We start from the raw sequence: 70,468 nt of genomic DNA, 5'->3' as shown, positions 1-70,468 counted from the left end.
CCATCCCATCCCATCCCATCCCATCCCATCCCATCCCATCCCATCCCATCCCATCCCCCCTGCAAACCCCTGTCTGGAGCAAGCAGCACATTCCAAACAGCTGGAGAAGCAGAATTCCCTGAAAGTTTCCACATGAAGGTGCCAGGAAACGGCTCTTCCCTGCCCTGAGCTGCCGTGGCAGATCCACATGGGATCCATCCCCATCCCACTGCTCAGCCACAGCGAGAGCAAGATCCCACTGGGAGAAAGCATCATCCTGGAATGCTAAGGGTGGATAATGGGACAGGGAATGTTACCTGGGACAAACTCAAGCCAGCTCAGCACTCACCCGGCCTTGCACTTATTCCAGCAGCGAGGGCAGAGCACCTCATTCCTGACTTGAGGAACTGCAGGTGGGAACTCTCTGTTCCCAACAGGAACAGGGGTTTCATCCCTTTTTCCAATCCCTTGGACTCACCTCGTGCCTCAGCAGCCCTGTCTCCCTGTTCCCTGGCTCTTCCTCAGCACCACATGAACGCTGCCCTTCATTCAGGGCTCCGAGGAGGCTGCACTTCCTTGCTGGAATCCAAGGGAAACACGGAAAGTCGAGCTGGATCCTGGTGAAACTTCGCCTGTTTGCAAAAGCAGCTTTTTTTTTTTTCTGGTTTCTTTACTTGCAGCGACTTGTGCTGGGTTCCTGTGCCTTTGTCCCGCTCCCGTTCCCCCCTCCGGGACTCGCAGCCCGCAGGATCCTGCAGAGCCTCTCCCGGGGATGGGAATGGAAACTCCAAAAAATTTGGGATTGAAATAAAAAAAAAACAGTCTCAAAAAAAAAAAAAAAAAAAAAAAAGCCTCCACCACAGAACCCAAAACCACATCCAGCGTTCCAGCCAAGAGGGAAAGCGCTGGGATCACATGGAAATCATTTTTCTTTTTTAGAAAGGAGCGGGGGGAAAAAAAAAGCGAAGCCACAATGGAATCTCTGGGGTTTGTGCATGAGCTGGAAAGGTGGGAATGGCTTTAAGCTAAAAGAGGGAAGATTTAGGTTGGATAACAAGAAAAAACTCTTCCCTGTGAGGGTGGGGAGGCCCTGGCACAGGTTGCCCAGAGAAGCTGTGGCTGCCCCTGGAAGTGTCCAAGGCCAGGTTGGACGGGGCTTGGAGCAACCTGGGCTAGTGGAAGGTGTCCCTGCCCATGGAGGGGGTGGCACTGGATGAGCTTTAAGGTCCTTTCCAACCCAAACCACTCTGTGATTCCATGATTTTAGTGCCCACACTGAGATCACACACTTGGGCATTTCCAGCCCTTGGAAAAGAACACACTGGTGCTTTAATTTAAAATTAGATTTGGGTTCTGAATTATTTTTTTTTTCCTCCATTCTTTTTTTTCTTCTTCCCTTTTGCAACTGCTGCCATTAATTGCAAAAGGGAGGTGGAAGACCTGGGTGCCCCTTGCAGTGCCAGCTCCAGCATCATTCCTGCACTGAGGATGATAAAAAACAACCAAATCCTTAATTTTTCAGAACAACAGGAGGGGAAAGGTGTGTTTGTCCTCTCTGTCCTTCCCCTCTTCAGGTCATAACTCAGTGCTTTAAATATTCCCTCCCCACAGTCCTGCCCTCTCCAGACTCTTCCACACCATTCCCAGAGGGATGTGCTGCCCACCTCAGGCCTTTTTGGATTTTTGGAAGCAGGTGAGGAAGGAAGAGATGTGAGAGTGCCCTGGGAACCTCTCTGCTTTCCCACAACCCCTTCAAAGCTTTCCCTTCCTTCCTGAGCCATCCAGCCAGGGGACACCACCTCAGAGAGGTTCCCATCCCTGCCCCAGCTCCCAGTCCTGCTCAAATTGTCCCATCCTCCACAGCTCAGAGCCCTGGAGCAGAGGCAGGGAGAGGTTGGCACCATGAAAAAGGGCAGTTTGCACCTATTTTTAGGTTTAAAGAAGACAGAAAACAACCTTTAAAGCTGTAAGTGGACCTGGATATATAAAGGAGAAAAATTGTTTGCAAGGGGAATTACTTTGGAATGGATTTGTATTGGATTTAATAAAAAGAGCAGGTGATTAAACAGATAGGAGTTATTTTTTAATTCCAAAATCTGCATCCTGAGTGCCAGGGAGAGGGATCAGGGGCTGGTGGGGAACGGAGCAAAGCAGAGGGAGGGTTTCCACGTGGCACTGGTGCTGTACTGGGAGGCTCCCTGAGGAAGGAGCAGTGAGGCAAAACATCGAGGTTTGGTGCTGTCCTGACATCCAGCTCTCCATGAGTCACCCTCTGGAGCTGGGCTGCTCCTGCTCAGGCTCCCTGGAGCCTCCCATCCCCATCCCTGTCCCCCAGCAGTGACTCCCACGCCAGCCCCACATGGATCAGGACGTGCCAGGCAGGAGCCTCCCAAAATGGGCACGTGCAGGAAGGGGGGAGCTGCATCCTCAGCCTTTCCCAAAGCTGCATCCACAGCCTTTCCCAAAGCTGCCAGGAAAAGCTAAACCTCGCTCATCCTCCTTTCTGGAAGGACCTCAAACAGCCTCTAGGAAAACAAATGACTTTGCCTCACACATACCAAGCCAAACCCTTCCCCCTCCTTGTCTCTTCTCTGGGTTAAACACCCAATTTGTGGAATCTTTCCTCATCTCTCACGATTCCCAAGTATCCTGCTCTGCTCTGGGCTCTGCTCAGCACCTTTTGGGAAGGGACAAGGTTTTCCATGTGTCCCACTGCCCCCAAAGCCACACTGCTGGTGTTGCTGCATCCCTTCAGTTCCAAATCCCACTGGACTCCAGAAGGGAATGTTCTGGATTTAGACCTTTGTGTCCTGGGCAGTGGAGGCACCACAGGGCAGGATTTGGGTCTCCCTGCCCCACAGAGCAGCCAGAGTGTGTCCTGAGCACCCTGGGCACACTTTGGAGAGGGTTTTTTCCCCTCCTTTTGTCACCCAGCAAATATTTCTAATTAGAACCCAATTAATAAATAACATCATTAGCCCTGCTGAGCCACAGGAGCTGCTTTGCAGCAAGTTCATCCCTGCAACAAGAACCAACACAAAAAAAGGCACAAAATGAATTCCAGAGCCCTTCAAGCAGAGGGAATGGTGCCCTGGGATGGGAATGTGGCTCTGCTGCCAGGGGGATTTTGGGAAAGCTCCTGCTGGGGGGTGGCACATCCCTGCTCCCATTTTTCAGCCCCTATTTTTAAACTGAGCTCTTCAAGGCCAAAAAATGTGGGATCAGAGCGTGACTGGGCACAGCTCTGGGTTCACAGGGAGGGGAGTGAGGCTGCTACTGAGAAATAAAAGTATTTTATAGATTTAAGTCAATAAAAAGAGCATTTGGGGGTCTGAAAATTATCTGAGCAGGTTAAAAACTATCCAGGAACGGTCTAGATGAGGGCTTTTTAATTTTAGTCTGAAACATAGGGCAGGAGAAGAATGTTCTGGTAGCCAGGGCCTGGCACCAGCACTGGTGTCTCCACACGAAACAGGTTTTCTGCTTCTTGCCACGACAGCCTCCTTTGTCAAAATAATAATCTCATCCAAGGCAGAAGGATATTTCTGTTTGCAAAGTTTGATTTATAGAGCTTGGCTTTTGTCCATGCAGGAGAAAAAAAAAACCAAATAAATATAAGACTCAGTTGTGCTGAAGGCTGGAAGCAGAGGAGGGAGGGGTGGGGAGATCAGAGAGAGGGGGGAGACTGCAAGGGGGGCAAGGAGAGATCCTGCAGAGTGAGAAGAGAGCAGGCTGGGAAAGTTGGGGCTGTTCAGCCTGGAGAAGGGAGAGTTGGAGACCTCCCAGCACCTTGCAAGGTCTGAAGGGGCTCCAGGGAAAACTGGAGAGGGAGTTTAATCAGGAACTGCAGTGACAGGGCAAGGGGGGATGGGTTCAAACTGGAAGAGGGGAAATTTAGGTGAGATATTGAGAAGGAATTCTTCCCTGTGAGGGTGGGGAGGCCCTGGCACAGGTTGCCCAGAGAAGCTGTGGTTGCCTCTGGATTCCTGGAAGTGTCCAAGGCCAGGTTGGAGCAAGCTGGGCTAGTGGAAGGTGTCCCTGCCCGTGGCAGGGGTGGAACTGGGTGGGCTTTAAGGTCCTTCCAACCCAAACCATTCCAGGATTCCATTATCTGGTGTGATTCCATGATCTGGTGTGATTCCATGACCTCCTGCACCCTCTGCACCCATCAGCCCATTATCCACACATCTCATGGAACCTGGATGCTCGGATGAAGCTGCACTTCAGACACGTGTGATTGAAAATATCCAACCTGGTGCCAGCCCCAAATCCCCCCAGCTCAGCCCAGGAAGGAGCCCTTGGCTCAGGGCTCAGCTTTATCCCCTGACTGTGTTTGCAGAGAACCCACAAGGAGCTGAGAAGGAAAATATTTCTCCTTGTTCTTTTGTTTCCAGGACAAAAGAGAGTTTGGATTTTTTCCACTTCCACTGCCTTTCCAGTTTTTAGATCACTTGTAATTACAGAGTGCTGAGCAAAGAGCTGCTGCTCTACCTTTTTGTGAACACTTTGGAAGTTTTCTATGAAGCTTTGGCAGGTTCACCACGGGTGTCATTCGTCACCCCCCTGCTCTGCATTCCACAACTGGGCTCATTCCCTTTGCCAGGCTGGATAAAATAGCTTTACCAGGCCTGTTTATACAGAGGTAATGATGGGGAGAGCCCTGTAGCACAGAATAATTGCTATTTTCCACCGAGACATTCCTGTGTGTTCTCAGAATAATCTTAATGTTGAAACTCCTGGGAGTGAGATGGGCTGTGGACAAGAGAGTTCAAAGGAGGGAGGGGGATTTTCTTCCCAGATTATTTTATAATTCTCCAGTTTTCAGCTTTAAAATGGTGTTTGCTGGTTGAATAATGGACTGGTTTGGGTTGGAAGGGAACTTTTAAGGTTGTTTAGTCCAACACCCCTCAGTGAGCTGGGACATCTTCCACTTTCCAGGACATCCTTGCAGACCTTTCCCCAGCACAGAGGAGCTCAGGCTGCTTTTCCAGGAGGGATTCACCCCCCACCCCACCTCTCCCTCCCCTCCATGCCCTGACAAAGCCCAGCTCAGGCTCCCAAGCTCTGCCAGAATTCCTGCTCCAGGAATGACTCCAGGATCCTTTGCTGACTCCAGGATCCTTTTGCAAATTCCCATCAAACCCTCCATGGGATCACTGAGGGGGTCTGGGAGTGGGATGTCCTGAGCTCCTTCCTGGGAGGTTTTTGGTGAAGGGAATTCATCCTTCATCCTTTCAGTTCTGCACTGCACAGAAGGAGAAACTCTGGGAAAGCACCAGGTTTGGGTTGGAAAAAGAGGTTTTAAGGTTTCTGACAGTAATTCCTCAGTCCTTGGCAGCTCTTTGGGGCTGAGATCCTGCCTGGGACATGCAGGTAGCATTGGAATGGGAAAAATGCTGCTTTACCTGAATCTTCTGTATATTTATGGTAAATCTCTGCTTTTTGCAAAGAATTTGGACTCTTGCTGAAACATTTCAATGCCAAAAACCTTAAAATCTCTTTTTCCAGCCCAAACCTGGTGCTTTCCCAGGGTTTCTCCTTCTGTGCAGTGCAGAACTGAAAGGATGAGGGATGAATTCCCTTCACCAACCCCCAGCACTGCCAAGGCCACCCTGCCCCATGTCCTCAAGTGCCACATCCACGGGGCTTGGAAACCCCTCCAGGGGTGGGGACTCCCCCCCCCTGCCCTGGGCAGCTGTGCCAGGGCTGGACAACCCTTTCCATGAAGGATTTTTCCCTGTTATCCAATCTGAACCCAGCCTGGCACAACTTCTGTTTTCTCCTGGCCTTTTGTCCACCCCGTCTGGTTCTTATTTTAAAGCAGAAAGGAATTAAAGGACAGGAATGTTGGGATTCAAATGCAACATCTCGTGGGAATTCCAAACTTCATCAAATTATGGAATCATGGAATGGTTTGGGTTGGAAGGGACCTTAAAGCCCAACTCATTCCATGGGCAGGGACACCTTCCACTAACCCAGGTTGCTCCAACCTGGCCTTGGACACTTCCAGGGATGGGGCAGCCACAGCTTCTCTGGGAAATCTGAAAAATCCAGTGGTAAAATGGGACTGACCTTCTGTGATTGATTCCACCACCCTTTGGGAATTTTGCCAAATTTTCTATTTATGGACACAGATTCTGGATCCTGCCCTGGAATTTACATTGGCAAATTGATTTTTGCAATAAAGACTTTTTTTTTTTTTTTTAATTAAGTAAATCCATTCAAACACCAAAGGACACCTGGATTCATCCCACCCACTCAGGATTCCAACAGGAGCTGCCACGTTTGGCTGGATGTGTTTGGAATATATTTTCAGTGCCTCAATGCACCTTGTAATTGAATCAGAAAAGCAGGGTTTATCTGAACAGAGGGTTGTGTGATCCCAGCAAATCTTTCAGCTCCTCCAAACCCACTGACAGTGACTTATTCCTGCACTTCCAAGAGCTGCTGTTCATGATGGAGAACTTCAGAGGGTCATAAACATGATAAAAAGCCAGGCTGGAGGATTTGATTCCTGCCAAATCTCTTTATTTTCAAGTATACACCGGTTATTTCTATCATGGGGCATCTTAGAAATAATTCTGAGGCTTAAAGTGGCTCAAAGAAGATTAATTTTCCAAGGAAAAAAGCTTTTCTAAAGTCAGTTTTATCTGCTTTTTTGGACGAAGCATGAAATTAGGAGCTTATCCCGAAATCATTGGAGTCAAAGGCAGGTTTTCCATTGATTTGAGAGGGTTATAAATCAAATTGGGTGGGAATTGTGATGGAAAGCTGGAGCTTGGAGGAGTGATGGGGCTGGAGATGTGCAGTACCAACAAAGAGATGGGAGTCACCCCAAAAAAGTGGAGGTTTCGCTGGGCTGGGTGGTGGAGGAGCCACCTGAGAGCTTCAAACCTCCCCCAAAATGTTTCTAAATCAAGATTATTTTTCCAACCTGGGCCCTTGTTGCACTTTTTGCCCAGTTAAATGCCCCAAACCCTTGAAAAGTGAGGTCAAAGGGGACAAAACTGCTCTGAAAAGGGAAAATAGGAAGGAACCCCCATATTTTGGGAGGTGACAGCAGCATTTTCCAGAGCTCCATATGGATCCTGAGGAAAACAGTTGTCTCCAGCACAAGAAAAATCCAAGGATCTCATTTTCAGGATTTTTTAGGGTTTCTGGCTGGTGTAGGAGGCTGAGACCCCCTGGCCTGGTGTCCCTTGGGATCTTCCCAGGGTTTCTGGAAGATCCTGAATTTCTCCCCCCAGAAGGAAAAATCTCCTGGGCTTTTCCATCCCTTTTTGCTTCCTGATCCTGCTGAGGTCCCTCCTGGGGGCTTCCCACAGATCTTGGGGCTGTGGCTCCTGCCAGGGAGAAATGTTGACTATTTCTGAGGGAGCTGAGCCCAAAATCAACAAAGGCTCATCCATAAGGTTGATCCATTGGGATCTTATTGCTCACAAGCTTTACTGACGATTCCCAACCAAAAAACATGCATTTTTGTTGCCCTCCCTTCCTTTCCAGACCCCAAAACTCTCTGATTTCTGTTGAATTTTTGAAGGGTTTTGTCTCAATTTCCAAATGTCAGCCCTGAAAAGAGTGGAAGTTTTATCAGAAACCCTCATTACTGCACATGGACTAAAAATTTCCCTGGATTTCCGATTCTTTTTGATTCTCTCCTCAATTGTTCTGGGTATTAAACTGACCCTGTTGCTCAGCCTATTCAATGCACTTGTTTTTCAGCAGCTGCCTGGAAATACTCACAAAGGAACCACAAAAAGCCTCAGAGCCTCAACCCCCCCCTTCTGTGGCTCAGCTGAGAAAGAAATTAGGAGTAAAACAATCAAGAGGTGGCAATTAATGAAACATTCCACTGGTCTTCCTGCTAAATGTTTTTTAATTGAATTTTAGAAAGGGAAAACCAGGGTGGCCTTTGCTCTGATCGTTTCTCTGATGGAATGGATTCTTTTTATCCATATTTATCCATATTCCAATCCCTGGTTTTGGTGCAGGGTTAATTCCATCTGCCTTGCAAAGGAAGCTGCAATTACTTCAATTACTTCAAATTCCTGCTGCTGGAAGTGCCTTGTTCTTTCTGGAAAAGGGATTATTTAAGAAGATTCTAATAATTCCAATATTCTGGAAGAGCTGTTTGAGTCCATAATAATTCCAGTGTTTCAGATCCTCCTGAAGATCTGGATGTGGCACTTGGGGACGTGGTTTAGAGGGGGCTTGGGAATGTTGTGGGAACAACTGGACTCCGTGACCTTGGAGTCTTTTCCAGCCTTGATGATTCTGTGATTCTATGGAATGTTTTCCTGGAGCAGCAGCAGCTTCCAGTGCTGATCCTACTGAATCCCTTTGGGTTTTCCCACACTGCCAACACTGAGGGAACACCAGCAAAAAGTCAGGGATTGGATGGAGAAGCCTCCAAGCTTCCTGCTGAAGACCCGAGCCAGCTAAAACTGTTGGAATTCCAAGGGATTTGGTTCAGTGCTTTCCCTCTGGGTGTCTGGTTTGGCTGCATTTGGTGGGATCCAGGGGGGATTGTCACCCTCTGATGGTTGGAAAAGGCTTCCTTGGATCTTTGTGGCCTTGGCTGCCAACAGGTCACGCTCTAAATGGAAGGAAATCGGGCAAGGGAGGCAACCAGAAGGAAAGATTTACCTGTGGCTGCAAAACTTGGGAACAAGGAGAGCCCTGGAGCCCAAATCCCATCCCAGAGCTGCTCACCCCTGTGGTTGTGCAGCTTTTCCAGCCACTTTCCCATTCCTTTGCCTGTGTGCCTTTTTTTCCTGTGCCAGCTCAAAGCTCCTCTCTCTGCCTTTTGCTGATGGAGTCGAAAATAATCACAATAATCTGACAAATTGTGTCTGTCTTCCTGGGAATTAAACACTGAACCTCCCGGGCAAACTGGCCCTGCTGGTTTCTGGGGAGGGTTCGTGCTCTCAAATGCCACAGGGAGTTAAATGTACCCTGAAAAATAATCTCATTTCTGGTCACTTTGCTTTTCATCCCATTTTACCTCCCTCTCAATTATGCCCAGTAATGGAATCAAGGGGTTTGACACTGTGGCTCCCTGGGGGACAGCTGGGAAAACAACTGATGGGGAAAGAAGGGAAAGGGTTGGGGAGGGAAGTCAAAGGGGCTGAACTTCTCCCTATGGGTCCTACACCAGCCCTGAGATGTTCCTCTGGCTTCCTCCCATCATTTTGGGTGGGAATCATGGAATAATGGAATGGTTTGGGTTGGAAGGGACCTTCCAGACCAGCCAATTCCAACTCCTTGGCGTGGGCAGGGACACTTCCCACTTATTTCTGGAGCAAAATTATATTTGGGGGGAGATGGGAATGTTTAATAATTAATAAATAATTAAGAAATTAAACAATGCTGCTCTTTCCCTGGCAGAGTGATCCCTGAGGGAGGGACTGCAGGGGCAAAAGGAAAGAAGTCAGGATGTTTCCTCCTGGATCTTTCCAGGGGATATTATTTCCACCTGGAAAATGATTATTTTTCTGAAGTGGAGGTTGGAGGGAGTGTCAAAAAAAGGTCAGGATTGGTAAAAATCAGGATTGTTCAGCCTGGAATAAAGAAGGCTTTGGAGTGATCTAATTGTGGAGTGCCCAAGGCCAGGTTGGAGCAACCTGGGCTGGTGGGAGATGTCCCTGCCCATGGCAGGGGGTGGAACTGGCTGAGCTTTAATGTCCTTTCCAACCCAAACCATTTGGATTCTGTGATTCTGTGGAAAAACTGAGCCATCTCACTGGAATTAAAAAAAAATCCCTCCCCCCCCCAGCTTTCAAACAGGCTGGGAAGAAAAAAACTCTTATCAGCAGAGGGTGACAAATGGGTTTGGCTGTTGGTTTTCTTTTTTTTCCCAGCCCATTTTTTTGCATTTTCCTTCACTTATTATTAATTAAAGGCAGAAGTTTCCCACGGTGTGGCCCCTCCTCTCACCTGCTGCTGTTTGGTGATTGGAACCAGGGGAGAGATGGGGCAAAGTCTCAGAATCTCAGGCAATGTTTTCCCTGCCCTGCCCATGAAAGTTTGGAAAATCCTTCTTGATAAAAGGGATATAAAATGTCCTGGAGTCTTTTTTTTTTTTATTTTGGTGAATTTGCATCTGTAATTAAGTATAAAAAGTGTGCAGGAGGCAAAAAGCACCGCTGGGCTTGTAAATTTGTAATTCTTGTGTTTGTTTGGTTTCGCTTTAATTTAATTCCTCCCCATCCACCAGGATGGGATGGAGGAACCAGGACAGCAGGATCTCTGTGGCTCCATCTCTCTGAGTGCTCCTGACACTCAGTTCATGATGAGCTGTCAGGGAGAAAAATGTAACACTTGTTCAGCAGCATCATCAACACCAGGCAAAGAATTTGTAAAAAATAATCTCTGTGATAGATCATGTTCCTTTTTCTGCAGGAAAACAGCTTTTCTTTGCCCTCCATCAATCGTGGTGGTGCTTTTTGCCCGGTGCTGGAGAGGAGCCAAGAGCATTTTCAAGTGTGATTAAAGGATCAAAGGACCTGCCTGGAGCTGTTTGGACAGGACACAGCCACAGGGGCTGGTTTCTGAACTCAAACCTTCCCTTTCCCAAATCCATCCAGGGCTGGCCCAGCCCTGCACCTTCGCTGGGAGCTTTGGGAAGGCAAAGGGACAAGGGAAAAGGCCCCATCCATGCCCTGATGGAGGGTGGCAGGGACAGGGGTGGGGGCCTTGGGGGATGTGCTGCTCTCCCTGATTTAGGAAAGCTTTAATTTGAGGGAAAAGTGGAGCTGGGCATTTATCAGCATGGAAAATAATAAATTGAATCGATCCTTTGAGTCACTCCAGCGATCCAAGATCAACTCTTGGTTAGAGCAATGCTGCTCAAACTTTCCAGAGCCACAGGAACAATTTGGTTCCAACTCTAGCTCCATCTTTCTTTGCTTCCCTCGCAACCATTTGCCAAATTAAAACCCTGTTTATCTAAACCCCACTTCCATTTGCAAGATGATTTTTAGCTTTTTGCAGTTACCAGGTCAGACTGTGAAGGACATTCAGAGTGATTTTGATTTAAACACATATTTATTTTTTTTCCTAGAAGAAAACCAGTCTGTGAGCACTTGGAAATCTCCTTTCCCTCTGGAAAAACCTGACTGGCAGCACAGAGAGATGGAAGCAGGGCTGGTACATCATGGGGGAGTAATGAGGGTTTGAAGACAGTCTCTACAAAACTCCTATTCTGGGCAGGCCCCAAACTGACATTTATTTACAGCAAACATATAATTGAAATGTCAGAGGAGAACAATTAAAAGCATCCAATGACATGGATGTCAAGGGGAGCAGTGCTGGGATTTCGCTTTCAGTGCAAAGATGGATTGGGGCTGGTTTTTCCCTTTTCAGTCATTCCTTAATGTCTTTTCAATGTCATGATCTATTAAATACAATGTGGAGCAGAAGGAAAAGGTTTTAACCTCCAGCACCTTGATAGATTTTGCTCCAGCAGGATCTGAGGGCTTAGATTTTAGTCATATTCATAGACACTCATACAATATATAATACTTATATATCATGGATGTGATCTATTATGGATTTTATATTATATATTAATGGCTTTAAAGTAAAAGATAGCAGGTTTAGATGGGATATTGGGAAGAAATTCCTTGGCTGTGATGGTTAATCATTTCTTTAAAAACCATTTCCTAAGTGTTGATCAAGGAATCCCACCAGGGGTTGGGTTGGGAGGGACCTTAAAACACATCCCATTCCAAACCCTGTCCTGGGCAGGGACACCTCCCATGGACCAGGCTGTTAATGCCAGAGCTGGATCCATCCAGGGGGGATTGTGCATCCAAAGGCTGAAGCCAAAGGAAGAGCAGCTCCAGCTCCAGCTGGGGCTGCACACCCAGAGCAAGCCCAAGAGGTGGAAGAAGCCAAGCAGGAAGGACTCCAAACAGGAGGATCCACGTTCCCAGCAGGATTTTAACCTGCCAGAAGCACTTTCAGGTTTCTCCTTGAGTTTTGAGGTTCAGCCTCAGGTTATTCCCTTTTTTCCAGCAGGTCAGACAAGGTGATGGAAAATCAACACAGCCCTGGACAGCTCCTGGGCTCCAGACAATTCCTTTAATGCAGAACATCCTTTGATTGTTCTTGACCTTCAGGACACGGCTGCAATTCCACAGCAATGATAACAACATTCAAGAGATGGTCCTTTGGGCATTTCTGGTTGATATTCCACACATTTCAGAACAAAAAAAAGGGGGAAAAAAAGCCATTCTTTCCCCCAGCATCACGTTTTTCCAAGGAGACACCGAGTGAGAGCATCAGCACGAGGGGTCTGTGTGTTTGCTCCATCACACCACAGCCCTCCCTTCGTTGTTCTGGTTCTCCTTGTTGTCCCAAGGGGATTTGCACCAGGTTGGTCACCAGAGAAATTGGGCTGGAAGTGGATTTTTCCCACAAAACTCCTGGTTCACCCCAGCGAGGACACGTCAGGAATCAGAGCTGGCACAGGGAGCAGAAACTGTGTTTGCAAGAGCTTTGATTAAAGAGTCAGCTGGAATTTGGAGCTGTTTGGGGGTGGGAGGCTGAATCCTTTTAATTGAAATGTTGGTTTAGGGGAAAAACGATGGGATGTGTTTTCACACAAACACAGAATTAGGAGGCTGCCTGTGTGCCATCCCAAAGGCTGGAGGCTCCTGTTCTCTGCAGGATGTTCTCCCGAGGATTTTCCCTTTCCTCAGCACCGAAGTTCAGCCCTGAAAGCATCAGGAGGTGACATTTGTGACAACCCCGGGCAGTGGCTCAGCCTGGGACCTGCCTGATTCCAGGGGCGAGGTGTGAACAAGTTCTGGAAAAACTTTTACCACACAATTAGAAATCCTAAATGACTTCAGCAGGGTTTAACCAGGAGCTGTTCCAAAGAAAGGCAAAAATTAGGTGTCCCTGCAGGGTGTGAGTGGCTACACAGGTATCCCCAGGGCCAGCTGCCTTTTTGCACCCAAAAACCCAATGTTGTGATGCCAATTTGAAGAGTTCTATTAGTGGTGATGAGCAGTTCTTTAAGCTGGTAGAGACAACCAGGAATCCTCTGCTGGAAGTGCAAAAAGCTGTTTGCTGTGTTTCTCAGACATGTAGACACTACAACAAACCTGCCAGCTCCCTGATTTTTTGGCAGCAGCCTTTGGTTGGCTTTTTAGGATAATCTGCTGCCAGGTTTCCACACAAGTGACCTCTTTGAACAGGCAAAGTCTCCCAGGTTTCCTCAGAAAGCACGGAACAGTTTTACAACCAAACTGGCTTTTGTGCAAATAAATTGGACTTTGCAGAGCGAGGTGGGTGGTGGCAGCTCTGCTTTCATCTCTTGCACACTTGAACTCATTTGGGTTTTAAGAGCCTCTCCTGAGAAGAGCTCCTCCACTGCAGCAATCCTAAAAACGATCTGCTGCTCACAAGGATCCTTAATAACGAGCTCACAACTCAACAAGGCACTTCATGGGGATGGGAGAAGGGGATGAGGTGGAAATATGGCCAAAGAGGGGTGGATTTCAATTTATTCCGTGGGTGATCCTACTCTGCTCGTGGATCACCCACAGCCAGGGTGGGTGGCCCAGGGGGGCAGCTCAGGGACCACTCTGAGGGCTCCATCTCCACCAGATGGGCCCCACGACAAAAAAGGGGCAGAGATGACACAGAACAGAATTTCCATTATGGTTTCCTGCATTACAGGGTTGTTTCTTTTTTACTGTTAAAAGCAGTTGGTCAAAGAGAGGAAAAAAACCTCCAATGCCAAACATCCACAAAAACCCCAGGCCAGGGAGCTTTGTGGCCAGCCCTGTGAGGCAGAGCAGAGCCCATGAAGCTGCCCAGGACACCCAGACACTTGCAGGAGGAGGAACAGGTTGCCCAGAGAAGATTCCTCATCCCTGGAAGTGTTTAAGTCCAGGCTGGATGGGGCTGGGACCAGCCTGGCCTAGTGGAAGGTGTGGAAGGGGGTAGAAGGAGATGATCCCTCCAACCCAAACCATTTGGGTTCTGTGATCTCTCTCTAACAAGGATCTGACATCTGGCCTATAAAAATATAATGATGAAGAGCAAATCTATTAAAAAAAAAAATAATAGAAAAACCAGAATTTTGGAGCCCAAAGGCTGTAAAAGACAGGTTTGGGTCAGGAGCCTCAAGTGCCACAGCCTGTTTTTGTAGGAATGGGAGCAGCTTTTAGCAGGAGGGTAACTGTTGGGGAGTGCTCTGCACATCCTGAGTGAACAGGACACAAATATGTGTCCTGGACACATATTTGGGGGACAAACAGCTCAGCTTAATGGGCCCTGCTCTGCCTCACAGGGCTGGGCACAAAGGTCCCTGGCCTGGGGTTTTTGTGGGTGTTTGGCCTTGGACCAGCTGCTTTTTAACAGCAAAAAAGAAACAACCCTGTAATGCAGGAAACCATAATGGAAATTCTGTTCTGTGTCATCTGTGCCCCTTTTTTGACGTGGCACACATTTAACCAAGTGCCCCACTAAGCTAATGGTTGAGTGATATTTGCTTTGGTGCTCTGCTGGGGGAGGTGGGGCTGTTGTGTTCTCCATCATGGGTAATAACCCCATTCCCTGCTTCCAGGGAATAACTGGAACACGTCAGGAGCCCAATTCCACGTGCAAGTGCTGAAGTTTAAAAGTCAGGGTCGAATTCCCAAGCTGTTTAGTTGGGGTTTTTTTCCTGAAAAATCTTAAATTTATTGACTTGAAGGTTCAAAATCTTCAATTTATTGACTTGAAGGTTCAAAATCCTCGGCCACATTTCAGCAGGGAATGGTTTTGCCAACAGACCAATTGTCACCTGGGCAAATTTGGGGGGTTTTATTAAGAATGTTTGAGCAGCCTGAAGTCTGTCCCCTGTTTCCTTGCTGCTGGTGGGATCCTCACTTTTCTTGCTCTTATTTCAAGCTAGAAATGTTCTGTCTCCACCTGGGTATATTGTTATTATTCACAAGATATATTCCCTCGACATATTAAGGTGAAACCTCCAAGTGTAAAATACTCTACACCTATGATATAGATATACTGCAGAAGAAATGAATTATCTTTAAGCTGTTTTAAATTCACTGTAAATAGGTTTTGCAGGAGTTTTAAAGGGGGAAGACTCAAAGCCCACCACGATACATTAATTTTAACACCGGTCGAAAACACAGAGAATGCAGCAATTCTGTGAGTAATAATATCCATTTATTTTATATTTATATGAAAGATTCTAGACTTTTTTTCCACACTTGCCAAGGGCTTAACAGAAAAGAAGGAGTTCTATTTTTCTCCCAGATTTGCAGAGTTAGGACAGAAATCACTGTTTGTAACTGGCTACTTCCAGATCCACGGGGTAGCGGATCCGGAAGGTCATGCACTTCTCCCTGTCAATAAAAATGCTGTTGGCCTTCACAGCTATTTCCTTCTCCAGCTTCATCCTTGTCTCCTCCAGGTTTTTCAGGCACTGCTCAGATTCCATCAGTTTTCTCTTCAGGGCTTCGATGAACACCGTGAGTTCTTCCACTTCGCTCACCAACCTGAAGGGAACGACAGGAGGGAATAAGGAAGAGAAGGAGGAGCTCAAAGAGAGGTCGGCTGGGATGGGAATAAAGATGGGAATAAAGATTCCAGCTCTGGAATCACACAGTTCCTCAGAAAGGAGCTCAGAGAAGTCCAAGGAAAGCAGAGCTCACTCTCCCAGCCTCCCATGATTTAGGTAGTACCCAGAAGTGATTTAGGGAGTACCAGGAATTCATTCAGGCAGTACCAAGAATGTCTTTTGCTGCTAAGCACGGTGGAATTATCCATCCTCTAGGATTGTACCAGGAATTAGAGGGCAATAATTGTTGAATAAGTCACCCAGTTTGGAGTGAATCAGAATTTTTTTAAACCTGGGTTTGGAGCTCTGCTCTCTGGTATAAAATTCAAGGGACAGAGAAGTTTTTGCTCCAAAAGTACATCAGGTTTTATGGAAGCAGCAGCACGGAATTTTTTTAAAAAGCAGCAATTAAGTTTGGAAGCAGCACAGAAATTCAGCTCCAATCCAGTGGGGGGAGGAATCTGCTGCAATCTGTGGAGAAGGCACAGATTTAATTCCTGGGAAAACAAGATCCCTGGGGGCTGTGCCAGCTCCCAACAGCCCGAGCCTGGCAACCAAACATTCCTTAAATCCCAGGAAAGGCTGAAAAGCTTGGGCAGGGAAGGTTTGCTGGGAGCCTCTGGATTAACCAGAACTCCTCCCTCACTGTACAAAGAGCAGGACACTGGGTGGCACCTTTGCTGCACGGATTTGGAGCCCTGCAAAAGCTGATTCCCCACTTTTCCCGAGGGCAGAAAACTGGGAAGGAGGAGAATCAATGGCAAAGCTTCTGCTGAGATCAAAATGGGCCCTTCAATCGGAAAGGATTGGTTGCCTTCCAGTTTTAAAGCAGATTATTGCTGAAAATCAACCACGAGCAGCCCCCTCCTTTGTCACACTGAGATCGTCCCAGAGCATTCACATTCCCAGCACCTGGAGCACAATTCCCTCACTCAGAGTCCACCTCGTGGTGGGTTTTTGTGAGCAAGGGATCCACGTGCTGCCAAATATCCTTTGGATCATCTAAATCTAAGGCAAATTACCCAGTTCAGAGAATAAAGCAGAGTTGAATGGATAGATTTTCTGTTTGCTGACACATCAGGATAAAAAATTCAAAATAAAATATTTAAAAAAATATTTAAAAGAGTAATATTTAAATAATATAATATAACAGAATGTAATGTAAAATATTATAATTCATATAATGTAATAAAATAAAATATGACAACATTTAAAACAACGGAATTTAAATATTTGAATATTTTAAAATATTTAAATATTTAAATATAATAATATTTAATGCACATATAACATATTTATAATATAGTAATATTTTTTATAAATATAAATAAATATGTAAAATATATAATAAATAAATATATTTAAAGTATATAAAATATATAAAATATGTATAATAAATACATGTATATAAATATAAATGTATAAATTTAAATATAAATAATAAATATAATATAATAAATTTTAAATACTTAAATATAATAGATAAAATATAGTTAAAATATTTAAATATTTCAAATATTTTAAATATTAATATTTATATTAATAATATAATTTATATTATATCACAAAATAAAATATAATCATAAAAATATTTGCAATAACATTTAAAATAAAATATTTTAAAGAATAATATTTAAATAATACAATATGTAAAATATTATAATATATATAATATAATGAAATAAAATATAATAATATTTAAAATAACAGATTTTAAATAAAATATTTAAAATAATAATATTTAAATAATATAATGTAATGTAAAATATTATAATTTATATAATATCACAAAATTAAATATAATAATATTATAAAAATATTATTAATACTATAAATATTATAAGTATTATAAATAATACTAATATTATAAAATATAATAATATATTAAAATTTACAATAACATATTTAAAATAAAATATTCCTGATGGGGATTTCTGTTGAATTATTCGTGACTTATATCAGAACCAAACCAAGTAATAAAAGCTAAAGGCTGTGTGTTACCAAGAAAAAGTGGAAAAACTGTCCCTTTGGGATAGAAAAGGCACTTGGAGAAGTTGTTTAATTACCTGAACTGTGGTTCATCCTTGCAGAGCTCGATGTTGGGCCTGAAGGACCTGTCATAGAGCCTGGTCTGAGCCACTTTCAGGTGGGTTTCCTTGTCCCTGATGGCTTTTTTGATGGCAACAATGTTGGCTTCCTCCTCTCCAATGTCCTTGAGGATCTGAGAACACCCAAGGAAAAGAACTAGTTAAAAAAAATGGTATTTTCCCCGAGCATGGATAAACATCTGCTCATGGGCCTGGTGAGGCTGTTGCAGTTCTGGCCTCATATTTGGTCAGAATTTAGGAGAAATTAAAGTACAAAGGTGGTTTGGACCTCTTTATTTTTACTATTATATTTTGGGTCTGAAAAGCAGCAGAAAATATTCTGCAGTCTGTTCAAAACCTCTTCCATGTCTCCCGTGGGATGACAACCCATCCCACCTCCAGGAAGTGCTTCTATTGTAAATCTTAACTTAATTTGATTTTAATTGTAAATTTCTTCCAAGAAAAAAAAATCAGGTTATTTTGAATGAGACTGAGAGCTGCTGATCAGCTTGGAAAGGCAGGGATTTCTGAGGGAAATGGAAAAGACAGGAAATCCCAACCCCCTTTTCCCTCATAACCACTGACATGGATGGAAAACATAAAACCTGCTCAGCTGTCACTACCAACCAGGGCCAAGAAAGGACTATTTTTCCACACTTGCAAGGGCCTAACACAAAATAAGGAGCTGCTCCATGCTGGAGAAGGGGAAGAGGCTGAAGACACACCTTATTCATAGAAGAAATAAAAGTATTAAGGTGGTTTGCAGCTCTTTATTCTCATTATTATACTGAGAATCACATCAGAGAAGCAGCAGAAAATCCTCTGCAGCCTGTTGGGGGGACAACACACCCTCCCTCCAGGAAGGGCCACCAGATCCTAAGGAATGACTATTTTTTCCACACTTGCAATGGCCTTACAGGAAACAAGGAGCAGCTCCACGCTGGGAAAGGGGAAGAGGCTGAGGACACCCCCTGACAGGACCTGCTGCCACCACTGCAGTGATGGCTGGCATTCCCCAAAACCCAGAACCCTGGGAATCCTCCAAAGAGAGCTCCACACTTGGAGGTTTTAGTTCAGCCCAGATATGGATGGAAGTGTTTCATTTTCCTCATGTTTAAGTCCATCCCAACAAAAGCAGAAAGAGCAGAACTGGAGGCCCAACCCAGCTCCGAAGGCTCTTCCCAGACCTTGAGTGGACACAAAACAGTGTTTGACACCTGGCTGGGACTGAGGCATTCGAGAAGACAAATCTGCTGTGACCTTCTCAGAAGGTCTCACCTTTTCCAGGTGCTGCTCCAGCCTGAGCTTGGCATCATCCAGCTCCCTGCAGTGGTTGTCGAAGGCCTCGTTGACGGCCGCCCGCTGCATCCGCAGGTCCTCGGACACGTCGTGGATGATGTTGTTGATGAGGGAGCGGAGCTGCACAGAGGCCAATTTTTCCTGTTCCGCACTATAAATGTTGTCATGGCTGAACTGGGCCCAGGTCTTGGGTGTGGAGGCGCTGGAAGAAGAGAAAAATGGAATAAAATGGGAATCTTGCCCTCCAGAAGACAGCCTGAAGCCAGTTCTCTCCCTGCAAAAGCGCCGTCAACCTCTGCGCCATTGCTTGCAGTGTAGACTTGCCATGAAGGGAGAAGACTAATCCTTTAACAAATTAATAATCTCTTGTTCCTCTGGCTTATGAGGGGAGCCAAGAATGACACAAAATCAACCAAAGCTCTTCCATCTTTAGCTGACAGTGCTGAGGATCAAAAAGCAGACACACACTTTGTGCATCACCAGCAGTTCAGTCACAGCAAATAAACACATCAATGTGTTCAAGATTTACAGTCTGGGTCTACTCTGAAATAAAAGATACAAGATCTTGACAGGCTGAGAGAGGTGGGGTGTTCAACCTGGAGGAAAGAAGGCTCCAGGGAGACCTTAGAGCCCTTTCCAGTGTGTAAAGGGGCTCCAAGAGAGCTGGAGAGGGACTTGGGACAAAGGATGGAGGGACAGGACAAGGGGGAATGGCTTCAAAGTGACAGAGGGGAAATTTAGGTGAGATACTGGGAAGAAATTGTTCCCTGTGAGGGTGGGGAGGCCCTGGTACAGGCTGCCCAGAGAAGCTGGGGCTGTCCCATCCCTGGCAGTGTTCAAGGTCAGGCTGGATGGGGCTTGGAGCAACCTGGGCTGGTGGAAGGTGTCCCTGCCCAGGGCAGGGGTGGGACTGGATTATTTTTAAGCTCCCTTCCAACCCAAACCATTCCATGATGCCTGGTTACACTTGGCCATGTGGAGCAGCAGAAGGAACCACAGCCCTTGGGACAGGACATCCCTGAGAGGAGAGGGGGAAGCCCCAAGGTTGATGTCCCACCACTCCTGTCCATGTGCAGGAAGCAGTACTGGCCTTTCCCAAATGAATGACTTGCCTTCCAATGTCAAACAGCAAGTCCCAACAGGATTTAGATCAGCCTTTAGCAGCACAAAGCCAATTATTTCCAAAAAAAACCCCCTCCAAGCTCAGCTTTCCTGTGCATGGCCAGCTTTGCCATCAGGGGTGGTGGCATTAACTCTGCTCTCCGTGGAGCTGTTTTAAACCTATTTTCTGTGTCCAAGGAACCAGAATCCCCCCTTTAATTCCCATCAGGGTCAGCCTGCAGTGCCTCCAAGGATGTTGTATTTTCCTGGGGTTATTCCAGGAGGAATAACTGACAGGAATCACTCACTTCTCCTCGAACTTGACAGAGCTGGGGTGGAACTGGATGTTGGTGCTGTCGTTGTTGTAGGTCACACATTTGTCATCTATGTGATAGGTCTCCACCTTGTCCGACCAGTCCAGCTCACAAAACTCCTTCTGAATCCGATTGGAGCTGAAAAGTTAAACCCACACATTGTTAGTGGGGAACAACCCAACCCCCAGACCCAGCACAGGCACTTGGAAGCTCAGCTTTGGGCCTTCGTGTCACCAGAAACCTTCCTTTTTGTCTCTAAAATCCCACAAGCAGCTCCTAGAAGGACACTAAGCCTGATTTAGGTGGGATATTGGGAAGGAATCCTTCCCTGGGAGGGTGGGGAGGCCCTGGCACAGGTTGCCCAGAGAAGCTGTGGCTGCCCCACCCCTGGAAGTGCCCAAGGCCAGGTTGGAGCAACCTGGGCTAGTGAAGGTGTCCCTGCCCACGGCAGGGGGTGGAACTGGATGGGCTTGGAGGTCCTTCCCAACCCAACCCATTCCTTGATTCCACTGTCCCAGTCCTCCAGTCCAACTCTGAACCTGCTGAAGACTCAGAGCTCATCCCCTGAGACAAAGGAGTGGTTGCACTTGCGATTTTACACAAGAATCCTCAAATTTATTGGGTTTTTTTCAGCAGTGGGGACAGCTGCAGTCATGAGGAGAGCAAGAGGTTTGCCCAACAGAACACTCCATCCCTGACAGGACATCAGGAAGTGCCAGTGGAAGACTCATCCTCCCTTTTCACCAACATATTGAGCATATCTCAAATTCCAGACCTCCCCAAAGTGACCCCACACATTCCCTGAGCCCTCCTATCCAGCCTTCCGTGCAGTTTGTCCTTGGAAGATACAAATCCAGCGATATTCAGATTCAAACTGCTGCTCTGTCGCCAATTAGAGTCACACATCACACAATTAATTAACATTCCAATTCCAAAAGCTACGGGTCGTTATCAGCTGGGGACAGCAGATGTCACTCTCACCCAAGGAATTAATACTCTACCGGAAAATGGGACTAAAATGGGACTAAAATGATCTTACAAGAATTCCAAAAAGCCAAATAGGCTCCTCTCATCCTCTAATTGATGTAACAGAACTAATTTCTATTATCTTGCATTTATAGCCATTCTTTTAAAAAACAATATTTTATTTTATCTGGTAGAATAGGAGCAGATTTAAAAAAAAGAATTAAAGTTAAAATCTCAAGGTTTCCAGCAGTCAGGTCGGTTATATTGATGCATCTTAAGGGGTCAGGTAACATCTTTCCAAAGGGTTTGTTAGAAATTCCAAGCAAATAATTCTTTGGAAAGGCAGTGAACACTCCTGCTGGGACAGATTTAAAGTTCACACTGACACCTGGTGGCAAAAAACTCATTTGGGAAAGGTGAAATTCCTTTAAACCATCCAATAACACAAATCCATCACGAGGTGCAAGAATCATCCAGGGAATACTTTTATAGCACCGGAATTTAGTGTTGGAAAAAATCAACCCCACGTTGGAAACCAGGCCTGGAAATCCAAATCTACTTTATTCTACCTGAAAATCCTCGAGTTTCATCACTGCCTTTTCCAAGTTTAAATGGAATTCCCACAGCCCATAAGCACTGGTGAGGTCTCTATCCGTTATTCCCATGTCCCAGGAATTATTATGGCTCCAGAAATCAGCTGCTAATGTAGCAGGGAAAATGTCCTACCGGATCTGGTTGGTGGCTTGGATTATAGTTCTTTTCAAAAGATCCCGGATATTCCTGATAAGATCAGCTTCCTAAATAAAAATAGGGATATTTCTGTGACATCCAGAGCAGGACACACCATCCTGCCAAGGAATTTGATTTCAGTGGTGGTGGATAAATCAATAAAACCAGATAAACACTGAAATTTTCTCACCTGCTCTTAACTTATTCTGATTTTTTTTTTTTGAGGAATCAGCAGATCCTGAGGGAACTCAGCCCTAAGTCTAAGGCAGCAGCAATACCTGGAATGCTTCTAAAGCCTGGGAATTCATTATTTTCATATTGCCTGGGTATTTGCTGGAAAACTCAATGTTCTGCCATATTATGGAAGGCACAGGATGCCCAGGGAAGTTGTGGCTGCCCCATCCCTGGAAGTATCCAAGGCCAAGGTTGGAGCAACCTGGGCTAGTGGAAGGTGTTTCACCTCAAACTGGAATGTTTAATCCAACACAAATGTGACCAAAATGAAAAATTTCCTTCTTGTCATAATCTCTTGTCGAATAAAAAGTACCTGGTGCTCATTTTTGACCCCATAAAGCTGCTTTAGGGATAAACCATCAACAATCACTGACCTGGGGATTCCACAGTACTATAAAACCCCAGAAAATTCCAGCCTTTTCTTTGGGATTATGTAAAGGAATTTAATATTTGAGGCTAAAAAAAAAAAATTAGAGCTTTTGCATATGAAAACCTAATTAATTCTGCTTTACATCAGTGACAGCTAAGGGAGGATCTCCTTGCTAATAAAGTTTATTCCCAGATTCCACTGATCCTTGTCCTGTTTTTGACAAATAAATGAGGGGATGTGTCCCTGCAGTGTCAGATTCTCCATCCCAAGAAAGCAACAGGGACCAGAAAAAAGATCAGTTGGTTCCAAATGGAAAAGGACAATCACAACGAGAAAGAAAACATTATTTTTGAGGCATAATTAAAATAAAACCACAGCTGAAGGTGTCCTTTTACAAAGTGGGAGAACACTTCCTGCAACGGGTGAGTTGTTAAATTAAAAATTCATAAGGGGTTTAAAGGGTTACATTTATAATAATTGAAATTATTGTGAGGTGGGGAGTCAGTCTCCATGTAAATAAAGAGACATCCAGCTCCTTGGGAGTTTTAAATGGAAAAGCCTCCCTTTAGCAATGGAGGTCTCTCCATTGGAGAGTGACATAATGCAAAAAGAACAAATTCTCTCGTGAAATGACTCAAAATATAACTGAAAAGTGGATTCCCTGTTGAGGAGATATTCAAATCTGACATTTAAAACTGAACTTCTCCTAATTAGTGGCAGTCCAAGGCTGCCAGGGGGGAACAAGCAGGAGGAAATGAGGAGGAATTTTCCTAATAAATGATTTTTCTTAACTTTGAGAAGAGTTCAGAAGTCAGGTTGTTTGGCTGGAGGAGCTGTGGCACCGGGATGGAGATGAAATGCTTTGATCCAGGTCCCTGGATTGGGACACCGTGGGACAACCTGGGGCTGGTTCCTGGGAGAAGGTCCACGTTCAGAGGAGCATTCAGAGGGATCTGCTCTGCTCTAGCCACACTCCTGTGATTTTAAACACTTTTTAAATAGAGGATGGACTTTAAACAATCCTTCTTAACACTTGGAGTGACACGACACAGTCCAGGAGGGTCACTGGGCCTCGGCATTGCAGAAGAACCTTCACCTGCTGCCCGAGCTGCTCCTCGTTTCACAGACTGGAGCAGCCACCGCCTTTAAGGTCCTTCTCACCTTCAGCAGCTGCCTCTCCACCTCATCAATGACCAGGTCCGGGGGCTGCCTCCTCTCCCGGCACTGCAGGTTATCGGTGACCACCCCGTAGGGCACCTCGGTGGCATCGAGGGTCCGCTCCAGCCGCAGCTTCTGCGCCGCCAGCAGGTTGGTCTCGGCGTCCAGCTCCATGACCTCCTTCTGCAGCTCCACCCTCCAGAAGTGGATGTCCTGCAGGCGCTGGGCCAGGGTGGTTTTGGAGTACTCCTGTGCCCTCTGGGCGCAGGCGGCCGCATGTTTGGTGAGGTGCTTGGACTCGGCCAGGTCGCGCTCCGACTCCTCGCCCACGGTGTACGCCCGGTTGTAGACCCGGGCGTTCCTGCGGTGCCACTCGGGCAGCTGGTACTTGGAGGTGCGGAAGCCGGCCATGGCCATGCCGCAGCACGAGCCGGGCCTCTCGTCGCGGACCACATCGCAGATCTTGCCGGGCAGGGGGCAGGAGGGCACGGCCGGCGGCACCGGCTCCTCGGGGAGAGCCATGGCGGACATGGCGGAGCCTCGCCGGGCGCTCCCGCCTCCCGCTCGGCGTCCGCCCGTCACCGCGGCAACGGCCGCCACCAATGAGGAGCCGGCGCCGCGATTTAACGGACACCTTCACTAACCAATCGCAGCGAGGATATGCCCTGAGGGCGCCTCTGATTGGGGGATGCCGCCACCTGCGCCCGCCCCCCGCGCTGCTTGTTGCCATGGCGACGGGGACACAAGGGTGGGGGTGTCATGGCGGCGGGCGGGCCTCGTGGAATGATAGATTTCCCATGGAATCATAGCATCCTGGAATCCCGGAATCATAGAATAGTCAAGGTTGAAAGAGACCTTTAAGACCAACAAACCCAATCATCAATGTACCAGTGTCGCTGTAACCCCTAAAACCCTAAACCACATCGTCCAGTGCCACATCCAGACGCTTCTTAAGCACCTTCAGGGATGGGGACTCCACCACCTCCCTGGGCATCCCCTTCCAATTCCTGAGCACCCAAACAGTGCAAAGAATTCTTCTAACATCTGAATCTTCTCTGTCTGGTCTTTAGGCCATTTCTTCTAGTCCTCACTGTAGACACAGCAGAAGACACTGGTCCCCCCCTCACTGCAACCCCTGGGCCTGGGGCTCCGCTTTTCTGACTGGTGCATGCCCACAATAACACATTTTCCTGCTTGTTTTGGAAATCCAGGAGGATCCCAGCAGGATCTCATCCCAGTAAGTGGTGGAAGCCAAGGGGAGGTGTATTGCCCCCACCGCGTTTGCCCCTGGGACCCAGAGAGCCCCTGAGGGGACCCGGCCCTGCAGCATCCACAGGGTTAAAGTCGCTCAATTCCACTCATTTTGCACCTCACTTTGTTCTTACACTCAAATGTTCATTTTTAAGGCCACTCGTGTGACTTCGGTCTTGACACAGAGCAGGTGCTGATGAAATGCAGCTGCTGCTGCATCACCTGTTTAATTGGCACCTGAGGAGATTCAGCTGCTCCTGGAATTAGGCTGAATTTTGAGAGTTGCCATCACTGTGTAACAAAGAGGGGAAAGAGAAAAGGAAAAGGGAAAAGGGAAAGGAAAAAGTGAAAGAAAAAGAAAAAAGGGAAAGGAAAAAGGAAAGGGAAAAGGAAAGGCTGTGAGGGCACACCTTGTGCTTGGAGCCTTCAGCACAAGGAAGGTGCTGGTGACAACAGAGGGCACTGTCGCCCTTGCACAGATCTCTGTCTTCAATGTCATTTTGATTCAGAAAATAAAAGGGATGAAACTTCCCGGTGCCCTGGAGGCCTCCTGGTGTCCCCTGTGCCCATCGACTCCCTGGAGGGATCCCGAGGCTCCATCGGGCTCTGGGCACGGCACAGGGACCCCCGGCTGTGGCACAACCTCTGCAGGAGACACTGCCCTGGGACAGTTGGCTCTAAATCCACAGAAAGCCAAGGATCATTTTCCCCCGGGGTCCTGCACTCTCTGGGAAGAGCAGTGGATGTCCCTGATGGAATATCAGCGTTTGGGATGTGCCTCGTGCCCCGGCTGCAGCTCTGCCTGCCAGGCCTGTGCCGCTGCTGGCACCATGTGCCTTCCAGAGTGTTGGAAAAGGAGATTCAGCCCCAGCAGAGATAAAAAAATCCTTCACTTTCCCATCTGCAAATATTGCAGCTGTCTCTCCAATTAAACAGCAGCTGTGGGGGGTGTCTGCACTGGGGAAGCCACTGGAATGACACCCTTTTTTTTGTCTCCTTTTTTGTGCATCTTCTCTTCAGCTGTAGCTACCCTTTCATAGAGTCATGGAATCATGGAATGGTTTGGGTTGGAAGGGAACTTAAAGCCCATCCAGTCCCACCCCTGCCGTGGACAGGGACACCTTCCACTATCCCAGGTTACTCCAACCTGGCCTTGGACACTTCCAGGGATGGAGCAGCCCCAGCTTCTCTGGGCAACTTGTGCCAGGGCCTCCCCACCCTCCCAATATCCCATATAACTCTCCTCTCTGGCAGTGTAAAGCCATTCCCCCTTGTCCTGTCACTCCAAAGTCCCTCAGCTTTCCTTACCCCAGCCCTACCCTTCCTTCTCCTTCTCCTTCCCCTGCTCGTGGCCTTCTCTGCATGAGGATCTACGCAAATGTTGCATTTTAAAGTACAATAAGTTTCCAGGAAAAGCCCTGCTGAGCTATTCACAGTGAAAGTCCTTGGTATGGAAAAGACTTTATTTTTAAATAAGGGCTCCAGCAATTTGTTATTAAGTGTTTTTTTGGGGTTTTTTTTCCTCTGAAGGTTTTAAAAGACCTTTTATTGGAGACATCTTGGCACACCCACTCAGTGTCACCCAGGCAGGTTTGAAGGTGGGTCACTGAGGGCCGTGGTGGGACATGGCCAAGGTTTCAAGCTTAGTTTGGACCCTAAAGGCGACTGGGAAATTATAATCTTAGAATTCCAGAATCATTGAGGTTGGAAAAGCCCTCCCAGCCTGTGGAGTCCCCCCTGTGCCTGATGCCCACCTTGTCCCCCAGCCCAGAGCGCTGAGTGCCACATCCAGGCCTTCCTGGGACACCTCCAGGGGTGGGGACTCCAAACCTCCCTGGGCAGCCCCTGCTGATGTTCCACAACCTTTTTCATGAAGAAACTATTCCTGAAATCTTCTCCAGCAGGTAAACAGCCCAAAAAAAATTTGTTGAGTCTTCCTGATGCAGTGCAGGGATTACTCCAGGGAGCAGTTTCAGAGCTGTTATCCCACCTGGTCAACGTTTCCCAAGGACCAAACGGATTTTGGGGAATATTTCCCCCAGGCTGTGTGTTGGTTGGGGTTGTTGGTCAGTCTAAGCCCCTCTTTGAAGCGTTCACAGGTGCATTATGTCCTGGCAGGCTGAATATCACTTTGTTACAAGAAATAAAAGCAAAATCAGTTGGCATCTGGCAGATTCCAGAGTTCCCTTCCTTATCCAGGGCAGATTCAGGCACCCCTTGTTTCAAAGCTATCCTACCACTCCAGGAATTTAATGTGCCACTGGAACATATAAATTATTAACAGCTATTCAAGCTCAGGGCACGAGCTGACAAAACACAGTGAAAGGAAAGACCAGAAGTGTTTTCAGCTCCAATCTTTTGCTGGGCAATGGATTAGGAATTCTCTTGGCTACAATCCTTTTAACAGGAAACCTCACTCACCTGAGAGCAGCCCCTGATTCTCTACATCCACACTGCCCAGGACAAGAAATCCTGGGCTCAAACTGCTTGAAACAGAGGGACAAATTCTCCTCGTGGTGACCTACTTGTTAGAATTTGGCTCAGTTTTACTACCAGTGGGCCATCATTTTTTAAAATTTAATTTTTATGTAATATTTTTGTATTAACTAAGCATCATTATCCATTTTATCTACTGGCTGCACACCCCAGCAGTGAGCACCTTAGCAGGGTGATGGAGAGAAAACACGGCACATTCATCCACCTGATAAATAGGGAGAAAATGTGGTGAATTCGTTCGGAGGAGAGAAAATACAGACAATTATTTTCCATAAGGCAGCATCTGGTACTGACAAACTCTGCCTGAGAGCGACAGAGCACAGGAATAAAGAGATTAAAGAGTTGGGAAGGGAAATTTTTGTTTTCACATCAACAAAGTGTTGCGTTTCGGCTTAAAAAATAAGCACACAATAAACATTTCAGCCTCAGGAGCTCTGAGGGTTGGCAAAGGACTGAGACCAAAGGCTACCTAAGAACGTGGGTGTTGTTTTTCTACCATCTCATATCCCTGGGATTAGAAACCTCTCTGCTGTTTGGAATCTAATCACCCCTTCCTAGAATTCGATCGATTCGGATAACATTAATTATTTGTAGCATTATGAGCATTTCTTTTTAAAAAGAAGTTCTTTCACAAGCAAAACAAAGCCTAAGTGGAGTCATTCCAGCAGGGATGAATCCCCCAGGTGCAGCTTTATTTCCCAGCCTGGTGTCTGGGAGCAGAGGGTGTCTGAGGAGACCCTTGCAGGGGGTGACCCCACTTTGAGTGGCAGCTGTCAGGGCTCTGTTTGTTTGCAATTCCCACGGGAATGTGGGTCCCGCACTGGTGGCCGTGGGGGCACAGCACTGAATCCTGAAGAAATCTTTGGAGTTGGTTGAGTCTCCTGTCCCAAATTGCCTTAGGATACGGTGCCCTGTGCCCCAGACCCGTTGGAATGATGAGTCACACACGTTTATTTTTGCTTTCCAACAATTGCTCCTCGTCAGGGAAGTGTGTCCTGTGATTCTCCCAAATTGAAATCCCTGTGTGGTGTGTGCTCGCACCGAGCTCTTCTGCAGAAAGCAAGGCTGGGGCTGCCTTTTTGCTGCTTTTCTTTTTTACTCTTTTCTTAATTTATTCAGCTGAAAGCAGCCACGTGGTGATAATCAGGCAGTTTGCTGCTGACCTGATGGAGTTCAGCAGCTTCTGTTTAAAACAGAGAGGGGAAAGAATTTCCAGAGAAGCCTTTTATGATTCTTTTGCTGCAGAAGAATACCAGGAGGAGCCCTCAGCATGGACAGCAGTTTTCCAGCACTAACAAATTCCACAGTTAACAGGAAAACAATCCCTTCATCAGCCACGGCCGCTGCTTTCTCTGTGTGGAGCCCAGAGTTTTGCCCTGGTTTGGAACCAGAGGCCAGGAGCTTCACTGAGCTTCATTTCCCCAGCTTTTTCCAAGTTTTTATTGAAAACAAAGTCTCCCCTGTTTCTTCCTCCTGTTTCTGCAGCCAAAACTTACATGTGCAGGCAGAGGAGGAAGCAGGGGTTTTGTCTGAACACGCTCAGGCCTGGGGAGGGTTTTGTCTGGTACAAACCAAGGCCTTGATCCTGCACTGAGGTGTCCTGGGAAGATCCTTGGCTTGGCTTGGAGCCCCTTCCATGCTCCATGTGGGCTCCCTGAGCAGGTCTGGGATGGATGGCCAGAGCCTGTCAACACCCCGGGGCACATGGGCACGAGCTCTGCACAAATAATGCATCAATTGGCAGAGGACTTTGGTTTTTAGCTCAATAATTCCCCTCCTGGGCCTGTGTTTCCCTCAGAGCCCCCTCAGAACTCGACATGGTCACCTCGACCCCTCCACGGCCTGATCCTGGCAGGCTCCAGGGATAAAACACTCAGGGAGCTGATGCTGAAGGTTTAATTGCTTTTCTGGGCATTTCTAGCCCTGCTATGAGTCATTTGTTGGTAAATAAGGATTGGTCCTCAAACATAAACTGAAGAGCAAGTCACTGAAAACCCAGAGACGGTTGGAACGGACCTTAAAGCTCCTCTGCCATGGGCAGGGACACCTTCCACAAGCCAAGGTTGCTCCAAGCCCCATCCAACCTGGCCTTGGACACTTCCAGGGATGGGTAGCCCACAGATTGTTCTTAGAGGTCTTTTCCAACCTTAATGATTCTGTGATTCCAAGTTGGATTTCACAACCGTTTTTGCTGCCGGTGGTTTCCATGGATTTGTGCCTTGAGCTGCTGCCAGAGCCTGGACATGTTGCTGCTTCCCATCTCTCTAATCAAAGGCTGAGAGTTTCACTTCATTTCCAGGGAATTAGTCAGCAGGAGGGGGAGCTGATAATCTGCTCCGTGGAAATTCTCCCCTCCTGCAGCACCTTGCCATGAGTCACTTGGAAATGGCTTTGCCAAAATGTTCATTCCCAGCAGGAATATTCAGCTCTGAGCGGAGGGAGCTGAGCTGGGCGACAGGAACTCGGGGTCACACAAGAGCCTGACTCAGATTGTGGTGGCAACGACCCACTGGGGACAATGGCACTGAATATTTGCACAAATAATCCCAATTTTGGGTTACAGTCGGTGGTTTTGCCACATTTCAACACTCAGACTCTCTAACTAAAACAACAACCCCTGTAGCTCTTTAGTTTTATTCTCCTTTTCTTATAAAAAAAATAGAAACTCCATAAAACTTCCAAGTATAGAGGATGAATCCTTCAAATATTCACAGGGAAACCAGGCCTGGGCAGAGAGATGAGCAATGGGGAATTAGAAATGAAAAGCCTGAGTGTGAATATGAAGAGGGATCTGGAAGTCATTTTTTTTTTAAAGACAAAGAAAAATCCACCAACTACTTTAAGGGAGCTGAGAACGATGGATCCATCACTCCATCAGGCATTCCACTTGCTAGGAGCTATTTAGGAAAATTCCCAGGCATTCATCAGGACTTGCACAGTCACTGAGCGCAGGTGCTTTTATAAAAATGACATTTATGGCAGGTTTTTGACTGAGCAGCACTAAAAGCTTTTGTTTTCCCTCTCTGTGGTGGGTGGCTGATTACATTTGGGTGGCCAGGCTCCACCCCTGGGAGGTGAAAAGGGCTGTGCTTCAAATTGATTTGGGGTATTTTGGGTTGAATGGCAACTTCAAATTCCTGGAGTGTGTTTCTTTTCTAAGACCCTTCTGATCTTGAGTTGATCTTCATAAACTTCAAAGGTAAAGGGAAAAACAATGCCCTTCTCCTTGGAAAAAACTTATTCACATTTGTAAGGTAGAGTAATATTCATAATCCCTATTATTCTTTATTATCATCAGAGAATCTGACATTAAGGGACCTTCTGCAAAGCTGTTTGTCCTTGGTAAATATTTACTCAGCAGCATCAGGGCATCTCAGCTTCTTTCTTTTCTCATTAATTATTTGTTTATGGCATCTCTCTATTATCATTCTTGATGCCTGATCTCTCCCCTGAATTGCCAACCCTGCGTCCTGGAACCGAAAAATCAACACAGTTGATTTTCTGGCACGTTGTTTTGGGGTGATAAAACTTGCTTCTGGAAGTCCTGAATGCAAGAGAGGGTGGATATATTTTTCCCATAACTTCCAGATAATTATGACCAAACTTTAATAATCTGATTTTCCCTTAGGAAAGAGTAAACAAAAAGCTATCTGTTCCCAGCTCAGCTCATTCCCTCAGATGCTCTAAAGCACAAGCAAGGAGAAGTGAAATTATTCAGTGAATTCCTGGACCAAACTGGAATGACAATCACTGTCATTCCCATTTTTCCTTCAACAGAAGAGTCTGTCCTAGAGCAGGGATGGATTTGGATCTGCTCCCTGCTGTGTGGCCGTGGCAGGGGGGGGGTTGGTTTGCAGTCCATTCAACAAAATGATGGATATTCTGTTTGGAAATGGTTGGGAGCAGCTCCTGACCCTACAGAAACTGCACGGAATGACTCGATAAATGGAAATGAAAATTTAATGGAAATGAATTGAAAACAAACCAAACCCCAAAGTTAATATTTGAGAAAATGTTGCACATGATTTTGAAGTCTTTGCTTATTGAAATTGGTCACCGATGTTTTTAGTTAAATATCTATAAAATTAATTAAAGGGTTTTTTCCCTCTTTGTTCTTCTACGAAAATTACATTTGCTCAGCCCTTTCCGTGCAAATTTTTGCTTCCAAACTGTGCAACAGCAGAGATTTATATGATGAAAGCAGTCAGGTAAAAAGTTTTTTCTCTTCTTCAGTACTTTATCTCTTTCTTTCCGTTTTTTTCCAAAGTATATTTTATTAGGAAAAAATTCTTCCTGAGGACGGGGGTGAAGCACTGGCACAGGTTGCCCAGAGAAACTTCCTTCCAACCCAAACCTTTCTAGGATTCTGGGATTTTAGGACTCTAGATTTCTGGGATTCTAGGATTCTGGGATTAATTTAGGGCTTGTGTACACAGGAAAATTAATCTGAACTAACTGATAAAAAGTGGAATAATTCAACTGCATTCACTTCTGCGTGGGCAGATTACAGAGCTCTTCATTTGGTTGGCTGTGAGTTGTTGCCAAAATGCATTAAGAGAAACCAAATTAAGTCCATTTGTGTTCCAAGCATCCAAAGATGCTCGTTCATTTTGAAAGTTCTTCGATTAATTCTGCAGCAAATGGCCCTGCTCAGGCACATCAACATTCCTAACGAGGCCTGGAGCCAGGGCTGGGCTCAACCCAAGGGATGAATCAGCTCTAAATCCCGTGTTCTGAGGGAATGGGATAAAGGACAATTGTTCCTGCCCGGCACCGACCAGCTGTGGGGGCTCAGGGCAACTTTGGGGATCATCCCCTGAGCATTACATGGGATATTGGGAAGGAATCCTTCCCTGGGAGGGTGGAGAGGCCCTGGCACAGGTTGCCCAGAGAAGCTGTGGCTGCCCCAGCCCTGGAATTGTCCAAGGCCAGGTTGGAGCAATCTGGAATAGTGGGAGGTGTCCCTGCCCATGGCAGGGGTTGGACTGGATGAGCTTTAATGTCCTTTCCAACCCAAATCATTCCAGGATTCCATCATGATAGTTAAGCCTGGGAGCAGGACTGTGTGTGTGACCCAGCCAGGACCAGATTTCCGAGATTTCCTGACATTCCTGTGCTGAGCATCCAACAGCACCATGGTAGTGCCAGGCACTGATAACTGCAAGAATATCTCAAAAAAAAGAAAACAAGCCCTAAAAAAGACTTCATTCCCTTTCTTCCCCTTCCCAAGAAAGAAGCAAACAAAGGACTTTATCCAACATTAAACGAACAGTTTTTAAACAAACAAATTGAGAGATTATTGATGTGCAATTCTCCATTTTAGGGCAGGAAAAGAGCAGAGGGAAGTCTAGTGGGCTAGTGGAAGGTGTCCCTGCCCATGGCAGGGGGTGGGACAAGATCTTTAAGGTCCTTTCCACTCCAAACCATTTTGGAATTCTCTGATCCAAGCAAGGTAACAACCTGATGTCCAGAGCACAGCTCTCACCACCCTGGATGTTCACCGTTTGATTCATCAGGATTTGTCTCTTAGGAACCCAAAAATGAGCACAGGGTTGAATTAGATTTAATCCAAGGTTTTGTGGAGTGAGGGTGTCCTGTCCTCACGGGACTGTGAGGAACCCAAATCCTTACACAGTTCTCTAAAACTCTGATCCCTCTAGGAAAAAAAAAAAAAAGTTGCTTCATATTTGCATTAAAATATCCCAGAATAGGAGGTGATCCCTCTCCCAGCACAGAAATTAAAGACCTACCCACTACTTAGGTACATTTTCATCACCTTCATCTCCCATGCTCCTGGAAAAACCACTCCTTGGAAATCAGTAATTGTTTGATTCCCTTTGATCTCTGCTAACAAAGCCCTGGCCCATCCCTCTGCAGGAGCTGTTCCTCTTAGTTAGGATCTTTCCGAGGGTACTTCCATTAGGAAGCCTCTGGGGAAATGTCACTAAATGCACTTGAAAAAGGGCTCTGCAGAACTGCTCTGGCTCCCTGTAAAAAACATCCCTCCCTGCGTTTGCTCAGCGCATTTCTCAGCCTCTTTGGGTTTTTTATTCTCTTTGTTGAAGTTATTGTTGGACTGAGGTGAAACCTAAAGGAAAAAACTGTGGCTCCTTGACAGGAAATCTTAAGGCAGCTGGAGAACAGAGGGAAAGGTTTCTGAGTCCCGGACAAGGCCCTGGGAATCACACTTGGCATTAACAGTGTCTTGCTGGTGGGATTTTTCTTTCCAGCCTTAGCAAGGAAGGTGGGAGGTGATGGAGATCCTTCCCTCTGTGTCCAAAGAACAGTGGGAGAGCCCCCAGCATCCCTGATTCTATCCTATGATGGGAAAGATCATCTCATTCCTTTTTACAAGGACATGGAGTGACAGCATGGGGAGAAAATGGTTTTAAAATGAAAGGGGATAAGTTTAGGTTGGATATTAGGAAGAGTTTCTCTCCTGTGAGGGTGGAGAGGCCCTGGCACAGGTTGCCCAGGGAAGTTGTGGCTGCCCCATCCCTGGAAGTGTCCAAGGCCAGGCTGGACAGGGCTTGGAGCAACCTGGGCTAGTGGAAGGTGTCCCTGTGGGACTGGATGGGCTTTAAGTACTCTTCCAAACCAAACCATTCTGGGATTCTGGGATTCCCAGGAAGGGCAGAGTGCATCTGACTTAAAAGTAGTTCCCTCTTCTGGAAATCACTGGAATTTGGGCCTGTTACATGTAAAAATCCCCATTCCCAGTTCCATCCATGCTGAGAACAGGAGCTGCTGCCCCAGGGTGTTGTAGCCACATCATTGTCCAGGACTTGGGCACCTGGGGGGAGAGTTAAGGACTGATGCTGCTGGAATCCATCAGCATCCCAGTTCTCCAGCCCCTTGGGCAGCAAGGGCCTTGTTCAGTAATTCAGGAAGTTTTTAGATTTATATTTTAGTCCTCAGGCTTTAAACACCCTGGTGAGAGCTGAAGCTCAGCGCTGAGTTCCCACCCTGGGACATCTTTCAGCCTCTTCTTGCTGTTGTGAGATGAAGGTGGCAGTGACCTCCACCCCAAAGGGGTGAATTCCCAGGTTCCTGTTCACCCCAGGCAGGAATTTAAAGCGTATCCATGTGCCCTCCTGTTGCATGGCTGTCAGCTGGAAACAGGAGCAACTCCACCAGCTGGGCTCTTGTTTCCTTTTCCCCCTCCACCAGAAACCACTCCAAGGAGCAACCACACAACCTTAAAGTCGTATTTACTGTGCTTCCCACCCCACAGAGGATGGGAATTTGAGTCTGGAGATGCTGCTGGCTGCTGCTTTATCCTTAGTGATCCCATGCAAAGGGAAGTATAATCCCCAGGGAAGCCAAGGCAGGGTGTGTGAGGAATCCAAATCCTCTTCCTCTGAACTGGTTTTGATCTTTCTGTGGGCTGCAAATGAGGAACAGTAATTGAAGCTTAACTGGGAGAGATCAGAAAGCTTTTAATATTAATAAAACTTGTAACAGGCCTCGAGGATAATCATATTTAAAGACTGTGTCAGTCAGCACTCAGAGTGAGCATTTGCTGGCTCTCTGGGATGCACTGGGAGCACTGGGATGCACATGGGAGCATCATCTCACCTCTTCCTGGGATTTCCCTGCTGTAATTCCTTGGATTGTTCCAGATTTCCTCTGATTTGTCCAGTTTTACCTACAGGGCTCATATTTACATATTCCCAGCCCAGGCCCTCACTTGGAGTTTGCATTTTATTTTTCACTGCTGGGTTGGTTCTCAACAACAAGAATTCCCAACACTGAAAACAATAAAGGCTTTTCAGTCTCTCCTGATCCTTTAAAGGCAAAGAGCAGCAGCTCAGAGAGGGGACAGAGACCTTCACAGAGGGCTCTGTGCCAGATGTCCATGTTTTCCATGCTCTTTATCCCACTGTTGGAAGGACTGGGATGCTCAGGAATGGCTGCTGTGTGTGGGCACCAGGAGAGTGTCTCCTGAAGGAAGGACATCCCAGAACTTGCCCAGGATGAAACATCTCCTTGCAATGCTCCCAACTGACAATTTAAAGGAGTCCTGCACAGAATGAACACCCTTTTCTCAGCTCTGGAGTTGACCTGGGGGAGAGAAAAGAGAGGGAGATGTTCCACCTCTTCCCTTTCACCCCTGGGATGCCAACAGGAGTTTAAACTCCTTTATTAAAGGGCTGAGCAAGGGAAGGACAGAGAGCAGCCACCACCTCTGGCTCTGCTCCATGGAGAGAGCAGGATGTGAAAGCAGAGGATGTTTCAGCTCTGTCCTTTATTCCAGCACTCAAAGGAAATGAAGTTTTAAAATCCCAACGCTGAAACACCTATTAAAAGGAGAACTAAACTCTGGCACAAGAGTGTCTGGCAGGTAGAGCTTTTTGGATTAACCCAGCTGCTTTTTTTTTTTTTATTATTTATTTTATACTGCAAATGAACTCTCCCTGCCTTGCTTGAAAGGTCACCTTTTTTATTTTAAACTACTGTGCTGGGAAAATGCTTTTAAGTTTCATCTGCTTTGTGTGTATGCATTTTATAAGCCCTGGGTTTATTTCTTATTGGAAAATGGTCTTGGATCATCTCTGAGCTGGAATTTTATTTATCAGGTACACGTGGGAAGGAGGGTTTTTAACTCTTTAGGGCTCTTTTTTATTGGATGCTCAGCACTGTGCCTTTGGATCTTAAACTACAAATCAAATCCTACTTGGGGCACATTTTCTTCCCCCTACATCCCTCCTCTGCTGGAATCTGATCCCCAAACTTTCCTGCTGTGATGGATGGAATGAGTTAATTAAAAAAAAAATCGTTTAAAAATAAAAAAAAATCAGTTAAAAATAAAAAAAAATCAGTTAAAAATCAATTCTGCTCGAGCTGGTTTTCCCTCCTCCTGGCACTGTCACCACCATCAGCCCCACAAGGAAAGGCTGTTTTCCCTCCAACACCCTCCCTGGCTGGTGGAGAGGCCTGGAGATATCCCAGACATTTTCCCACCTCCTGCTCCTGCCTATAATCAATCCACAGCCCAGGGATGTTCAGGGGCAAAGCAGAGCTTTAAAAAATGTGACAGCAAATCCCAAATGTCATTATATCCTTCTCCTCCCTCGTAACTCTCTCAGGAAAAAGCTGCTTGCTGACAAATAACACCAAGAGGGGAACAGGGATGGAGCAACTCAGTTTGCAACTTAAATCCCTATTAGGGATTAACTCCCTGGCCAAAACCTGTGTCCTGAGGATTATTAAAGGAAAAATAGATTTTCCAAGGGTGCTCAGAATATCCAGACTTTGTCCATACTCAGCCAACCCCTAAAGCACTAATTCCCACGAGCTGGAAGTGGCAGCAGGACAAAAGCCCACCTGGAATATCTCAGTTCCTCCTCTCCCAGTTGCTCCAAACCCATTCTTTGATGCCCTAAATCCATTTGTTTTCAGAGCCCTTGGCTGGACCAAGAACTGCTCTCTCCTCCACAGGATGTTCCTCAGCAGAATTCCCTTAAAAAAGCCCTACCAAGTGTTTTCCCTGAACATATTCCCCAAATCATGGTTTTATTGATTCCAGAGCAGCACCAAAGGACTCTCCCATGACATTCCCTATCCAAGTGTGTCACATAACTCTGGGATATTCATCCACTTCCACCTTCAAACTAGTTACATTTTTGCTTCATTAATCACATTAAGAGGCTGTTCCTGATCCTCAGAGCTCTGATGGGTAGAGCTGCACTTCTGATTTCCATCTTAATTTATTTATAGACACTTGATTCCCGTTGCCACGGAATTTATACTGGAGATATAAAAATAAAAGCTGATATTTAGCAATCTGTCTACGCTGAGGACAGGGAAGGAGTCAAAAATCCCTGGTTTTATTGTTAACTGAGCATCTGATGGTAATTTTCCTAACAGCAATTTGCATTTCCAGAGCAGGTGAGCAGCCAAGGTAGATGTTAATTCACTGTCTCAGGCAGTAAAGTCATGTACAGTTTGTAACCCAGTGGAAAGAAAATGTTGCAGTTAAACCCTTTTATCCTTCAGAGCATGAGGAGATATCAGAAATATCTGATATTTGATATCACCTGATTTCATCCCAAGGTGGCTGGACCTTTCCCACCTGAGTGTTTCTCCTTCCAGAGGTCAGATGTTGCCAGAGGTGGGGTTTCTTATTTAATGTGCTTATAAGAGATCTGGGTTGTTCAGCAGTAAAATCCATGTTCCTTGCAGAATTAAAGCCAAATTCCAGATCACTGAGGTTGGAAAAGACCACCAAGACCACCAATTCCACCCTGTGCCTGATGCCCACCTTGTGCCCCACCCAGAGCACTGAGTGCCACATCCAGTCCTTCCTGGGACACCTCCAGGGATGGGGACTCAGCCCCTTCCAGTTCCTGACTTTCTCCCCACATACCTATAATATGACCTATGTTTCTGTCTTGCTTGATAACAAGAGACCTACAAAGTTTTATATTGATTTATTGCCTCCAGAAATGCAGCTGCAATAAGCTGCAAGATCCAGGGAATGTGCTCAGTCAAGATTCCAGCCTTTCTCACGGAGCATAGGGAGAAGGCTGGGAATTAATAACTTCCCTGCACCCCCCCAGTCCTGGTCAGACCCAAGAGCCCATGGAGGAGTTAATCCCATAATCCATTGGAGCATCTGGAAGGCAGCACATTCCCTGCCTGAGCCTGGACTTCCCCCCCAAAAAAAAAGGTGAAGAGAAGGAAAAGCAAATAAATCTTAGGGCTGGGGAGGGAAGGAATGAAAAAAGGAGGAGAGGGGAGGATTTGCAACCTGACAAACCCAGCTCAGGCTCATCTGCCATCACTGGGATTCCTTCAGCCTGCACAAGAGTTTTGGGACTGGATTTGTCCCCCCAGGCTGAGCTGGGCTTTGGGAGCCCTCACTGCTGGGGTTTGGTGTCACTCAGAGCTCCTCAGAGGGACCTCAGCCTGGGTTGTCCTCTCCTCCACAGCCACATCCCTGACTTTTTCCTGCCATCCCAGCCAAAGGCTCTGCTAGATTCCCACTGCCCTGGGACCTCAGAGTGCTCCAGCAACCTCCCAGCTGCTGCTGAGCTGGGAATTTTGCTTCCATCCACTCCCTTCAGTCACTTCATTGCTTTACCAGGCTCCAACTAATCAGCTTGAATTTTCCTCTGTAACTGTGAATTTCAAAAAAGAAGAAAAGAAAAAATAAAAAAAGAGGAAAGAAACTGGCTCAAATATTCCAGCTGCTTGAAAAGGAGGAGATATTTAAAAGCCAGGCAATAGTTTGCTTTGCTGTGCAGCCTTCAAACCCCAGCGTGAGGCTCAGACGGGGTCAAGGACTTGCTATTCCCCCCCTGTGGAATTTGCCTGTGCTGGGACAGAGCAGGAGCTGCTGGCAGGGAGATCCTCTCCAGGCTGGAGCACTCCAGGAGACTCCACTCCCACTGCTCATTAAAGCTTTTGGAGGGGGGGGACACTCTGCCTTTTTGGGGTGGTTTCCAACGGGATACTTGGAAATTGTGGAATTGCTGCTGTGGCCTCTGCAGGAAGCCAAGTGCTGAACACACAGACGAGGGAGCTGGGAATTCAATACCATGGATTTTGTTACAAACTCAGTCAGGATGTGGAGCTGGGCAGGAGCTGGAACAGCAGGGAGGGATTTTCAGGAGCAGAGCCCGGCTGCTTTCAGGAGAAGTTACTCCAAGTGTTGGGAATCAGCTGCCAGAATCCTGGAATGGTTTGGGTTGGAAGGGACCTTAAAGATCATCCAGGGACACCTTCCACTAGAAATATAGAAATATAGAAATATCTTAAAAACAGGTCCTGTAGAAATACAGAAATATCCTGAAAAGGGTCCTGTGGAAATACAGAAATATCTTGGAAATGGATCCTGTGGAAACACAGAAATATCCTGAAAACAGGTCTGATGGAAATATAGAAATATGCTGAAAATGGATCTTATAGAAATATAAAAATATCCTGAAGACAGATCCTATGGAAATATAGACATATCCTGAAAACTGGGCCTACAGAAGTAAGAAATATCCTGAAAATGAAAAATGGAAATATATGGAAATACAACCTGAAAGCAGATCCTATTGAAATACAGAAATATCCTGCAAGCAAATCCTATGGAAATACAGAAATATCCTGAAAGCAGGTCCTATTGAAATATAGAAATATCCTGCAAACAAATTCTATGGAAATAGAGAAATATCCTGAAAACAGATATTACAGAAATACAGAAACATCCTGAAAACAGATATTACAGAAATATAGAAACATCCTGAAAATGGGTCCTAAAGCTCAGTTCTTTCACTGGATGGAGGATTTCCTTTGGAATTTCAGACTGAAGGAGCACAAAGGGAGTGTTGCCACTGTGGGTATGTGGGATGGAAGTTGAAGGCAGGTGCCCAAAATTCCAGCAAATGTCTCTGCAGCTTCAAAGAGTTTCCCAAAATCAGCCTAAAATCATGGAAGGTTTGACTGAACCACCACAGCCAAAGGGGCAAAAAGTCCTTCTGGATTCCTCAGGACGCAGGAGTCACAGAACAGTAAATTATCATTTCCTTCAAGGGCTTGGCTTTCTCCTAAAGCAAGTTCTGCAGGAACAGGCTTTGAAGGTTAAACTCGGTGCCAGTGGAATATCAGTGGAATATGTACATCCCATTCCTGGGGGCCTTTTGTGTTTGAGAATCGACACTTCCCATCTGTGAAAGGAGGAATTTAGATGTGCTGATACTCTGACATTTAAATGTGAGCAGGGGAAGATAAACACGATCTGCCAGAGAGTAAATGGGGGGATATTGGGGGAAGTTAAACTGCAAATATTCCCACTCCTGCTTGGCATTGTGCCTGCTGGGGGGGGGCAGTGCCAGGGTTAACTGTTTACACCTCCAGGGCTGGGGACAGTTTTGGGGATGTTGAGGGGTTGGAGCGTGTCCAGGGAAGGGCAGGGAGCTGGGGAAGGAGCAGCAGGAGCTGGGGGGGCTCAGCCTGGAGAAAAGGAGGCTCAGGGGGGACCTTCTGGCTCTGCAGCTCCCTGACAGGAGGAGGGAGCCGGGGGGATCAGGACAGGAGGAAAAAGCCACAAGTTGTGCCAGGAGAGATTCAGGTTGGATATTGGGAAAATTCCTTCCCAGAAAGGGAACAAACCCTGGCCCAGCTGCCCAGGGCAGTGCTGGAGACCCCATCCCTGGGAGTGTTCAAAAACCTGTGGATGTGGCACTTGGGGACATGGGCCAGTGATGAACACGGTGGTGTTTGGCCAAAGGTTGGACTTGGTGGTCTCAGAGCTCTTTTCCAACCTGAACAATTCCATGGTTCCCTGGTTCTCTCATTGTCCTGTCTCTGGGGGGTGTTACAGGTCGGCACAACCCCCCTGAACAGGATCTTTCCAAGACAATGTTGGCCAGAAGCTCACTCAGAACCTTTCCTGACTGGAAACGAACCCCCATCCCCACTTTGTGCCTGGCAAATCCAGGCTCAGGAGGAGTTTGGGAAGCAGGACTCCACCATGGGCTCAGCTGAGAATATTTTATGGTAATTCTGGGTGTGCAAAGAGCAAAAAGAGCAACTTTTGGCACCAAATGTCCCACCCTGTGGCCCTGCAACCCAAGCAGGTCCTTGTCTGGACACCAGCTCCTCCTTCCTCTGTCACATCCCTCAGGTGTGAGAGGAGCTGAATATTTGGGAGAATGTTTGGGATGGGCTGTGAGCATGTACAGTGTCTGTAGGGAGATTTCTCCTTAAAAACCAGGGAGTTCCTTCCCCTGTTATGACAGTTTCTATAGTAAATAATATTATTACAAGCACAGAAAGATGTAAAATGTGCTAAACAAGGCGAACTAGTAAAAACAAAAGCAAAGCATTGAGGGAATAAAATACAGTTATAACAGATCTATCATCCCTTTGGAGCAATCCCAGCCTGGTCTGATGTTGATGTTGACCTTCTGGACCTTGAATTAACCCAGGAAACCCTGAATTTGGGAATATTCTTTGAAATTCTAGCCCCTCCAGTAACCTGATCCTCCCCTTCACTCGAGAATCTCGTCTGAGTTTCTCTCTCAGCCCCGAGGGTGTGTGGGCAGGTTAAATAATGCACCAGCAGCTGTAATTACACTGTGCAGTTTCTCTGGAAACATTGGGAAAATATTAGCACATTGTTCTTCTTTTGTTCTTTTTTTTTTCCCCTGGCTCTTTATTTTTTATTTTTTTTTAAGGGGTCTAGAACAACTCTAATGGTTTAATGAGATATATGACAACATAAGACATGAAAGAGATTTTTAGTGACTTTCATTACCCAAACTCAATTAGAGGAGAGTAATTAGTGAGTCCCCTGCTGCGAGAAGTGCAGGAGGAAACCTTGGCAGGATGGGCCTGATGCAAGGAGAGATTCAGTGCCAAACAAGCCCAAGGATATTCACTGTGCCCCCAAAACCTCGAGATTGCAGCATTAGCAACTTCCCTCTGCTCTTCTGCTGCCCTAAAATGGAGAATTGCACATCAATAACCTCTCAATTTGTTCATTTAAAACCTGTTCATTCAATGTTGGATAAAGTCCTTTGTTTGCTTGTTTCTTGGGAAGGGGAAGAAAGGGAATGAAGCCTTTTTAGGGCTTGTTTTCTTTTTTTTGAGATGTTCTCGGGGTTTGCAGCGTGGTGTTGGATCAGGTGGTGCTGTTGGATGCTCAGCACAGGAATGTCAGGAAATCCTGGAAATCTGGGTGTGTCCTGGCTGGGTCACACACACAGTCCTGCTCCCAGGCTTAACCATCATGATGGAATCCTGGAATGGTTTGGGTTGGAAGGGACCTTAAAGCTCATCCAGTCCAACCCCTGCCATGGGCAGGGACACCTCCCACTATTCCAGATTGCTCCAACCTGGCCTTGGACACTTGCAGGGATCCAGGGGCAGCCACAGCTTCTCTGGGCAACCTGTGCCAGGGCCTCCCCTCCCTCCCAGGGAAGGATTCCTTCCCAGTATCCCATCTATCCCTGCCCTCTGGCAGTGGGAAGCCATTCCCCCTCATCCTGTCACTCCATACCCTCGTAAAAAGGAATGAAATGCTCTTTCCCACCATGGGATAAACCCAGGGATGCTGAGGGGCTCTCACATCATGTTTTGACCTTGGGATAGTCCTGAGTGTCTCATGGTTGAGTCCTTCCCACCCAAACTCCTCCCTCCACAACTCGCCCTCGGATCCACCAGCATTCCTCATGTTCAAGGACAATCTCCAGCAGCAAAAAAGCTCCTGCCTGTGGCATAAATCCCTTTAGTGGGAACGTGTCAGCCCTCAGCAGATGGGCCTGGGGGTTCTGCAGGCCTGGATCGAGCACTTTGCCAAGTGGGAATGAGCAGAATTCCATTTAAACGTGTCCTTGTGTTATTGCAGGAGGGCAAGGGCACAGCAGTGTCCCCATTCCAAGGGGCAGAGTGTAAATCCCTCCCACAAATCCCTCTCCTCCCTGGCATAACGGGAGAGGAGCTGTCAGCTGCTGGGAAAGAAATGGAGATTTGTGTCTGGAGAGTCCTTAAATGGTGTGGGTTTAATTCAGGAAAGCACTCAGAGGTTACAGGAGGGACAGACAACTCCTGACTCCAAATTCCAGCCCAAAGACTTTGGCTTGGATTGCCCTCCTCGGATTTTAAGGACATCTCCAGCAGCAGATGCAGAGGAGCCCCTTGGATTGGGAGCAGGGAAAATCCCCTGGAATACATGAGGGCACAGGTGGGACTGGGCACTGGGCACACTCAGGGTGTGGGACATGGGATTTACAGCCATGGGAAGGCTCCCAGTCACTGAGGGGGTTTTATGGGGCCACCAAAACTCCATGGCCTTACCCAAAGTCCCTTTTGGTGCCTCTTTAGGCACTGGAAGGGACCCCTTCCCTTCCCTTTCCTGGATAACAGGAAAGGGAAAATCCTTTCTCTGGGCTTCAGCTGCAATGAAATTCCTGCTTGGAAAATCCTCCCTGGCTGTGCCTTTGCCCACTGCTCCGTGATTCATCCCAGGATTTGGAGCCAAGGGATTCTTTAAAATACAACATACTGGGACCTGGCTCTTTGCAAAGCCAGCCTGCAATATTTGGAGATTTTCCAGAAGAGATTAATGCCTTTAAAATGAATGCTGTGCATGTACAGAGGGCACGAAAATACTCATAAATATATATATATACACATAAAAACTACCCAGTGCATCGCCCCGAGCTCAGCTCTGCACTGGTCAGAGACTTGCTAAATAGGACTGAATGAAAAATGTCATTTTCTGGCTTCCAGAGGGTGTTTGTTTGCACCTTGGGGTTTGGCTTTTGGGTGGCAAGAGCAGCTCCAGCCCTTTGAAAACAGTTGGGATTTTTAATCTCTACAGGTTGATCAAACATTTGGCAAAAATCTGCCATTAAACATTCATTACAGAGGAAGGGAAAGTCAGATTTTCCTCGCCAGTGTGGGTGGGATTTACCTGAGTGGGTTTAAGGGGCAGGTGTGTTCTGAGTGTGGGTTTTTCCCTGCTCCTGCTGACTCATTGTCCCTTTAAAAGCCATTCCCTACATTTCCTTTCTTTATCTTTTCTATTCAGAATATAAAATTTTCAGGGAAAGGCTTGTTTTGCCTCACTCAATACCCAGCACTCCCTGGGATCAACCCCAAATGTGTGAGAGGTGGAACAGCACTGAGGGTCCTGCTTTTTCACGGGATACCCAGGAACCAGCAGGAAATAATTCTATTTTAACCCAGGATTTGAGAAGGTCTGGATTTGCCCTTTCTTTGCTTTATACCCACAACAAACACCGGCGAAATATTTCAGAGCCCCCATTTGCATCAAATCAGAGGCTTCCCCTTCCCTCCCTGTCAAAATTCCAGGGAAGAAGGAAATCTCAGTGCCCTGGGAAGTTCAGCTGTGGCTGCTTTGAGCTCTTCCAGCCCTTGTGTGAGACAGTGACACTAAATTAATGTGGGGATTCATTATCTCCTCCCAGCCTGGCTGCAAAAACACTTCCCAGCCTTGGTGGTTCTGCTTCGGCTGCAGCAGCTTCCAAGCTCACATTCCTTCTCTAAATATTCCATAGCCTGATGTCATTTATTTACAGTTCATCCACGTGCCAAACTGATGGAATTTGATGGTGTGGCCTGGAAAAAAGAAGTGGAGAAAATAATCCTCCTGGTGTTACTTATCCGGCCCGACACTGAAACGTGGATAATAATTTTATAGAGATGTGGCATTTGGATGTTAAATTAATAATTGCCTTTATAAAGGGAGTGAATTAAGTGAGCTGATTGACTGGATCAGCCTGACAAATGATGGATGATGGTCCCTGGATTTGGCAGGACAGCCCTGATTTCTCTTTCATGGCTCGAAGTGTCCCTGTAAATTGGTTTTAACACGATTTTGCACCTCCAGATCTGGCAACAGGGAATAAATCAGCTGTGGATTCATCAGCAACTGGTTCTTGTGAGCATTCTGGCACTGCTTTTGTGCCCCTCTGGTTGGGATACAGCTCCATTCCTGTGGAATGCAGAAGGAAATTGAGACGTGAGGGAGAAGGGGAAGCATTTAAGTGACTCGAATAAAAACATGAGAAAAAAAACGTGTAAGCAGCAAGAAATAGGCATTAAAAGTTGCCAGGAAGATGTGTCAGCAATGATACATTAGGATATTAATGATTTAATGCAGAGCAAAGTTTGGAAACTGTTTGAAATCCAAGTTTTCCTTATCCTGTGACTCCAGGCTCCAGCTCCGTTATGGAAAGGGAATGCAAACCTGCAAATCCCCCACTCCCAGCCCCAAATTTCTGCCTGAGAATTCTGCCTAGGACATCAAACCACCTTCCCTGGCTTCCTGCTCTGGAACAAACACCGCCCAGTGTAGGTGGGAAGTGGTGTCCCAGGAGGGAGCAGCTGTTCCCTGGGAATTACCTGTTGGAGCCCCAATCCCCCAGCTGGAGGTGCCCAGTTCAAACCTGCCCACAAGGCTCCTTCCAGAGCATTTGCAGGGAAAAATAGATCCATGGAATATTTAATTTGCCCCCTAGAAGGTGTCCAAGACTGAGGGTTTGGGTCTCCTCTGGGAGATGTTGATCTGTGGGAGCTTCCGGGAGAGATGCTGGAATTCCAGACAGCAGAATTTAAGGAAGAGACTGGCAGGTGATATTAAGGCAGGATTTGGGAATTCCACAAACACTGGCAGAGTCAGACACTGGGTGGGAATTTAAAAGCACCTCCCTCTCCTCTGCCATCCCTGACTCTCAGCCTTGCCTGCAGGAGAGTGGAGGATTATTCACGTTTTTGTAAAACCACAGAACATATGAAAAAGCAAGAAGGATCCTGAGCTCTGCAGAGAGAATTGTTGCTCAGACTCTTCCTTGCTGCCTGTCCCAGCTCCTTCCAGCACCTCTGAGTTCTCAGGGCAGTTTTAGGAAGGATTACAGAGATCCCTCCTCGTTACAGCAGCGCTGGGAGAATTCCAGTCACCAATCCCTCCTGCTCCCGAGTCCCTTTGTGCTCCAAAGCTGATTAGTGCTGAAATAATCCAGCTCTGATGGCAAGAAATGCTTTATTAATCCCACAACTGGGAGGATTTTCTCCCATCATTTGCTTTTCATGGATCCCAGGCCTTTGTTCCTCCTCCTGCCCCTGGAGCTCTGGGAAGGTTTGGTGCTGAACCACGTTGGGGGGATGTTTTTGCAGCAAACCCGAGCCTAAAATGCAAATGCTGCTGTTGTGCTCCGGGTTGAGGCTCTTGTCAAAGCATAAACACGATCTGACAGGGTTTATTCTCTGGAAATAGGAGTGATTCCAGCCTTTCCCTGCCCACACTCCCAGCAACAAGCTTCAGGAAATGAGGGAGAACCCAAAAGGATTAAATCTGCACCCGTTAAAAATCTTTTGTCCCACACAAATTCTTTCATCCTACACGAGTTGCCTCAAAGATTTCCTTGAGATGCAGCAAAAGGAGGGTTTTCCCTGGTATTGGTTGACGTGCTTAGTGAAAATATTTAGTTTAGGAGCTTCAAAACTTTGTCAACATCCTTGACTGTGCTTTGGAGAAATAAAAGCACCCAGTGACACAATGTCCCGTTTCTATGTTAAGTGGAAGCAATTAGGGACAGCAGAGGAACTGCTGCTACAAACAGCAAAGAGATAACAAATATTTGGGGTATTTGCTTCCCTAAAAACTTTTTGCTGTGTTTCAGCTGATTTTATACAAACAAACAACTGGTTTGAGTGTGTTACTTGCTGATTTTGGGGCTCAGCGTGGCTCCAAAATCAGGCTCCTTTGATGTGCCTCAAAGCCAGGCAACAACAATCACCAGGGTTTGTTTTTTGGGCGGATTTTTTTTTATTTAAATACAGGTTTTTGATATTAAATACGTATCAAACCTCCCACTGACACCACAAAGAGCTCCGTGCACGGTTCTCCAGATAAGAGAAAAACTCCCCTCTGCAGCAGGGCCAGTTCTGGTTCTGAAACGAGAAAAAAAAGATGTTAAAACATCTTTGAAACTTAAAAATAAAGGGGGATGGGGATGGGGGAACAAAACAACTTTGTGTTCAGTGGGACTGGAAGGTGCATTTGCAGAGGTGAGAGGGGGGTTCTACCCCGGGGTGGGGTCCTTGAACAGTGAGTTGTGAGGCTCAGCATCTCTGCTGGTGGAGCCCAGGGGGTCTGTGGGACAGAGATGACACGTGAAACACTCCCTGAGGGGAATAACACCAGGGATAAACCACAAAAAACCACGTTGGGGTTGTCAGCTGTCACCACCAGCGGCCTGTGTGAGCCAACCCAACCATCCCAGCCTGCAGGAGTGCAGAATTCATCCCACACTCGGGGTGTGGGGCAGGGAGTGCCAGGCTGGGCCATTGGCATCTTCAGCTGCTGATGGAACAGAGCAGGGAAGGGCTCTGTGCCAGCTGAACTTCATCAGAATCCCATTGACTTCCTCCCGGCGCTCCGGGAGCTCGGAATGGCAGCAGGCAGAGGGATGAGCTGGTGCCAAGAGCAATTGTCTCCTGGAGTGGGATTCCAGAGGCTGGAAGGGCTGAGTTCCTTAAACCACCACTGCAGCCTGATGGCTCTGGGGTTAATTTGGGATTTCCAATCACAGGAGGCAAATCTCTACCCCAGGCCATGGCTGGGACCTCACTGGGCTGTCCTGGCTTGGCCTCAAATGTGGTTAGTCACGGCAGGAGGGCACTGCAGGGCTGTCCTGCCCTGGATATATCACAAAAAAACCCTCATTACCTCTTGAAAAAAGAGCCAAACAGCCCAAATTAATATGTGCTGGTACTAATCAATCTCTGGCAGAGCTGCCAGTTTATCTCAATTTTTCTTGTTCCACACAGAACCAGTTGAGAAAGGTAATGACAAAAACAGCCAGTCTGAAATCACTGCTTCTTGATGCAACTGGAATGTGAAATGGGAAATACATGGTACAAACCCTTAGTTCTCTTTGCAGGAGAAAGAGGGAACTCATCTCACTGCAGGACTTTTTTTATAAACTGGTAATAAATTGAGAGATACCTTTTAATAAATAGTATAAATTAAAACCCAACATATTCCTGCTTAGTCTTGGGGATCACAAACCATCCTGTAAAGAGGCAGAAAAGGTAAAAAGCTGGGATTTTATAAATGTGTACAGAGAGCTCTCCCTGATTAACTATTTATTAAAAGATCTCTTCATCTCTGATTAGCATATTATAAACTATTTATAAGCACCTTTGCAAACACTGGTGCAACCCATTAGAATGTGCAATTATTTATCATTTGTTACAAGAGTTGTCATTATTCTGCTTTTGCCCAATACTCTGGCATTGCACAGGTCCTGTTAATGATCCCAATTATCACTGGGAAAGCAACAGACCTCAAAAGTCCTGCAAAATTTATGTGGGGAGCATTTTTCTATTTAAGGGTGGTGTTTTTATTGAGATATTTATTTATCTATTTAAAAAAAGAAATAGAAGGCTGGTTTATTGGGATGTTCTTCAGCCCAGTAAAATTCTCTGTAACAGAGAGAATTTATTATGGAGAATTATGGAACCTGAGCTGGAAAAGGATTAAAGCCCTAAATTAAGACTCAGGTGAAGACAATATTAATCCTGGATATCTGACTTTCCCCCCCAGTATCTTGAGATACTCTTTCAAATTTTCTTTACCTGGAGATGTAAAGAGGAGAGGGAGGAACAAAGGCAGCAGAATTATCAGCAGGATGGGACTGATCCAGGTGGGATGAGGAAGGGGTGAGGTGGGTGATGATGATGATGATGATGATGATGATGATGATGATGATGATGATGATGATGATGATGGGTGGTGATGTGGAGGATGAAGAGAGATGATGTGAAGACATAGTTCCCAGGCTGTTCCTGCCTCCCTCATTTCTGCTTTCATGGGAGGCTTTTTCTCTTCACGCTTTTTTTTTTTTCTTCTCCTTCTTCATTTAATTATATGTATTTTAAGGGAAACAAAACGCTGGAGTGAATCTAATTAGCAGGAGTTTATTGACTCGACCCTCGTTCACAGCAGCCTCCAACCCCCCTCCCCTCCCTGACCAGCCAGACGTGGCTGGGAACTGTTTCTCCTCCTTCTGAGACACCCCGACCCCGAGTTGATTTAATTGCTCTCTTGCAATAATTGAGCACTTGCCAAGAGCCAATTTAAAGGTGCTGCCATCTGATTTTTTTCCCCCCAACAGAAGGATTAACCCCATTAACAGTGAACTCTGTGCTGCGTGTTTTTAACCTCACCAAGGAACACACTCCTGGCTCACTCCTCGGGCTCAGCTCTGCTCCTGCACTAAACACAGATCATTAAGAGTCTCCTCAGCCTTCACCACTGCTTGGACCTTTTTATTTTTCCCTTATGTGATCCAGAGCTGGGCAGGATTGGAATTGCTGGAAGCACTTGCCAAATCTTCCTGATTTCTCTTGGATATTATTCCATCGCTCCTGGCTTTGGGTTGGGGGCTGGGGGGAATGAGGGGCAGCACAAAGGGCATTTTTCACTCCTGGCCCTTCCAGTCATCGAAGCAAAACACAGCAGAAGCCCCAAGTGCTGCTGGGTGGAAAGCAAAAAATATCCTGTGTTGGTTTTGGCTTGGAATTTCCAGCGTTTGCTCGTGAATTTAAAAGAGAAAATCTCTTTGCCATATGTCCCATTCCAGAAGAGCTGCATCCCTGGAGAGCCTGCTTCCTTGGGCTGCTTTGGATGGAGAGGGACTGCCTGCAAATCTCTTTGCTTTTCCCTCTTCTGTTTTCTTTCTCATATTTGCCATTAAACCAGCACTGACATTTCGGTGCCATCTGGGGGTTTTTTCATGTTTGTTTGGTTTTTTTTTGAGGGGCTGGGGGATGAAAGACTGAGGGGTAGAAACAGGGTTGGTGTTGCCAGACCAGCTGAGAAAAGGGAACAGGGGGAAAATAACTGGCCAAGGGAGTCCTGCTTTCAAGGAGAGGTTTAAATTCTGGCAGAAAGGAGAGGAAATCTCTACGTGTCTGAAAGGTGGGTTGGTTCTGGACCAGCTAAAAACCCTCTCACTCTGCACAAAGGAACTGCTGACAGGCAGGTTAATGGGCTGTTCATCTCTCCAGAGAGCAGGAAATATTCAGACAAATGAGGTTGTCCATTTGAAGGACTGGAAGGGAGTTTGAAGTCCCTGTGCACCCACAACTCTCATGGTTTAAGGTTGGTGTGTTTGAGTGAGGCTGCTGGGACAGAATTGGATTTGCTGGCTTGGAGATTTCCCCCTGCTCCTGCTGGATTCATTAGTCCCCCTCAGGCCTTGGACAAGCCTGGGAGAGGCCATTTCCAATTAGGAGGAGTTTTTAGCCTGAAAAATGATGGAATGGAGTTTTACAGAATCCCAGAAGAAGCAGAGGACGGGTAAGGCTGGAGCCCCAGTGGGTCACCTGGTCCAATCCTCACCTTTGGGAACATCATGCAAATATTTTGAGGCATTTATAACCTGGCAATTTTTCACATTTCCCAGACCCCAAAAATTGTTTTGTTTTTTTTTTTCCTGACTTAAAGCAAACAGATTAAAACTGCTGCCCTTGTGCAGCTGAGGAGGAGCTCGTGGCTCTGTCGCTGATTCCAGAGTCAGGGTGTGGTGTAAGCAGAAATTTAGACTTTTTAATTTGCCCAGAAGGGTCTGAAAATGCCCAGAGGGGAAAAAAAACCCAACACTGGCTTGGAGCCTGGCCAGTTTGGCAGGGGCAGAGCTGAGGGGTGACCCCAGCTGAGCCCCCAGAGCACTGGCACAGAGCTCACCCCCGGGGTGACAGGAGAAGCAGAGGGACAAGAGCATGTATTGATCCCTCCCAGAGTGGAATTTATGGAAATCACATTCAGTGTATGGAGATAGAAGTGACATTTTCTCCTGGGCTGCTCCTCTCCAAGTCTCCTGCAGCAGGAGCAGGTGATGGCTCTGCATAAAAAGGACCTTCTTTCCTCTCTTCTCCCAACCCTACAGGATTTGGTGTGTTCTGGGCATTTTAGTTCCTAATTCCCAGGGCTGATACACCAAATCAAGCTATTCCAGTGCATTTTATCACACTGCCTGAATAACATTCCATGTGGCTTGGATTTAATTGCAGCTCCATCCCTAATTTTGCTGTGCTGGAGTTCCATGACCAAACAGGGCTGTGAATATTTTCCTGCTGTATTTGCTTCCACTTCACCCTTTGCCTCTCTCTGTCCCTCCCCAATTCCTCTTGTGTGTCCACACAACCATTTCCAGGTAAACCTTTGGCAATAAATGGGGGTTTTTGTCTGTCACAGGCCAAAATAAAACTCTTTATTCAGTTGTCTCATGACTAATTAAACCACATAACAACCAGGGGGGTTAATCCTTTCCTACCTCAGTTTGGTTGGTTCTATTATAATAATAATAATATAATAATAATAATAATATAATATCACAATAATATAATAATATCACAATAATATAATAATATTATATTAATATAATAATATAATAATAATAATATTATTATATTTTCCTAAGGAAATATTAGTGGGCTGAGGCTTAACCTGGTGCTAAGAAAAAGAGCTGCAGACCTCAGGGCATGGCACTAAGAAGCTCTTTAGGGTCTAAAGGAGATTTGGGAAGGACCTGGATGTGCCACAGGCTTTTCCTCCCAGCCTTGGTAAAGTCACTCCCACTGCAAAGCCCTGCAGCAGTTTGGGAGTGCGTTCAAAAGTGATGTCAGTGCTCAAGAGTTCACTGGAGTCTCCCTGGAAGTCAGTGGGATTCATTACCCTCATCCTTCACAGGCTGAGACAGCTGAATTCCATCCAGGTTTCTGTCTGATCCCTGGATTTGGGGATCTCACTGTCCCAATTCCACAGGTTCATCCAGTCCTGTGCCAAATCTTCCCTGGAAAGCCAAACCCTCCCCTGCACTCCTGGTGCACGAAAACCAGAGAGTGAAATGAAGAGAGGTTGCTTCTCCTGTGAAAATTCAATCTCAAATATGTAACAAAGCACCAGAATTAGAGGAAAAGAAGGATGAGGGGGGTGTTCTGCAAGCTCAGCACTATGGGATGGGGCTAAAGGGGGTGTCTGCCCCCAGATCAGGCATTTCTGGGTCTGCAGCCTTTTCAAAGTCCTTTCAGGCTTCACAGGCTTTATGAAAACCAGTTATTTTCCTCTTATCTGGGTCCCTTTTAATTCCTGTTTCCAGTCCTCCGTGCTTAGGGGAGTGTTTGTGCTGGGCTGGGCAGGAGCAGGGCAATCACTGCAAGAAGTAACAACAATAATGGGCACTTTCTAACCATGGGGAGCATTAAAGACATTTGACAAACACTGGACTTGGAATGAAAGGCTTTTAAAGCCCCAGCCAAGCTCTTTGCAATTAGAGCCCAGTAATGTACATTCATTTTGTGTGTAAGTTGAGCTCCCAAAAATCTCCTTTTTTGTCCATTAACAAAACCACAGTATCCCCACCAGCGAGTCCCTTAATCTTCCCAGTGCACAGCCCGTGATCTTATCCTTAGAAAAGCTCTGCAATGCCAGGCAGCTCCAAGAGAAACAACAGCAAAGTCCAGGGCAAAATGGACTCTGTCCTGGAATAAACAGCATTGATTTGGGGGAGCCCCAATATTTGAGGGTTGAATGAAGTGTGGGAGGTATTTAGATCCCAGAAAAGTGCAGACAGCAAGAATTCCTCCTGCCCCTGGATAAAAATGAAGGCAGAAAACAGAATCTGAGCTGGAAGGGACCCACAGGGATCATCAGTCCAACTGCTGGCCCCGCACAGACACCCCAACAATCCCACCCCGTCCCTGAGCGTTGTCCAAACCCTCCTGGAACTTTGTCAGCCTTGGGGCCATACCCTGGGGAGCCTGGTCAGTGCCCAACCACCCTCTGGGGGAAGAACTTTTCCTGATATCCAACCTAACCTTCAACCCACCTGGCAAGTGAAGAGCAGCAGCTTTAAAGATATAAGGGGAAAAAAAAAAGAAAAAGGAAAGATGCTCTTCAGCTGTCCGTGAGGAATCACATCAAACACCACGTTTGCTCAGCAGATCTCCCTGTCACAGCAAAGCTGTCAAAGCTGGTGATAACTCACAGGGAAAAGATGTTATTCCAAAGTGATTTCTCCATTTGGATTTAGCCACGTGTCCCCCTCTGTCCTCTGCAGACAGCAGAGAGAGAAAATACAGGAGCTGGGGGGAGAGGAAATATCTGCAGGAGGAATCAGAAAATGAGAACACGTCCCTCAGAATGGAGGAGTCTGAGTTCAGGGGGGGGAAAATAACACTGGAAATTGGAAAATTGCTGCTTTGACGAACTTCAACCTCACTCAGCTGCTGCCTGAGGAGGGAGTTTGCAGGAAATCCTGTCAGGTCCAAGCAGGGAGATGCACAATCAGATCAGGCCTTATCTGTTCACTCCCTTGGAGCTGGAATGGGGCTCCATCTCCTCAGACTCTCAGCTGACCTTCCCTAAAGAAAAGGGAAGATTTTGTTTCCAGATTTCTCCTCATTTCATTTTACAGAATGACTTTACCAAACAGGCCAGGGAGGGTTGGGCCAAATGAGAATTCCAGGCTGTGCTGGTGCCTCCTGTTCCATGGGAGCACTCCAAGGGAGGGGGAGGAAGGTTATCCCTGGTATCAGGATGCCCCTGATGAACTCAAATGAGCACAAAGGGAGGTCAGGGAAAAGCAGAGAATGCAGGTGAACTCCAGCTCAGAGCTGCACACGGGGTGAGTGCTGTGCCCAGGATTGCTGCTAATGGGATGTAAAACTGGGAAAATCAGAACCATCAGAAGTTCCTGAGAGCAGGAGGAAATCACAGCTGCCTCTCTTCTGTGTGTCTACTCAGGCACAGAATCACAGAGTGTCCTGAGTTGGGAGGATCATCCATCCAGCTCCTGGCCCTGCACAGACACCCCAACAATCCCACCCTGTCCCTCAGAGCGTTGTCCAAACCCTCCCTGAGCTCTGGCAGCCTTGGGGCTGTGCCCACTGCCCTGGGGAGCCTGGGCAGTGCCCAACCACCCTCTGGGGGAAGAACCTCTTCCTGAGATTCAACCTGACACAACTCCAGGCCATTCCCTGGGTCCTGTCCCTGCTCCCAGAGAGCAGAGATTGGAGCTGCCTCGCCACTGAGCTCTCAGTCTGAACACACCCAGTGCCCTCAGCCTCTCCTCAGATGGCTCCTTCAGCTGCTTCACCATCTCTGGAGCCTTACAATAGCTTTATATCCTTCTTTTTGGCTGATATTCCCAGGAATACACTGTTTTCCAGGCCTGTTAGTTCATGGTTCCCATTCTGAACAAACTGTGTCACCCACTGAGGCACCAGTTTGGGACCATCCCAGGAATTATTCTCCTGCAGCAAATCAAATCACCAGCTGCTCATCCCTCATCCAGCTCAATTCACCCCTGATCCTCCTCCTCTGAGGGCTCATCCAGCATCAGTTCCTTCATCCCAACTCCTCCATCCTCTTTCTCATCCTGTCCAGGGCTGTACCCAGCCCTGTTAAATGTTGCTGCCCCACTGCACAGATGGGGAGACCAAAGCACGTGGAATATGACCGAGGGAGTCTCCATCCACATCCCTGCAGGCTTTCCATCCATTTTCCCAATCTTTTTGTGAAATCCATGCTCACTCCAACCCAAAGTGTGCCCTTTCAAGTTCCCCAGCTCAAGAACTGGTCAGCTTTTTTTTTTTTTTCCTTTTTTAAGGAAATATTAGTTGTGGTTTCTTTCCCTTTACGAAACCTGATTTATTGGAGCCCAGGCTGTTGGGAGGAGCTGAGTTGACAAATCTCTCAGTTCAAAACCACTTCCTTCAGGGGGAAGCACTGAAACTCTTGTAACAGGTCTGTATTTTTTAAACACAAAATGGTTTGGTTTAGGGTTCAAAATAAGTTGAAAACATGTAGGGCAAAGGAAAGAGTCGATTTCAGCTTAAATAAAGAAGCGACAAAAGCATCTACATCAAAGTGAGCTGTGTTTTCACATCACTTACAGACAACTTTCTCATAGCCCCAAATTATTTATATAACATTTGTTTTCATTCTGGGGCCATGAAAAATCTCTGCTTTCAGGATCTGTCTTAATTGGAAGAGGATATTTTTGCAGGAGGTGCTATTTGGATATTTTTAGGCAGTGCTGTTTGCTTTTAGTGACAAGTCACTAAAGCTGTTTCTTCCCCTCTGAGCTTCTCAAGTTTGCAGGATTGGCCCTTCCCAAATTTCGTGTTTGGAGCCTGGGAAGGGCTGAAAAGCCACTGGGGGTTTTTTTGTAGGGAAGAGAAGAGGAGCAGGCACCAGCCCCGAGGACAGGGAGGAACAAAGTAAAGCTGGGCCACGTGTGGAGAGCTCAGGGCCTGATATCCCACCATTCCAGGAGGATCCTAGGACATGATCTGCCTACATCCAGGCCAGGGCTTTAGTTTAGGAACCAACTAAAACTATATATTTTCCTCCTAAATATTACTTGAAACGTTCCTTTACCCCAATTCACTCAGGACAATGTGATGACCTTCTCAAGGTTAATGGCTCAGTGATTGACTTGAAGAAAAGCATCTGCAGGGCCAAATTGCTTCTGGGGTTAATCATTTCTCTGGACAATATCAAATGTGTTTTGATGCATTTTCCACCATATCTGGAAGGACATTTGAGCTCAGCAGGTTACAGATGTTCCGGGCAATGACCAGGATTGCTTAAAGTACATTTCTTACACACGAGCGTCTTGTTCACTACAAAAAGCAGCTTAAAAGAAGTAAATTTTCCATGAAATTAAACGGGATCTGTTTCCTTTTCCCCAGGAAAAATCTTGGCAGCTGAGCAAAAACATGGCACAATCCAATTTGTGGAATCAGTGGTGACAACTCACACGAGCCTGAGCTTTGCCTGCCCTGAAATCCTTGGCACGAGCCCTGCAGCTCCTTATTAGCATATGCAAATAGACCCTGCGCTTCTAATCGCTCCTCATTAGCATATGCAAATAGACCCCGTGCTTCTAATCACCGGGACTGCCTTGTGTCAGCGACCTGGGGGAGAATGGGGGATCGTTCCCAATGAAGAATGCAGATGCCTCAGGGTGGTCGGGAAGAGCCTGAGCTCGACCCCAAAGCACCTGTGACCAAACACCACCGTGTTCATCACTGACTCCTGTCCCCAAGTGCCACATCCACAGGTTTTTGAACACTCCCAGGGATGGGGACACCAGCACTGCCCTGGGCAGCTGGGCCAGGGTTTAACAATCCTTTCTGGGAAGGAATTTTCCCAATATCCAACCTCAACCTCTCCTGGTGCAACTTGGGGCTGTTTCCCCTTGTCCTGTCCCTTGTTCCCTGGGAGCAAAGCCTGAGCCCCCCCGGTCCCCCCCCTTCCTGTCAGGGGGTTGCAGAGCCAGAAGGTCCCCCCTGAGCCTCCTTTTCTCCAGGCTGAGCCCCCCCAGCTCCCTCAGCTGCTCCTGGTGCTCCAGACCCTTCCCAACCCCTTCCCTTCCCTGGACACGCTCCAGCACATTTTACAGTGTGTTTTACTCTCAGTGCATGAAAATAATATGAATAGGAGATTCTATCTTAGGTCCAACTGCCCGAGTTTAAACAGGTTTAAAAGTCATTAAAAGGAGCCTAATTCTCTTTCTTTCTGGTGCACAAACACAGGATAACCACGTAAACCGGGTTTCCTTGGGAAACCAACCGATAAAACAGCAGTGGGAGAGAAACAGGCTGGAAGATGTGAAGCCCTTCCAGTGGGGGGAACGTGAGAAAAGCCACCAGCACTGGCAAGGGCAGAGCAAGGAGCTGCAGCTTGGGAAGGGAGCAGCAAGGAAACGTGTGAAACATCCTGGGAGGGGCAGCTGAGGGATCTGGGGGGGCTCAGCCTGGAGAAGAGGAGGCTGAGGGGGGACCTTCTGGCTCTGCAACCCCCTGACAGGAGGGGGGAGCCGGGGGGATATCTGCTCTGCTCCCAGGGAACAAGGGACAGGAGGAGAGGGAACGGCCTCCAGCTGTGCCAGGGGAGGGTCAGGTTGGACATCAGGAGGAATTCCATCATGGAAAGGGTGGTCAGGCCTTGGAAGGGGCTGCCCAGGGAGGTTTGGAGTCCCCAGCCCTGGAGGTGTCCAAGGAAGGCCTGGCTGTGGCACTCAGTGCTCTGGGCTGGGGGACAAGGTGGGGATGGGGCACATTCCCCCCATGGGCTGGGAGGGCTTTTCCAACCCAAGTGATTCTGGGAGTCTGGGATTATGTGATTCTGGGGTTCTTCGAGCTCCCCATGTTTGTGCAGCTGCCACTGGTCCTGTGTGCAGGTGACCTGGGAAATTCCCAAGGGACAAAGCAAATCCAGCCTGGTCCCTTTGGGCTGGTGAGAAAACAAGTGCTGGGAAAGCAGCAGGATTGGCAGAGCCACTCCATCCCCCCTCCTGGAATTGTTTCATGCCTGGGGGAGAAAACCTCCACTGCAATTGTGCTCCAGTCCCAGCTCTCATGTTGTTGGGATGAAGTGGATGAGACAGGGAGTGCCAGGGCACGTTCCCCTGCAGGGAGGGAGCCCAAGACATGCCAGCCCTGGGGGGAACGTGCCCAGTCCTGGCCTTGCTGCCAAGCTCTGAACATGCTGTAGAACACGTGCTGCTCCTCAGCTGGGTTCTGTTGAGCTGGGCAAGTCATGCTGAAGCTGGAAGTTCTGACATCCCACTCCCTGAATTTTCCCTGCCGTGTAATTAATCCCAAGGAGAGAAAAATGAAGATTCTTCTCCCTGCCTGCCAAGTGTGAGGTGAAGATGCCTCCAAGGGAATCCTTCAAACAACGAGCTCTGGCCTCTTTATTTTGCTTTCATGATTTATTTGGCTTTCTCAGTGCTAAACCCACCCACCCCCATCCTGTTAAATGCATGTGGATCTTCCTCAGAAAACGAGGAGAGAAATCCCTCTCTCCGAGATCAAAGCAAAGGACAGTTTATAAACAAGCTGAGGTTAAAAAAAAAAGGCAAAACTGCTCCTCCAATGTCTCATTTGTGATGTGGCTTCACCGTGTGAGGGAGGGGATGACCTGCACTGCAGGCTGTGTGAGTCCTGGATCTGGATTTCACAGGGAATTCCAGGCTGGAGCAACACAAGGAAGGTCATCCAGGGCCAGACCTGCTTGACTCTTGGGAACTGATAAAGGAACACCTTTCCTACCTGCAGGGAGGCACAACTGCTCATGATAGAAGATGCTGGGAGTGGGTGATAAGAAAGGATGTGGATGTGACTCCCTCAAGGAGCTGAGCTGAGCCTGGAATGATGGACAAGGAGACTCCAGCACTGACACCCCAGAGCCTTAAATACACACAAGGAGGGTTAAAGATTAGATCCAGCAGGTAAAAGTGAATAAATCATGCCAAGAGAACTTGATGGCTTTTATGGGATAGGACTACAACCAAGTGAAGGAAAGGAGAAGGAGAAGGAGAAGGAAAAAAGCAGCTGTGCTTGGGATGAGCTGGGTTCTGAGGGAAGGCACTCGATACCATCCCTCATAAATGTGGCACATTCACATTTTCAAGCTAAAAAAACAGCTGATTTTGGGAAAAGGTGGATTTGCTCCCATGACAATCCCACCAGAGGCACAAGGAAAGGGAGAGTCCATAGGGGAGAAATCCATCCCTCTCCAAGCAAGGCCCCTCCTGATGTCTCACCTCCCCCCAGCTCTTGGTGGTGGGCAGAACATGTCAGAGTTCAAACCCACCTGCTGCTCTCCCACTGCCTGAAATTAAAGGAATTTGGGGATTTTGAAAGGGATCACCTGCTCCCAATCAATAGGATTCCATGGAAATGATGGTGAGCAGAGCCCTGAACTCCAGGGGCTGGAGTTCAAACCCACCTGCTGCTTTCCCACTGCCTGAAATTAAAATCTTCTCAAAGGAAAATGTGGATCAGCTGCTCCCAATCAACAGGATTCCACGGAAATCCATGGATTCCTGCTGATTGCCCCCAGCTGGATGATCCAGCCCGCTCTGGCTTTGCCACTGATGTTTCCACTGTAGTTTTTCCAGGTGGTTTGTGTGATCCATTGGGATCCACCCCACCCCCAAACAGCTCCCAGGAGCCAGAGGTGCTGTTTGTGCTTGGGGGGTTGATACCTGGCTGGCAGCAGGTCTGAGCTTTAACTGCAGGAAAAGAGTTTATTTTTAGCCCAAGCACTCCCTGGAGGTTTGTGTAAATGGTTTTTTTTTTTACTGGGTGTCCTGTTTCTCGGGTAATGGAGTATGAAATTTTTCACTCTGGTTTTTAATAGAGATCCTCGTTGGAGGGAATGTGAGTGAGTCCAGAGAAGTTCAAACCCAGGTAAATCCCTAAGGCTGGGCAGAATGTGTGAACTACAGTCCTGGAGACTGGAAAATTAAGATATCCAGGAGGTTTCCAAGCAGTAAATGAGTGTTGGGCTGAAGAGAAAAACCCTGGGTTTGATCCAGCTTTAATTTTACCCTGTGGGATTTGCCTTATTTTGATTTTTTTTTTCTGATGGAACCTCGAAAAACTTATGGAAAAGCTCAAATATTCTCGTGGAAATGTTCTGTTTTGCAGAGGCTCCATTTCCAGCTCGAAAATCAACCCAAAAATCATGATGACAGAAAAACACCAACCAGCCTTGAGCAACTCTCCCTTTGTCTCCAGAAATTTGGGGCTGTGATTGATTTAAGGATGAGTGGAAATGAACAGCCAGGGGTGGTTTGGCCTTTCCTTCTCTTCTGTGGGCCCAGGTATCCCTGGGTTTAGTGGGACAAAGCTTTCCCTCTCCTCCTGTCCCTGATAAATTCAGCATTAGCACAGTGGCAGCACCTCCTCCAGGGGTCCTGGCTGGGGGCTGGTTCCTGGGGTCTGGGATGGGAAGGTCCCCTGGGTGCCACCAGTGCTCCAGCACTTCCAAAGGTTTATAGGGGGGGCCTTTTAGGGTGGAAAGTGGTGATAGAGGACTTTTGTGCAGGAGGGGATAGAGGGTTTTTGTGGAAAGGGGGGGGACAGAGGACTGGCAGCACCTTGGTAACAACCTGCAAAGGGTGGAGGGTTAAAGCTCAAACCCCACCAACCCACCCCTCTGTCAGCTCAGGGGAGGGGAAAAGACTGTCCCCCTGTCCCCAGATCTTGTCCCTTGTCCCCAGTCCTTGCCTGCCTTGTCCCCAGATCTTGTCCCCTGTCCCCAGATCCCATCCCCTGTCCCCAGTCCTTGCCTGCCCTGTCTCAGGCCACCCCCAACCCTTGTCCCCAGCCCCTGTCCCTGTGCCCCAGCCCCTGTCACAGCCCCTGTCCCTCTCCCTCAGCTCCTCTCCCCAACCTTTGGCTGCAGCCCCTGTTCCCTGTTCCTGTCCCCAACTCCTGTCCCCATCCCTTGTCCCCAGCCCACAGACCCTGTCCCCTCCCCCTGTCCCCTGTCCCTGTGCCCCAGACCGTGTCCCCCATCCCCTGTCCCAAACTTCTGGCTGCAGCTCCTGTTCCCACCCCTTGTCCCCAGCCCACAGACCCTGTCCCTGTGCCCCAGACCCTGTCCCCGTGCCCCAGACCCTGTCCCCAACCCCTGTCCCCATATCCTTCACCCCACCCCTGTTCTCAATCCTTCCCTGCAGTCCCTGTCCCCCCCCCCCCAACCCCATAGGTGGGAAAACAACCCCCCTTGCCCTTCTGCACCGCTATTCCATCTTAAAAAAGGGGATAAAATGTTCATTTAACCTGCCGGGGAGGAGCGAGGGGCCGGTGGCCCCCCGGGAGCCGCATCCCACGGTCGGTCCATGTGAGAGCAGCGCTCGCCCGGTGCAGGAGACACTCGCCCACGCACAGCTCGTTAGTTGTCTGGAGCAGGGAAAGGAGCAGGAGATGCCTGGAGAAGTCCCAGCCCTCCTTTCTGCCTCTCTCCCCGAGGAGGGAGAGGAGAACAGGGGGAGCTGGGGGGGATTAATGAGCGTGGCTGCGCCGCGGGGATGAATTTTTCATGCGGCCCGAATTTGTGGTTGTAACACGGGGATTTGGGCTCGGGGGGATTTGGGGTGTTTTTAGCTGTGAAAGCTCAAGGGGGAAAAGGCAAAAGTCGGTCGTGGTGCGGTTTGGGGGAAAGGCGGTGCCGGGGAGGGGTCTGGAGTGGGATTTGGGGCGGGAGGGGGGATTTTTGACGTCCCAGGGATCAGACTGTGCTGCTGGTTTGGATCCCAGCGCTGGGCTGGCTTTGGGACCAGCTCCACATCGGGACACTGCTGCCCCAGGGCTGGCAGAGGGGAAAAGCCCCCAAGCCCCTGCCTGGGTGGGCACAGGGAGTGCCCAGGGAGGTGGCAGGGCGGGAGGGTCCCTTGGAGGGTGTCTGTGCCCCTCTGCAGTGCGTGGATCCCACAGGACTGGCTCCATCCAGGGTGTTGTGGCTGCTCCCACCCCAAAATCCAACCCCACCCCAAAATCCAACCCCACCCCGCAGTTCTGGGCTCAGGGAAGAGGCCACGTTTGCTGCAGGGTCTGGAAGGTGTCAGTCTGCTCATGTGGGGCAGGGAGGGAAATCCTGGGCAGACCTGAGGAGGATGGAGGGAAAAATCCACCTTCCAGCAGTCCTTGGTACTCAGTGGAACAGGTTGCCCAGAGAAGTTGTGGATTCCCCATCCTGGGAAGTGTTCAAGGCCAGGCTGGAGCAACTTGGGATAGTGGGAAGGGGTGGAATGAGATGAGCTTTAAGGTCCCTTCCAACCCAACCCATCTTGGAATTCTGGGATTATAACTCACAGTCAGGGCACAAAGACAACCTGTGTGTGTGGCAGTGGGGAGGGTTTGGCTGCCAGCATGGAAAGCTGGGCTGGAACTTCCAGGCCTTTCCAGGGATTCACTGGGCATTTGCAGATCAAACCATTCCCCTGCTTTGCAACCTCCCAGTCCCAAATCTCCTCCCTGGCACCGAGCGAGTGCCCAGAGCTGAGAGGACAAGCTGGGTGGTTGGGGTTTTTTAATTTTATTTAATTCACATTATAGTCAAACTCCTGGGAAATCCTGTTAAAAGATCAGTGAGGATTTTCTGAGCCCAGAGAAATGTTCCATCTCAGCCAGGGAGTCCTTTGGATCAGCCAAGCTTCAGGAGGGACAGAACTGCTGCAAAAAAACCCCAACAAAAGGCAGATGGGCTCAATTTCTTGGCCCAATTCTTTCTTTTCTTAGTAATTTTGAAACAAAATAAAAAAAAAAACAGAGAGAGAGAGAAAAATACTTTCAATGCACTGAAATGTTGTGTGCTCTGTGCAGTTGCTGCTTTTAGATTGTGTTGCTGAAGGGAAGCACCTGCCCTGGCAGAGGGACAGAAACCAGGAGGGCCAGGGCTGCCACCAGCTCTGTGGAATCCCCAGGCTGGGAGTCCGGGTGAGGAAATAAGAGAGAGGAAAAAATGAAGGTAAAACACCTGCCAAGCCTAAAAGCCACCTGGCCCAGGTTGCCCAGAGAAGCTGTGGCTGCCCCATCCCTGGGAGTTTGATTCCTCAGGAGCTGCTTCCTCTGGTTCTTCTTTTCCCAGCCTGTGCTCAGGGGGTGGGACAGCACAGGGGGGGCCCAGGGGAGGAGCTGGAGGGCACAAAAAAAGGGCACTGGGTTATTCCAGCTGTCGGGGACATCTCCATCCCTGCCCTTGGCTCCAGGAAGTGGGACCATCCCAAATTCCCAGGACAGCAGGTTTCCAGGTTGTTGCACAGCCTTTGCTGTCAGCTGGGATCCAAATGCTATTCCCACTTGTCCAGGGAACATCCCTTGCTTCCCACACATAAGGCTAAAATTAGGAGTGATTCCCTCTCCAAAGCAAGTCATTATTTCGGGAGAGGACACAAGGAGATGCACAGAGAGAATGGGAGCTCCCCTTATAAAATATTCACCAGCTCAGCCTCAGCAAAGGCCTCCTGAGGAATTTTGGAGCTCAGTTTAATGATGCTCAGAGCTCTGCTGCTGTTCCTGCATCTCCTGCCCTCTTTGCTCATCCTTTATTCATGAGCCCTTTGCCTGACATGACGGGATGGTTGTTTCCTGAGGGGATTTTTATCCCTTTCTTCTTCCACAAGGAGGGAAAATACCATTCCATGTGGCAGAAGGGAGTTTGGTTGAAACATAGCCATGGAATGCTTTGGGTTGGAAGGGACCTTAAAGCCTAGCCAGTCCCAGTTCTGGTGAACAACTCCCACTAGCCCAGGTTGCTCCAAGCCCCATCCAACCTGGCCTTGGACACTTGCAGGGATCCAGGGGCAGCCACAGCTTCTCTGGGCAACCTGTGCCAGGGCCTCCCCACCTTCCCAGGGAAGTATTCCTTCCCAATATCCCAATATCCTGCCCTCTGGCAGTGGGAAACCATTCCCCCTCGACCCATCCCTCCACCCCTTGTCCCCAGTCCCTCTCCAGCTCTCCTGGAGCCCCTTTGGGCACTGGAAGGGGCTCCAAGGTCTCCCTGGAGCCTTCTCTTCTCCAGGTGACCCCCCCAGCTCTCCCAGCCTGGCTCCAGTCCTTTTATTCATATGTGTCCATAAATATATTTATATCCACCCACATTCCTGAAACACAGGCAAGTCTCCCCGCTGTGTTACAATTCCCTGGAAGTCTTTTCCCTGCTGTTTACCCCTTACTCTCATGAACTGAAGGAATTTCTCTCCCCTAACACCAAAGCTCAAGGACAGAGCACCAGTGTCACCAGGGAACACGTGGGGCCTGACAAGCACCCTGGGACACCTCCTTTGCCTCCCACTCTTCCTGATGTCACACTCAAGTAAATTGTTTTATAAAACTTGACTTTTTGCTGGGAGGGCTTTAATGCATTTTTTAGCAGGACTGTGTAAGAAAGTAATTGCAGATTTATTGCTGCTCTTAACACCACGGGGAAGATCCATCCTTCCACTTGGGACCACTTAAGGATATATTGTTTGACAGGATGTGCTTGGGGAACACAGATTAATTAACACTCAGAAAAGTGGGGTTTTTTCAGTTTTTTTCACGTGTTTTTGGGGGAAGCAATGGATGTGTGGCCTTAACTTTGGGGACAGAAACCTGGCTTGGCTCTCCCTGACATCCTAGAGCCTCTGTGCCAACCCCAGGGCAGTGCCCTCCTCCTGCCACAGCCCCTTGGCACTCGGTTACAAGGTTTGATCTGCAGTGAAGAGAAGCAAAAGCCTGCTCAGAATTCCTTCGTGGAGCAAGGAAGCTGCTGAATTAATATTGCCTGGCAAGCAGTTATGTATTTTTTATTACTGAGATAGTAAAATATTGAAATGACTTCTGACAGAGAGAAGGGAGCGAAGGAAAACACCCAGGAGAAATTATTTTATCTCCCAGGCTTTAATTGAATGGTGTAAAACACTTTTATGGCAAAGAAAGATGATTTATTTTTCCTCTTACCATCATCTGTACTGGAAGAGAAGCCTCCTTGGAAAAGCTTTCCCACTCCTGGGTTTCCCTGCCATGATGTACCTGGGGGGGTTCTGCTGCACAGAGGGTTCTCCAGGATGGGTTTATTTTTATTTCTCCACCTTTTTTAGGTGGCAAGGAAAGGAAAAAAAACAATCTTGTTCGTTTATGTGATTGACTCTGCAGTGGTTTTGTGTCCCCCCCAGGGAGCAGAGGGAGGTGGTGCCTGAGCCAGGTCTGTTCCAGAGGTTCTGTGGGATCATGGTGGGATTGAGAGTGGCAGAAGCAGCTCCTGCTGTCCCCAGGATGGAATGGTTTGGGATGGAAGGGACCTTAAAGCTCATCCAGTACCACCCCTGATATGGGCAGGGACACCTTCCACTAGCCCAGGTTGCTCCAAGCTCTGTCCAACCTGGCCTTGGACACTTCCAGGGATCCAGGGGCAACCACAACTTATTTTTGGGGGGCTGGAACCAAGTGCTGCTGCCCTGGAGGGAAAGCCTGGGGTGCCCATGTGAGCAGGATTCCCTGGGCAGGATTCCCCCTGTTTTTTAGGAACTGCAGACATTCAGACTTGTGCATTCCCTGCGTTAAACCCCGGCTCGGGGGGGTTTCCATGGAAACAGCTGGCTGTTCCTTCCAGCAGGAGGATTCCCAGCCTGACCTCACCGGAGTCTCCCTGGCGTCTCTCCCCCTCTCTGGTCATGCTGGGTCTCTGTCACTCATCTCCCCTTGCGTCAGAGCTCACCTGGAATTCCCCCTTCTCCCCCCCTGCACCCAGTTCCCTTCTCATCCCAAGGATGGAAAAGGATTCCCAACACAAAGGGGTCGGACAAGACCATCTAAGGCTGGTTTTTGCAGAAAAGCCCCATCACCATGGCAGGAATGATTTATATCCACAAGGAGCAGAGAGAGGGATTATTTGTGAGGGTCTGGAGTGACAGGACAAGGGGAATGGCTTCCCACTGCCAGAGGGCAGGGTTAGATGGGATATTGGGAAGGAATTGTGAGGGTGGGGAGCCCCTGGCACAGGTTGCCCAGAGAAGCTGTGGCTGCCCCATCCCTGGAAGTGTCCAAGGCCAGGTTGGATGGGGCTTGGAGCAACCTGGGCTAGTGGAAGGTGTCCCTGCCCATGGCAGGGGTGGCACTGGATGAGTTTTAAGGTCCTTTCCAACCCAACCCATTCCAGGATTCCAGGATAACCACAACCAGAGGGATAGAAACTCAGGTGACCCATCCAACCTGGCCTTGGACACTTCCAGGGATGGGGCAGCCAGAGCTTCTCTGGGAAAACTCTACCAGGGCCAGGTGGTGGCTTCATGGAACACAGAAATCCAATTTTCACCTGGATTTACTCCCATTCCCACAACAGAGCATCCCAACCCAACCCTGGGAGTGATTTCAGCCCAGATGTGAGTCAGCCCTGGCTCCATCACCCCCCTGCCTGCAGCCACACGGGCAAAATCATTCAGGGCTTGGCTGTCCTGCAGCTTTTCCCACTTTCCTGAAGGACAGAAAGGTGGGAAGAACCCTCCCATTCCTCTCTTCCCAGGTGTTTTATCCCCTTTTTCATGCACTCAGCTCTCAGCAGAGTCTCACAGGTTGTTGAAACACGAGAGATTTTCTTCCCTCTGTAAAAAACTGTCCTTTGATTTATGAGACCAACCTGATTTGGTCCCAAATCCCTTCTGGCTCCGAAGGGATGCACAGGAGATGCTCTTGGATTAGGATCCAGAGCTCCCAGTGCTGGAGGCTGGGACCAAAAGGCATCCCCAGGCTGGCAAGGGAGAGGATCAGGCACGAGCCAAACGAGAGAAGAAACCAGGCCTTGCCAGGCACGAGTTGCTCAACATCATATTTCAATATTCATGGAATTCTGGGCCCTCTTGGATGTAAAACTGGGCTCTGTTCTCTCTGTATGTGCAGATCCCACAAATGCAGATACTCTCATTCCATGGGAGAGCTCTCTCAGTCCCTTCCATTATTTCCCTCCTAAGTCAAAGCCTTTAAATCTCATCTGCATTTTCCTTCTCCATAAAAAGAATGGATTTTTTTTTCTCCAGCACAGAAAATCCCAGGCAAGGCACCAAAAAACCACAAGATTTGGGAGTTCTCTGTCCTGAGTTTAGGGGATAGAGAATCCCCAGGACCTTCACCATCTCATAGAACTTGACATCTTTACATCATTTGCAAAGTCTGGTGGTGCCTTTCCCTTGGCAGAACAATGAGAATTATCCACCTGAAGAGCTGAGTTTCTGAAAATTACAGTTTCTAAAAGTGGGACCAGGGAGGGAAATAAGTTTGGCAGGAAAAAAACCCATTCCCTCATTGTGCTCTAACCATCAATCCTGCCAGTGCTGTCTTCAGGGATGCTTTTAAGAGACAAAAAAGGGCCCTATTTCCCTCCCCAGGCGACCTCAGGAAAAGCAGAAAAGCTTCTCTGCTGGAAAACATCTCGATCTTGAAGCCAAACAGGCACCACCCACCCCAAAAACCCACTCACCTGAGAAGGAACCTGACGTTTTCCCCCTGCCCCAGCCCTGGGTTTGTGTCATTTTGCTGTGAAACGAGGCAGCCCCTCCCTCTGCACGTGGGGATGGGAACCAGGGATTTCACTGGAATTATTTACCCCAGAAAAACACATTTCCCCCTCTCGGGCACTTGGCTCCTGGCAGGGACGATTCCTCATTTTCTGGCAAAAACAAGCCCTGCAGGGGGTGTTTGTGGTGCCACATCACTCGTGCAGCCCAAATCCATCTTTGCTCTGATTTTTAGGAGCAGCCCTGCCCTTGTTTTATCAGTGCCTGTCACCAGCATAAAGAAATGCCTTAATAAATAGTGATAAATAAACCCTGGGTTTCCCACCCCGGGTGCATTTGCTGAGCTGTTCATCATCTGGGCTGGCTGGGGTTGCGTGGCAACCTGTGTTTACAGCTTTGCTGCCTCAAAGAGCCTCTGGACTTTAAAGGTTTGGTGTATTTATTTGACAATCTCTGGTTTTGGATCCTCTTCCATCTTTCTGTGTGGCTGATGTCGATAGTGAGTATGAAAACAATTTAATTTTCATTTCCACGAAGCTGGGAATTGACTTTTTTTTAAATTATTATTATTATTACTGCAGAAAAAAATTGAAGAGGACCCAGCACGTTTGATACTTCCCAGGAGTGTTTTAGATCACCTCCATCACCAATGTCCTGTTTGAAAATTCACAGGTGGTTTGAGTGGGGCTTTTTTCCCCCCTGTTTTTCTTTGCAGGTTTGGGCTCTGAGTGACATCTCAGCAGGACTCCAAAAGGGAAAAAAAACCCAAGGAGTGGTGGCAGCTGTGGATCTGGGCTCACACACTTGGCCTTTTCTGGCACTTCAGTGAATATTTTCCCTCCTGCTGCCCCTGATGTGTCAGTCAGAGGATGCTGTGGTTAATTAATGGCCCGTGGAGGGGTGGTGGGGAGGACACTGAGTTTTGGTAATTAAAAGAAGTTGAGATTTTCAAATCAGGGATATTTTTAATTGAGGGAAAGTTGCCTTCATGCTCCCCAAAGCCAGGGGGAAGCAGCCACAGGGTTTCTGCCCTGGAAGCTTCAATTTGTGTGGATGCCCCACATCCCAGTGCTGGGGGGTTGTTCTGCCAGTATTTGTCTGGATTTACCCCTCAGTGCTCTGCCTTCACTTCCCACCTAAAGAAGGGAAGACTCTGAGTTGGAAACATCTCCCTCTGTTTAAAGTCTTGAGCAAATCCATGTTCAGTGTCCCAGTTCCTGCAGAGCCTGAGCCCCTTTCCCTGCCCTGGGGACTCGGGAGGGATTTTGGCCCCACCAGCAGCACCAAAGACCCCAAATATCTCAACCCTTCCCTCCTCTGCGCCCCTGAGGATGAGCAGGAGCAGCAGCTCCCACACACCAGCCAAGCAGGGAAACGTGGCTTGGAAATCCAGTGCCCAAAAACCTGGAGAAGCCTCCACTCCTCATTCCATGCCCAGCAACTTCCCAGCCCTTTGGAGGAGCCCCAAACCCCCTGGGCACCCCCTGGGCACCCCCTTGGCACCCACTTGGCTCCCTGGATCTTCATTTTTTTTTGTTGGAGCCCTGGGTGAATATTTAGGAGTGGAGCCCATGCCCAGGTTGCTGAGCAGAGTTATAATAACACCCTGCAGGTTATTTTCTAGGATTTCCTTTCCAGAGGGTTTTTTGAAATCCCTTTTTCCTGCAGAGTGGTCAGTGGGACATCACCTGCCAAGGAGGAATCTGTGGCAAGGCACAAAAAAATAAAGCAAAAAGGCAAAAAAAAGGAAGAGTGTGGAGGTCAGGAATCCCCCAAACATCAAAGAATTCACCAAACATCAGTATTTTCTTCACTCAGATACAACATTTGTCGCTGTTTTTGAAAGAAAAAATGATTTTTAATGATGATAAATGATAACAAGGAGCTTTTGCACCTCCACCTTGACAGTTCTTCCTCATTAACACACATCAAAGCTCTCCAGCAATGAGCAGGTTGCCATAGGAACCTCCTGCCACCACCGGGGTGATAATTGCAGGACATCCTGAGTGGCTCAGGGATTCCCTCCCCATTAGCAAACCACGAGGAGAAGGCAGCAGCAGGTAAAATTAAGGAATTAAAGCTGAACTTCGTTTGAAAGTGGCAGTTAAATAAAAAAAAAAAATAATTAAAAACACACCATGAGTTTTAGCTGCTGCAAATCATGAGGGGTTTTAATTGTGTGAAAACAAGAAGTGTCTTTATGGAAGGCAGTGGAATGAGTAGAAACAGTCATTGAACAAATATATTCCAATAGGGACAGAACTGAGACTTGAAAACTCAAACAGTAGTTTTCTAATCTGCTTTTCTCGTGATGACTTAAAGGAGGGAATTATTAATGACACCTTCCACCAGACAGGCTTGGGCAGGTTCTCATCCCTCCAAATATTCATATAGGGAAGAAATTCTTTATTATTGAGAAGGAATCCTTCCCTGGCAGGGTGGGGAGGCCCTGGTAGAGTTTTCCCAGAGAAGCTGTAGCTGCTCCTGGATCCCTGGAAGTGTCCCAGGCCAGGTTGGACAGGGCTTGGAGCAACCTGGGATGAGAAATAAAAATACCTTTTTTTATATAAATAGGCATATTGTGAAGTTGTAAGATATCCAAGTTCCAAGATCTGAACTTGGGTATCAGGGTCTCTTTCAGCAGTATAAGGGAAATGAGAAACTTCTTAAAAATTAAACCTTTTAGGGCCATTTTGTACACAAGGTTTCTCTTTGGGCTACGAACAAAGGAAGGTCCATCACTTCTGACAGGGGATGGCTTGCAGCCAATTGGGATAAAGGGAAAGCCCCTTTTCAGAGAAAAGAGGTAAAACTGAATACATTCAAACTTATCTGAAAAGGGTGAGGACTTTGTGAAGCTATAAAATGTATGGAATTTAAACCCAAGGTGTCTTTTTCCCCAGAAAGACCCAACGCGTGGAATAAATTCTTCCTCGTTTCTTTGCTCCCTAAGTTTATGCCATCTTTCTAAATTTAAAGAGAAGGATTTTTCCCCACACTGGGCTAGTGGAAGGTGTCCCTGGTGAGGGATTTATAAACAGAGCTGGGGGAGAGCTCCAGGTTTCCCAAGTGCCTTCTCCAAGGCTCCTCAGCTGAGCTCCTGATGCCAATCCCGGGCACCCCCCAGGAGCTGTGCCCGGCTGCTGGGAGCAGATCCATCCATCCCAGCCCTGCTCTCGCTGCTGTGACACCACCACCATCCATCTCCCCCTGCAAATGTGTCATCCAGACACCCTGAGCCTGACGAGCTCCTTAATGAATTGCTGGGGAAGGTGGAGACAGATCGGCCCTTCCCCCGAACGGAACGGCCAAGGGCAGCGTAAACAAACAAGAATAATCTGTTTACAACCTTCCTGCAGAGCTGGTGCTTTGGCTCTTCTGCTGGTGCCACCCCCAGCTCAGCCTGTGCAGCCTCGGGCAGGTGAGTCAGGTCTGCTCTGGGAGACTCAGCCCAAAGCAGGGCCCTGCTGGCTCAGTGTGTGCCTGGAATGGCCTTTCCAAAGCCAAACACTTCACTTGTTGGGGCCCAGAAATCATCCATTCCAAAAATCATCCATTCCAGGTATCATCCATTC

General features: G+C 47.6%; 1 protein-coding gene across 1 annotated transcript; it reads right to left on the bottom strand.

Moving 5' to 3' along the window:
• Positions 1–15,137: 15,137 nt before the first annotated feature.
• TEKT4 (tektin 4) lies at positions 15,138–24,407 on the bottom strand. Its single transcript, XM_027656758.1, has 6 exons — positions 23,821–24,407; positions 22,053–22,123; positions 20,355–20,498; positions 18,925–19,147; positions 17,626–17,780; positions 15,138–15,497 (listed from the first exon to the last, which is right to left on the bottom strand). The coding sequence occupies exons 1-6, from the start codon at positions 24,346–24,348 to the stop codon at positions 15,278–15,280; spliced, it is 1,341 nt and encodes a 446-aa protein (XP_027512559.1). The 5' UTR covers positions 24,349–24,407; the 3' UTR covers positions 15,138–15,277.
• Between the last annotated feature and the right edge of the window lie 46,061 nt (positions 24,408–70,468).

Source organism: Corapipo altera, unplaced genomic scaffold (assembly GCF_003945725.1).
Source record: "Corapipo altera isolate COAL_440 unplaced genomic scaffold, ASM394572v1 104, whole genome shotgun sequence".
Classification (NCBI taxonomy): Eukaryota; Metazoa; Chordata; class Aves; order Passeriformes; family Pipridae; genus Corapipo; species Corapipo altera.
The sequence above is the reverse complement of the archived record's forward strand: the minus strand, read 5'-3'. Positions and strand labels throughout refer to the sequence as shown.

Coding starts and splice junctions, on each gene's coding strand:
- TEKT4 (XM_027656758.1), bottom strand. CDS start 24,348: ATGTCCGCCATGGCTCTCCCCGAGGAGCCGGTGCCGCCGGCCGTGCCC. Junction 20,499..22,052: donor CAAGCCACCAACCAGATCCG/GTAGGACATTTT, acceptor TTAACTTTTCAG/CTCCAATCGGATTCAGAAGG. Junction 15,498..17,625: donor AAGGATGAACCACAGTTCAG/GTAATTAAACAA, acceptor CGTTCCCTTCAG/GTTGGTGAGCGAAGTGGAAG.